The 72,089-nt window shown below is 44.1% G+C and overlaps 2 long non-coding RNA genes across 2 annotated transcripts; both read left to right on the plus strand.

Moving 5' to 3' along the window:
• The first annotated feature begins 4,195 nt into the window (after positions 1-4,195).
• LOC116969967 lies at positions 4,196-28,791 on the plus strand. Its single transcript, XR_004410975.1, has 3 exons — positions 4,196-4,206; positions 11,650-11,656; positions 28,623-28,791. It is a non-coding gene; the product is annotated as an uncharacterized LOC116969967 (long non-coding RNA).
• Positions 28,792-42,025: 13,234 nt separating this feature from the next.
• Positions 42,026-59,126, plus strand: LOC116969966. Its single transcript, XR_004410974.1, has 3 exons — positions 42,026-42,154; positions 52,825-52,832; positions 59,117-59,126. It is a non-coding gene; the product is annotated as an uncharacterized LOC116969966 (long non-coding RNA).
• The last annotated feature ends 12,963 nt before the right edge of the window (positions 59,127-72,089 follow it).

Consider the following 72,089-nt stretch of genomic DNA (forward strand, 5'->3'; position numbering starts at 1 on the left):
TGTGACTTAATAATTTTTATGTACACTTTATTTTAGTTTTTCTTTTTCCCTTGTTTATATTAAAAGTGTCAGGAGATGTAGAACTACTGCAGAAATTATGAAGGACAACTCTGGATTCGGGATTCCGAGGTACTTGGCTGCATCACATGAATCATACAGTCTGGTAATAATAGCCAATGCAAGATAATAGTCGAATAAATATCGGAGGTCTCACCTTCTGTAGTTGGAACATTAGAGGTGCGAATGAGCCAATTAAGAGGGGTAAAATTCTGGCACAATTAAAATCATTAAATATGGATATTGCTTTCCTACAAGAGACACATCTGAAACAACAAACTCAGATCAGATTAAGGGCAAATTGGATAGGTCAAACCTATTACTCCTCATTCACCTCTAAAGCAAGAGGCACGGCTATTATAATTCGGAAGGGTATACCTTTTAAATTAAAGAAATCTATATCTGATAAAGAGGGAAGATATGTTATAGTCACGGGAGAAATTTACAATACACCATTAACTATGATAAATATTACGCGCCTAATTTGATAACCCACAATTTTTTAGGAAAATAATAGATTTAATCGCAGAGCATAATTATCAAAATATATAATGGGGGGAGATTTCAACTGTTATAGATCCATACTTAGATAAATCAATAAAGCTAGGGAAGCGTCTTGTTAAAACTAAGACCTGTGAATTTTTAATACTTATATAAAAAATAATAACATAGCTGATATTTGGAGAATAGCAAATCCAAGCGGTAGGGAATACTCATTTTATTCATCAGTTCACAAAACTTATTCGCGAATTGATTATTTTTTATTGGACACAAAATTAATCCCGTATACGAATAAACCATCATATCATAATAGTATTATTTCTGATCATTCACCATTGACTTTTATACTTAAAATTGAGGGAATGCCGAGTATAAAACCTTTTGGAGATTCAATGTACATATATAAATAACCCGCAGGGTTATGAGTATATAAAGAACAAATAAAATTTTTTTCGAAATAAATGACACGCCAGGTATTTCTGCACCGCTATTATGGGAAACTTTAAGGCATATATTCGCGGCGTCATAATTTCTTACCAAAGTTTTCAAAATAAGGAAAAAAAAAGAGAACTTCAGCGGATAGAACAGAAAATAAAACTACTAGAACTGGACAATGCAACTGACCCAACCATAAATAAACATAATAAGATAACTTTATTGAAATATAAAGTCAATAGAATACTATCGGCTAGAGTAATAAAATTATTCCAAATTACAAAACAAGCACACTTCGAATTTGGGGATAAGCCACATAAACTACTTGCGAGGCAACTGAAGAAGCAACGAGAAAAGGAAAAAACTATACTAAAATAAATCGGATAAGGGTGAGTTTTAACACTGCCTAAGGATATTAACAAGAGGTTTGCCCAATTTATCACAATTTATATACATCTAAAATAAATACAGATGTAAGTAAAATTACAAATTTTTTAGATAATTGCAAGCTCCCAAAATTGGATAGTTTAGAACAAGAGCAATTAGGAGCACGGATTACTAGTGAAGAAATAAAACAAATAATAAACTCACTGAAAAATGGGAAGACCCCAGGACCAGACGGTTTTAGTAATGAATTTTATAAAAGATTTCAGGAGTCAATTATACCAAGATTATTCAATTTATACACGCAGGCTTATACCGAAAATAAACTACCAGAAACCCTAGCAGAAGCAACAATAACACTTATACCAAAAAAAGATAAAGATTTAGATGAACCGGGTTCTTATAGAGCTATTTCACTACTAAATACGGATCAGAAAATTTTAGCAAAGATTCTAGCTAGAAGGCTAAATATTTATATTAACATTTAATAAATACGGATCAAACGGGATTTATACCCAAAAGACAATCATTAATAATTTGAGAAGGCTTTTCAATATAATGTACTCTCATAATGAGGACAATGAAGATATTTCAGTTATCACGCTGGATGCAGAGAAGGCATTTGATCAAGTAGAATGGCAGTATTTATACAAGGTACTCCAAAAATTCAATATGGGAGAGAATTTTATTAGATGGGTTAAACTACTTTACGATAGACCTACGGCAAGAATATTAACTAACAATACGCTATCTCCAAAATTTTACTTATCAAGGGGTAATAGGCAAGGGTGTGCCTTATCACCATTGCTATTTGCCCTTATGATAGAACCGTTGGCCGAAAAGATTAGAAATCACCCGAATATTCACGGATATAACACTAAGGATTCAAAGAATAATTTCACTATATGCTGATGATATTTTTATATATTACTAATACACAAACGAGTATACCACCTTATTAACACTAATTGAGGAATTCGGCTCTTTTTCAGGATATAGAATAATTGGGGAAAAGCGAAATTATGTCTTTAAAACCACAGGATTCGAGACACTTACTAAAATTCCCCTTCAAAATTGCAACAAAAAAATTCAAGTATCTGGGTATTCAAATTACAAGAAGACACAAATCATTATTTAGTGCCAATTTTATACCACTATTAAATAAACTGAATGATATGATTAATTTTGGAAAACACTTCCGCTCTCATTGATAGGTAGAATCAACGCTATAAAAATGACTTTCTTACCACAATTAATATATTGTTTCAAGCGATCCCAATATATATTCCAAAATATTTTTTTCAAAAAACTAGATTCCACTGTTACATAATTTTATATGGGATTACAGAACACATAGAATTCAACGAAAGCATTTGTGCAAATCTAAAGAAGTTGGGGGGTTATCATTACCTACTTTATGTATTACTACTGGGCAGTGCATATTAAGAACATAATGTACTGGCTGGATAGTTCCACTCAGCAGTTGGAGTGGATAAGAATGGAGAAAGAGGAGTGCGCTCCGTACGATATAGGAACGATCCTGCTCTCACCGATAAAATTGATTAGTATAATATACAAGAAGAAACCCAATATTCACAATATAATAAGAATTTGGAAACAAATAAAAGTATCATTGAAATTAATAATTTATCAGTACTAACCCCACTATTGAACAACCCCGCATTCAAACCTTCTCTCATCGACAACACATATCAACAATGGGATAGACTGGGGATTAGGAAAGTAGGGGATATGTATTAATTGGGCAATCTGTTATCATTTCAACAATTAAAATTACAAATTTAAATTGAAGGATAATCAATATTTTAAATATATACAGGTATGTGACTTTATGAAGAAATATATACATAGATTTCAAACTATATTTTTAGACCCTTTAGAAGAAGCAATGAATATTAAGGCTGATTCACAAAAATTAATTTCTACTTTTCTAATAATATATTAGATAGAGAATCACCCTCAACAGAAGCACTAAGAGAAGATTGGGAACATGAGCTACTGATAAAGATCTCGAAGGATAGATGGGAAAAGTATTTGATGATATACACATAACTGTTCTATTAATACAAGACATAATTTAATCGATTCAAATTATTACATAGACTATATTATTCAAAAACGAGGTTGAATACATTTTATCCAAACGTCTCTCCCAGATGCGATAAATGTTGTTTCAAAACGCTAATATACACACATTCATTTTGTAGGATGTACAAAGTGAATACATTTTGGAGTGATATATTTGATATATTACAAAGCTCTTCAAGTCAAGAATAGAACCCAAATGGATTGGATTATATTTGGAAATAGGAGAAGATACCAATTTAAATAAGGACCAAAATGTTTTTTTTACTTATGGGTTAATAATTGGAAAGAAATGATACTTAATTTTGGAAAAATACAACCATACCAACTGTTAAAATGTGGATTAGGAATATGATGGACATAGCACGCCTTGAAGAAATGAGACTCCGACTAATAGATAAATATGACCAATTCTTAAGGAGTTGGTCTCCTTTCATCGACTTTTTGGAATCATGTGATGCAGCGGTACCATAAGGATTGCTGATTTCAGTTCATGACGTGGATAGATCTACATCTCCGAATATAGATTTGAAAAATTCTCTTTAAGGGGCCTTTTCTTCTATTTCTACTTTCCACCTTTTCTTTTTTATTTTATTTTTTTATTTTAATTTTTTTATATCCACACTTCACATTTTTCTACTCTCTACCATCTATTTTTCCACTCTTTCCCCTTTCTATTGTTTTCTTTTTCTTGTCTTGCCTACTCATAACATAAAACTAGAGGTTGTACATAGAATGGATTACGGTATGACATAGTTGGCACCTAAAATTAGGTGCCACTGTATTGTTTTGTATTGTATTAACTTCTAATAAAATAAAAAAAAAAAAATAAAAAAAAAAAAAAAAAGTTATTATTTTGCTGGGCTTCTCCAGTAAGCCACACATGTGAACCTCTAGTCTCTTACTGCTTTACCTTTCTGATTCATTTCTGCTCAGAGACCTTTGCCCTCCGCTTACAAACATTTCCCAATGACGTTCAATGCCAGTATGAGAAACCACAGCCCATTTTTTGATTTGGCACTTTACCAGAGTTCTAGAGTTAATGCAGAATTCAATGTCACAATTTAAACCTTGTCCTCTTTTTTTTGACCAAGGTTATCACTTATTATTATTTAGTTGTTGTCATTTGGATATCATCTCAACCCGTCCATTATTCCTTATTCTTTTATCATTCATTTTTGCAACACGTTTTGTCGTTTATTCACTGTGCATTCATCATGTTATAAAACAAACTTTATTTTGATCTGCCCCAACTAACCTCTACTTCTTATAATCTCTGACTACAACCGCAATAGTTAACGTTAGTTTTTGCATTCACAAATACTTCCTCACATATCTTATGCTTCCACAATTAATCCTTTTCTTTTATTTCCCTCAGAAGTTTAGTTTTATGTTGGTTAACATCAGCACTCAAGCTCACAGTTGAAGCCACATGTAATTCAGAATGTATAACTAAGCATGCAATGTAGTAATACATCCACATACAAGTCATATAGTCAAACAAGACGTTCAACCCAACTTGTCCCATGCCAAACAAGATGTCCATCTAAGTTAATTCCATTGCTTGCATTTGTCCCTTATCCCTCTCAACCTTTCATATCGATGTACCTGTCAAAATAAGCACATTACCAAATCAGAATTCAACATGGCTACATTAGTATATCATGTGCATAGATCATATGCTATAATGAAATTTCCATCGCCACTAAATCTGTCCTTGATTACAACTTTCCACCAAATTCAATGTGCAATAAACAAATGGATATTCTCAAACTTCCAAGTTGTTAAATTACTGCATTAAAGCAACCATAGATCAACCTAGGTCTGTGGAAAGCTGGAATAAATGTGCACGTCGTAAAGTCATAGGGTTATACAGTACTGAAACAGGCCATTCGGCCCAACTTATCCATGCCGACCAAGACGTCCATCTAAGCTAGTCCCATTTGCCCCTGTTTGGCCCATTGCTCTCTCAATCTTTCCTATCCATATACCAGTCCAAACTGTTGAAGTACCTGATTCATCAAACTCTTCTGGCAGCTCGTGACTCTACTTTTCTTTGCTAGATCGACATTTGGCATTAGCACTGTAACATTAGTGATACCCATGACTTTAATGGATTAGTCATTATCCACTATCTCAGGAATTTCTCCTATATATATTATCCATTAAGACATAAAATTGTATTCATATAAAACATCTACTTTGATCTAATAACCCACAATGTATTTTCAATATTCAGCATTAGCCATGTTGATGCTTAGCAGAACATGAGTGCCAGTTCAATAACACTTTGTTCATCATTTTGGGCAGTCCTGTGTAGTAGGCCCTTGATACTTGGCAGGAAAAGTTCAACTTCATGTCATCTGTCCAGGTTAGATTGAAGCTAATGTCCCAGAGGTGCACGAACAGTTTGTTAATCTACTGTGCCAAACAGTTTGCGCTATCCATCACAGTTTGCATATTTATCATTCGTTTTAATTTACCCAACACATTTAACATTTAGCTTGGCAAAACTTTAACTGAAAGGCCATCCCTTCTCATCAGCGCTGTGGTCAATTAGAACATGTGGACATTAAATAGATTGTTCTTGTTATTTGCTAAGTGCCTGCAGATGATTCATCATCTCAACCAACAATTTGTACATCCAGTAATAGTTTCCTTGAATGAAATTAATCTCATTTGTTTTGCTGAAAGCCTTGTGTGTGGTTGTTTTTTTGATCTCTGTAAATTCACTGCCTCAATGCTCAACAGAATGAAGACTAATTTAAATGTCTTACAAAATGTGTTGACAATCTCCAAAGCACCAGGCCCTTTCTCATCGCTGCTTTCACTGTTTACCCAATTGTACAGATGATCTCAAATGGTACATATTTTTAAATTATAGCAGTAATCTGGTATTGTACAATATTCCAACATACATTTTATTAATCAACTGACAAGATTAGTAAGCTTATATTTGCTGCAATGTGCTCTTTATACCTCTTTCCAGATTCCACAGTGGCAGAATAGTAGAGTTGCTGCCTTACAGTACAAGAGAACCAGGTTCCATCCTGACTACGGGACTACGGGTGCTACCTGTATGGTGTTTGTACATTCTACCAGTGACTGTGTGGGTTTTCTCTGGATGCTCTGGTTTCCTCCCACACTCTAAAGATGTGCAGTTTTGTAGGTTAATTGGCTTCAGTTTTTTAAAAATGAATTGTCCCTAGTGTGTAGGACAGTGCTAGTGCACGGGGTGATCACTGGTCAGCACGGACTCAGTGGGCTGAAGGGCCTGTTTCAGTGCTGTTTGTCTACAGTCTAAAGTCTGAAGAGTTTGAATCGTTTACAAAGCAATTATTTTAAACATTTTACAGCTAAATTAAACAATATTAAGCTTACCCCTTGAGTTGATGTTTTGTGGAAATATCCTTACATATGGACCATAAGAGGTCATTAAGGGTAGCAAATGCCTCTGAAACTTTGCCAAGACATATGTATGGCACTTTCAAATGGCACGGTCCTCCCACTGACAAGGTGATTGCTAAAGGTGCTGTGGAGCATCCAGTAGGAAACCATTGAATACAGGTATATAAGAACTTGACACCTCAGCAAGCACTAATGAGCAGTTTGACCTTTAGCAAGTGTAGATCTCAGCATGCTAAGATACTTTGTGCAGGAAACGTTGCCTAAACCTAAAGACTCAGGAATAAAAGTTGTTATATTTCCCTGAAAAAGGATGGGCTGTACTGAACGTATAATATAGAGCATAGAACAGTGCAGCACAGGGAGAGGCCCTTCAGCCCTTACAATGTCCATGGCAAACATGGTTTAGAAACACAGCAGCTGCTGGTTAGTACACAAGAGGACATTAGTGGTGGAGTAACTCAGCAGGTCAGGCAGAACGTGGATCAGTAACATTTCAGTCTGATCTCGATCTGAAACGTTACCTATCCATTTTCTCCAGAGACGCTGCCTGGCCCGCTGAGTTCCTCCAGCACTTTGTGTCCTTCCATGCCAAACATGATGCCAAGTTAAATTAATCTCCTTTGCCTGCACGTGATCCACATCCCCCCATTCCCTGCATACCCATGTGCCTATCTTAGAGCATATGGATGCCACTATCGCATCTGCCTCCTACATTTGTTCAAAACCACTAAAAATGAAACACTACGTTTGATTCCTCCAGCAGGATAATCAATCTGTATAAAATGCTATTGCATTCATCTTAGCTTGATGTAGGTTCACACGTTTACAAGAGTAGAATTAGGCCATTCGGTCCATCGCATCTACTCCGCCATTCATTCATGGCTGATCCCTGCATCCTAATCCTATTTCCTGCCTTCTCCCCAGAACCCATTCTAATCAAGAATGTGTCTATCTTAAAAAATATCCACTGACTTGGACTCCACAGCACTCTGTGGCAATGAGTTACACAGATTAACTACCCTCTGACTAAAGACATTCCTCCTCACCTCCTTTCTAAAAGAGCGCCCTTTAATTCTGATGCCATGACCTTTGGTCCTAGACTCTCCCACCATTGGAAACAACCTTCCCACTTCCACTTTATCTATGCCTTTCAATAATCATATAACCATATAACAATTACAGCACGGAAACAGGCCATCTCGGCCCTACAAGTCCGTGCCGAACAATTATTTTCCCTTAGTCCCACCTTCCTGCACTCATACCATAACCCTCCATTCCCTTCTCATCCATATGCCTATCCAATTTATTTTTAAATGATACCATCGAACCTGCCTCCACCACTTCCACTGGATGCTCATTTCACAACGCTACCACTCTCTGAGTAAAGAAGTTCCCCCTCATGTTACCCCTAAACTTCTGTCCCTTAATTCTGAAGTCATGTCCAGTAAGTTTCAATGAGGTCCCCCCCTTCAACCTTCTAAACTACAGCGAGTACTGTCCCAGTGCTTATCATATGCTAACCCACTCATTCCTCCAATGATTCTTATGAATGCTGGTGAAAGCAAAATATCATATTTTATTTGCATTATGAGCACGATAGAGTTTGTGCCTGACTGTTCAGTAGCAGATTATGTGGGTGAAACATATATTGCATATCTTCTGCACATTTATCTGTTAAAACATCCTGATTTGCAAACCTGTGGCGATCACTTGAATACAGGAGTCATTTTAATCACTGAATGAAAAACTCCCCAAAATGGCACTGAACAATGCATCAATCTCAATGGGACATTAAATGTAGCAATACCACTTTGATGCTGCTCTATTAAAACCAACAATTTAACTAGGATTCCGTATGCTCCCAAAAAATATAAATGTTTGCATTTCACACCAACTATTATGCAGATGTTTGCTTGTCTATTAATTAACATTAAATACCTGCTCAAGTTTTTTTTCTCTGTTGTAATTAGGTGCCTGTTTAGCATCTGTATTTTTTGCTTCACTTGTTTTCACATTCTACGTAAGCACTTATATTATTTATTTTTTATCAGGGACTGCGGGGAAGAGCAACTTAACAGTTAAGTTGCTGGACTATTTTGAAAAGTTTAGGTAACAACAACAAAGACTTAATTTCAAATATAACTACTAATAATGAAACTAGACACAACAAGCTGGAATAACTCAGCGGGTCAGGCAGCTCCAGGCAGGAAAGGAATAGGCCACAAAACCCTTCTTTAGTCTAAGAGCCAGGGGAGAGGGAAACTAGACATATGAGGAATCTGTTCTGTATTTTTTTCATACCTCTAGAATAAAGCAGTACATTGCATGTTGAAGTTCAAGCAACTGATGTGTGCTTGCTATGGTGCCAAAGTCTTGTATATTCAATGCACTACTGTTGGATGCTCTCTTCACCTTTAACACTAACCTGCTCAGTGGGAGGGTGATGCCATTTGAAAGTGCCATCCATATATCTTGGCAGGGTTTCAGTGGCAATTGTTACCAATACAGAAGTCTTATGGACTTTACAGGAATATTGAAGATGTATTTGCAAAGAGAGGACTTCCACTGGTTGAGCACATTTTTTTTTGTCAGTCTCAAATTGCACCTGTCTGTAAATATTAGTCTAAATAAAGAAGTGATGGTATTTGGAAGTAACTATTCCTACAATGCCACAACTTTGCTAAAATATCTAATTAACATTTTTCTCAAAGCAACATTTAACGTATTTTATTAAAATCCCAATGTCAATATCATAGAATTTAAATCGCAGCTTCATAACTTTCATATACAGAAAAGGACGCTTGTGTTTGAAAGTCCATTTTATAACGAGGTCGTCCCAAATGTCATGAATATATAGAGGTCATTTGGCCCATCAATGTTATGCTGGCTGTGAGAGTAATACCTTCAAACCCATTCCTTAGTTATTTCCCTGTAACCTCGCTTCACACATGCACATTTGTGCCCTTTGATTCTCCCTCCTCCAACTACATGAATGGCAATTGCAAAAGCCAGTTACCTAAAGCACTAGCACGTCTTTGGGCTGTGGGTGTAAACCAGAGCATTCAGAGAAAAACCTACAGTCACACGGTGAATATGCAAACGCCATACAGCATTTTAAAATATAATTTCATTGTAAAGCACTTCAGAATTACGTATTTTTATTTGTAATGGTGGAAAGTGGACAGCATTGTGAAAATAACAAGATATTGGTCAAATAAATTGGACAGTACGGGCTCCAGGTATCTATCCAAATGCATGTGCATTGATATATTCTGTTCCTCACTGTGGAACAATATGGAAGAGAAGGTATGGGTGACACAGTAACACAGCTGGTAGAGCAGCTGCCTCACAGTGTCAGAGACCCGGGTTAAGTGCAAAGAAACAATTAGTTTGTATGTTGGTATTTTATTTTTCTCTTTGAAAAACTGAAGGCGTATACTTTATGGTGCATTAGTTTCAGTACCTGGTGGAAATCAGGTGCATGCCCAGCTGGTGTTTGTAATGAACCTCATGATTGAATTTCCATTTTTTAATGGGAACACTGTGAAATGCAAAAATCAAACACAAATCCAGACCCACTGTGTAAAGAAAAAAATCGATGTAATGTTTGAAATAACAAACTTGAACACAATTTTCAATTACAATGGCAAATTGGCATAGGTCTAATCGAAAATAACATGGAACTGAATTGTCCTGATAAAGAGAGGATATTAAGAGTTTTTGCTACACGAAACATTGATACATTGATACATTGAACCATCTCCACAAAAAAACAGACTTTGCGTCTTGTCCTAGGTTGTATACAATCCTATTAATCAAACAATGCTCATTATTGAATTTATGATGCTTAACAAATTGCAACATATTTGGCATTATATTTAACAAATTGCATAATTGATATCAATCTTTTCTCAAAGTAAACGTTGCAACTGCCATGGAATTTGTGGTTCACTTATAATTGATATAAGTAGTGCAGATAAGACATAGATTATCATAGACATAAACATAGACATCTCCACCAAAGATACTAGATACTCCTCTATAATCTTTGATCTCCACCTCATTGCAGATATTGCCTCTGGGATGGTTCCGATATAATGCTGCAAACTATATTTGGCACTGTATTTGTATCTTTCCTTTCGCTCAACCTAAGATACTTGAATTTTGCTTGAATGCATTTATGTAAAGCAATATTCGATTTTATTGGATAGCATGCAAATCAAAGTTTTTCTCAGTAAACATGACAACAATAAACTTAACCTAAACCTAGATTAATAAAGAGCCTGAAGAAAGGTCTCGGCCCAAAATGTCACCCATTCCTTCTCTCCAGAGATAATAATAATAATAATAAATGTTATTTATGGGCGCCTTTCAAGAGTCTCAAGGACACCTTACAAAAATTGAGCATGTAGAGGAAAAACATGTAACGGGAATTAAATAAATAGTAGAGACATGACTAGTACACAAAGTAAAGCCAGAATTCAATACAAAACACAGTATGAGGCCATTAATGCACAGATGAAAAGGGACGGAGACGTGGGGCTAAGGATAGGCAGAGGTGAAGAGCTGGGTCTTGAGGCGGGACTGGAAGATGGTGCGGGACACGGAATTGCGGATCAGTTGGGGGAGGGAGTTCCAGAGCCTGGGAGCTGCCCTGGAGAAGGCTCAGTCCCCAAAACTGCGGAGGTTGGACTTGTGGATGGAGAGGAGACCGGCTGATGTGGATCTGAGGGACCGTGAGGGTTGGTAGGGGGAGAGGAGGTCAGTGAGATATGGGGGGGCCAGATGGTGGAGGGCTTTGTAGGTGACGATCAGGATTTTGTAGGTGATCCGGTGGGAGATGGGAAGCCAGTGAAGTTGTTTGAGGACTGGAGTGATGTGATGCCAGGATTTGGTGTGGGTGATGAGTCGGGCGGCTGCGTTCTGGACCAGTTGGAGTCGTTTGATGTAGGTGGAGCTGATGCCAAGGAGAAGAGATGCTGCAGTCTCCTTAAGTTACTCCAGAATTTTGTGTCTATTTTCAATGTAAACCAGCAACTACAGTTCTACAGTTCCTTCCTACACACCTAGATTCATAAAGGTGATCCAGGGATGAGTAGGTAAATTAAGTTGTTGAGCAAAACTGGGAGAAACATTAAATGCAGCAGGTAGGTTATGAGAACTAAAGAAGGGGAAATAGTTCCTATATTTAAGTTTTAAAAAATGACTATTTCCATTGGTTGACAGTTAATGGAGAGTACCAGCCAATGATATGGGTATTAAGAGTTTCAAATTAGAAGGCCTCAGGGCATGTAATATAATTGCCTATAAAACCAGGCCATCACAACATCAAACAAACAGAAAAGCAAATACTAGAAGAAAGAAAGTATAGGACAGAGTTGAGAAGACACAAGTAAATAGGATTAAGTAGTTCTATTGAGAATCAAGAACTGTCAAAATCCCAATTCCGAGGATGGTGCTGTCTTTTCTATGACCCCAAACATATTTATTTAAGCTACATTTGCTCTTGCTTTGTAAAGATGTGTTGTACTCACCATTTTGCTCTATCCCTGTACATTCCTACCTGAAAATAATTCTGTCTTTTGCAATTTAGCAAACTTCTATTAATTTAACATTCACAGCCCTATAGGGAGACCCAGTCTAAATTCTCAGTTCCCGTGCACACAAAAGTATTTCCTTATTTCAGCTCTGGATGCTTAATCTCCATCGAACACTCTTAGGACTGTAAATACTGTGTTTGAATAGAAGGCTATTTTGTTTAGTCTGGCCTTCTGAGCCTTTGTGTATCATTCTGATGAGGGTACACTGAACGCTTCCCAAGAGCCTGATACCCAAACTGAACGCTATATTCCAAATTGCTCTGATCCAGGCACAAACCAATAAGGAATAAATTCCTTCATTTTGTATTCTTCTTGAGATTTAAAAAAAATCCTAATTGCTTTTCGTTCAAGTCCACTGGCTTTCAATGATCTGCCCAATTGGATTCCCAGATTGGATTGCCCTTTTAAACTGTCAGCTTTCTATTCATTTATAAAATACTTTTATGGGTCTAGATTGGGAAATCTCACGAGTGATTGCAATGAACTGCACTTCCTATGGTCTTCCCATTTAGGACTGTCTAGGAAGGAAGTGAAGATGCTGGTTTAAACCAAAGATAGAAACAAAAAGCTTGAGTAACTCATTTGTTCAGTCATCATCAGGAATGGGTGACGTTTTGGGTTTCGACTCTTCTTCAGACTGGAGAAGGGTCTTGACCCAAAACCTCACCAATTCCTTTTCTCCCGAAATGCTGACTGACCCACTGAGCTACTCCAGCTTTTTATTTCTATCTACGACCGTGTCTAATTTAGTTGAGTCTGCTTAAGTTAGTTTATTGTCATGTGTGCCGAGGTACAGTGAAAAGCTTGTTGTTGACTTGCGTAAAACCTGACTAACATAAGGATTCACGGAAAGTAAAACCCCTGCCTCACGGTGCGAGTCCACCCACGAGTGATCCCGTGTTTAAAACAAATCAAACTCGTGGTAATCACGTAGAATTAACGTAGCTGGAACGTCGGAACTCCACCCCCCCCCCCCCCCCACCTTTCCCTCCCAACTCCAGTCCCGTCCCGATCCCCTGGGAAACAGAAGGGAGCGAAAATCAATTGCCACGGATAGAAATAATGTCATACACAAGAAAGGGCAGATGCTGGTTGACAAAAAGTGAACACACGGTGCTGGAGTTACACAAAGACACAGCAGAATTTTGGAAACGTCATCCCGTCACCCATTCCTTCTCCCCAGAGATGCTGCCTGTCCGGTGAGTTAAAGAGTGTCCACGGTGGACTCACGAGTCACTACGGTAAACGCACGGGTTACTGCGTTCTTACAACAAGTTTAAAAGTTTTTAATTTTTACTTCAAGTGTAAATTTGACTCGTGGAAACCGTTCATCATGTTGAAAGATTTTCACGAGTTAACAGGTTTCCCAAGTACCGTTAGCGTTACGAGTTTGGACGTTCCAGCTACGTTAATTCTACGTGATTACCACGAGTTTGATTTGTTTTAAACTCGGGATCACTCGTGGGTGGACTCGCACCATGAGACAGGGGTTTAACCCTTACGTCAGTCAGGGAGCGCCTGTACTTTTGAAGATTCAAGAGTAACATATATAGATTTTACAGCCAACAAGAACAATGCAGATTAGGGAACATATGGGAGTAGGGAGTCTGAATTTAAATTTCAGTGTATGGCAATGGCTTCAACCTTTTTCATCCGTGGCCAGAAATGTATCAAACATTTAGACTTACAGCCTATAAGATAGTATGATAAATGAATTGATAATTCTGTCAAAATAATTTGACTTTTCTAAATATTTTATTTTGTCTCTGCAGCATATTAATCTCGCAATAAAAGAATAAAATAAAGCATTAACACACAAAATAAAATTCAAATTAAATAATTGAAAGCATAATTAAAGCATACAATAAAATGATCACAATGAATATTGTGATGAAGTTGAATTCTTCTCCCAGTCTACCCGCCTGCCCCATGTGTGTTGAAATGTGCAGGAAGGAACAGCAGATGCTGATTTAATCCGAAGATAGACACAAAATGCTGGCGTAACTCAGCGGGACAGGCAGCATCTCTGGAACATCTTGTCAGATTGTGGAAATCCCGGGGGGATAGCGTCAGGTTAGCTCCCGGTGTCATCGTCCACAGGGCCCATGGCCGAAACCTCACGTGTGTGTGTGTGTGTGTGTTTGTGTGCGCGCGCATGCCCGTGTGGCGACCAAGAAATTGTGTCCCCCCTTGTTTTGACAGTGATTTCTGCCCCTGTGGTTGCGGAAGGGTCTCGACCTGAAACATCATCCATTCCTTCTCTCCGGAGATGCTGCCTGTTCCGCTGAGCTACTCCAGCATTTTGTGTCTATCTTCGGATTAAAGAAAATAGACACAAAATCTGCAGTTCATTCCTGCACTTTTCAACACATATTGGGCAGGCGGATAGACTAGTAGAAGCATCCAGCATCTTCCGTATACGTTGAAACTTGCACAACAGCTGCAAGGCTGCCTTATAAATAATTTCAACAACTTTCATTGGACCCCCCCTCATGGTCCAATCTTAATCCTCACGGCCAAATCTTGGGCCATGGCCGATGGTTGAGATCCAGCGGTTTAAAGCATCAAACTGTTTAAATCTCTTGCTTCGACGGAGATACGACTTTTTCTGTATCGTATCTCCGTCGCATTGCGGCCTAACATCGTGGAGCTGTTTGCTAGGGATCGACTTCGGGAGCCCCAACCTTAGGAGGTTCGACCGCCACAATCGCGGGAGCCTCGATCGCCCCATTACGGGGGCTTCGATCGCCCCATTACGGGGGCTTCGACCGCCACAATCGCGGGAGCATCGATCGCCACAATCGCGGGGGCTTCGATCGCCCCGACTGTGGATATTTCGATCACCCCGACTGCAGGGGTAAAGGGGTAAGAAGGTAAAAGCTATTCACCTTGGGGAATATGAGGTTGCTGAAAAACAAGATGGACATGCTGCCTGCACTGGCGGCGACTCAGAGGGAGCGCCGTGAGTACAGTGATCTCGGTGTTTTGCGGGGACATCGTGCCTTGAGAGCATCCTGCAGTCTGGTGCGAGTGTGGACGGCTTTCTGACTATTCGGGTGAACATGGACTGCAGAGACAGTGACAGTGGTCAGTGGTCAGTACATGTGGTGTTGTACTTCCGGTGGCGCTGGTGCCAGCTGTCTCCACCTTCAGCCCGGTATCTTTCAGTTTTTTTTCGTTATTTTTTATTATGTTGAAGTGTGTTTTTATGTTTTTTTTAATGTTTTAATGTGGGTGAAGAGGGTACGGTAAGGGGGATACCGTCCTTCAGTCGCTTCCTGGAGAGGGCGCGACTATTATTCGAGTCGCGTCCTCCCCCCCCCCCCCCCCCCCCCAGCGGCCTACCTACTGGATTGGCGCGGCCTTTCCTGCCTGGACCGACCAGAGCTCCAGCAGCGGCGGGACAGCGCTGATACATCGCGGGGCTGGCGATGCCTTACCGGGGATCGCCGTCTGGAGCCCGGAGTGCTGGACCTGCTGCACCGACATCATGGAGCTGCGGTTTGCGGAGCTCCCAACGCGGGCGGCGCTGACAAACATCGTGGGGTCCTGCGACTCTGCCCGGCTCGGCCTGCGGACTCGGGAGCTGCGGACTCCGGTGGGAGGCGGCTGATCGGGAGGTCCGGGCCGCTGAGGAGGATTTTCACCGTCGGGGTTCGGCGTCGGCGTCGGCGTTCCATCAGCCCGGCGAGAGGGCCTGAGCATCGGGCCGCACGGGGTGGCGACTGCGGGTGCTTGGAAGACCCCGACCACGGGTAAACATCTGGGAAGATCGGAGGGGAGGCTGGCTGTACTATGGTGCCTTCCTCACCTTGGTGCCATTGTGTTATGTTGTGTCGTGGACTTTCTGTGTTTGTGCTTTTTTTTTTTTTTCTATTTTACTTTTAATATGTTTTATAATTTATTATTTATTTATTTTTATGATACTGACTGTAAAGGGAAATTCATTTCGTTGTCTCTAATTGAGACAATGACAATAAATGTGAATACAATACAAAACAATACAATACAATACAATACAATACAATACAATACAATACAATACAATACAATACAATACAATACAATACAATACAATACTATACAATACAATACAATACAATACAAATTTGCTAATGTTACTTTGAATCCCTGCATACAAATCATTGATGTATATTGTAAATAGCTGCGGTCCCAACATCGAGCCTTGCGGTATCCCACTAGTCACTGCCTGCCATTCTGAAAGGGACCCGTTAATCCCCACTCTCTGTTTCGTGTCTGCCAACCACTTATCTATCCATCAAATCAAATCAAATCAAATCAAATCAAATCAACCTTTATTGTCATCTTGCAAAGCAACAATTGTACAGTGCAAAATGAGAAGACGTTTCCCAGGGAATACCGGAGCATCGCACATAAAACTTAAACATTTCACATAATAAAAACACTAAAAACAATCCAGTCCCTGATGAAACAGTACAAATAGTTTAAAGGTGCAGGTAAAACAGCAACATTAAAATACAGTAAAAACAGTCATAAAAAATGTCCAGGGCAGCTGATTTAAGTGGCCAGTGCCCACGTTATTAAATTGGCTGTGCAAAGCCGCAGAATCAGGTGGAGTGAGTGTTTATCAGCCACACAGCCTGTGACAGGAAGCTGTTTAGCAGTCTGGTAGTCCGGGCTTTGATGCTACGGTATCACTTGCCCGATGGCAGGAGATCCAGATGTGTGTGGATGGGTTGCAGTTTGTCCTTGGCTATTCTCAGTGCTTTTTTCAGACAGCGATTCTCCATGTCAGCACTCCACCCCAATACCATGTGCCCTAATTATTCCCACTTATCTCCTATGTGGGAACTTATCAAATGATTTCTGAAAGTCCAGGCACACTTCATCCACTGACTCTCCCGTGTCATTTTTCCTAGTTACATCTTCAATAAATTCCAGAAGATTAGTCAAGCATGATTTCACCTTCGTAAATCCATGCAGACTCGGACCGATCCTGTTACTGCTATCCAAATGTGCGGCTATTTCATCTATTGTCTATCCTCCATTCCACAGGAACTGATCCTGAGTCTATAGAACATTGAAAACGTATCACCAATGCATCCACGATTTTGAGAGCCACTTCCTTGCGTACCCTGGGATGCAAAACATCAGGCCCGCCTTCAGTCCCATCAGCCTACCCAACACCATTTCGTCCCGAATGTGGATTTCCTTCAGTTCCTCCGTCACCCCAGATCCTCTTGACAGTTCTATATCAGGAAGATTGTTTGTGTCCTCCTTTTTGAAGACGAATCCAAATTACCTGTTCAACTCAGTTGCCATTTCCTTGTTCCCCATAATAGATTCACCTTTTTCGGTCTTCAAGGGTCCAGCTTTGGTCTTAACTAATTTGTTTTCTCTTCACATACCTATATAAGCTTTTACCATCCTGCTTTATATTCTTGGCTAGCTTACCTTCGTACATCATCTTTTCTCCCCGTATTGTATTTTTAGTTATCTTCTGTTGTTCTTAAACATTACCCAATCCTCTTGCATCCCGCTCATCTATGCTACGTTGTACGTCTTTTAGTTTTGTACTGTCCCTGACGTCCATTGTCAGCCACTGCCGCCTCGGAATTAAGTGATAATACCTTCTGTATTATTCCTATGAATACCTGCCATTTTTGTCCCACTATCATCCCTGCTAGTGTATGTTACCAGTCAACTTTGGCCAGCTCCTCCTTCATGGCCCCATACTCCCGTTTATTCAACTGTAATACTAACACCTCCGATCCACCCTTCTCCCTCTCCAATTCAATCAATCAATCAACCTTTATTGTCATCTTGCAAGCAACAGTGTACAGTGCAAAATGAAAAGACGTTTCCCAGGGAATAGCGGAGCATCGCACATGAAATTTAAAACATTTCACCCATAATAACACTAAAAACAATCCAGTCCCTCATGGAACAGTATAAATAGTTAAAAGCAGGTAAAACACAATGTTAAAATACAATAACCCAATCATAAAAATGTCCGGCAGCTGATTTGAGTGGCCAGTGCCAGTTATTAAAGTGGCCAGTGCCAGTTATTAAAGTGTCCGTACCAGCCGCAGATTGTAGATTAATTGTAGATTAAATCTGACCATGTTATGGTCACTGCCTCCTAATGGCTCACTAACCTCGAGGTCCTTTGTCAAATCCGGTTCAATACATAACACTAAATCCAGAATTACCTTCTCCCTGGTAGGCTCCAATACAAGCTGCTCTATGAATCCATCACGAAGGCACTCGACAAAGCCCCTTTCTTGGAGTCCAGTAGCAACCTAATTTTCCCAGTCTACCTGCATGTTGAAATCTCCTATAACAACCATAGCGTTACTTTTGATACATGCCAATTTAACTCAACTTGCACCCAATGTCCAGGCTGCTGTTTGGGGTCCTGGAGTTAAGTCCCATTAGGATATTTTACCCTTACAATTCCTTACTATTATCCATACTGACTCCACGTCTCCTGTTTCAATGTCACCCCTTGCAAGGGACTGAATTTCATTCCTCACAAACAGAGCAACCCCACCCCCTCTACCCACCTGTCTGTCTTTTCGATAGGAGGTATACCCTTGTATATTCCGTTCCCAACCCTGGCCCTTTTGCAGCTATGTCTCTGTAATTCCCACAACATCATACTTTCCAATTTCTAACTGAGCCTCAAGCACGTCCACTTTATTTCTTATACGTCACGCATTTATATACAACCCTTTGCCCTCCGTATTCACTTCCCCCCACGCATCGCTCGCAATTGGCCCTGACCGTACACTTTTATCCCTTCTCGAACTTTCCTTTGCATTAATTCGAGAATCTTTTGTAATTTTTCCTGTAATAATTTCCCCTTCAACTCCATCTTTATACTCCCAATTTGTCAATCCCTCCACCCCACTATTTAGTTTTAACCCACACATGTAGCACTAGCAAACCTGCCTGACAGAACGTCAGTTCCCCTCCAGTTAAGAGCGGGTTAGAGTGGTTTACAGGGTTTTAGAGGTGTGTGCGGGGATTTAGACGGGATTGGAGATGTTTACATGGCTTCAGAGGGTTTTAGAGGGGTTTGCAAGGTTTAGAGGTGTTTACAGGCGGTTTGAGGGGTTTGGCGGGGGGGGGGTTACAGAGGTTTACAGGTGTCTACAGAGGTTTACAGTGGTTGACAAGGTGTTACAGGGGTTTACAGAGGTTTAGAGTGGTTTAGGGGGTATGGAGTGGTTTACAGGTTTGGTGTGGATTGGGCGGGGGTGTACAGGGGGTTTGGAGGAGTTCAGTGTCGTTTAAAGGAGTAGAGGGGTTTAGAGGAATTTAGAGTGGGTAGAGGTATTTAATGTTGTTTACATGCGTTTATTGGGGGTTTACAATGGTTTACAGGGGATTAGAGGGATTTAGAGGTGTTCACATGTGTTTACCGGGGCTTAAAGAGGACATGACTTCAGAATTAAGGGACAGAAGTTTAGGGGTAACATGAGGGGGAACTTCTTTACTCAGAGAGTGGTAGCTGTGTGAAATGAGCTTCCATTGAAAGTGGTGGAGGCAGGTTCGATTTTATCATTTAAAAATAAATTGGATAGGTATATGAATGGGAAAGGAATGGAGGGTTATGGTCTGAGTGCAGTTAGATGGGACTAGGGGGAAATATTTGTTCGGCACGGACTTGTAGGGCTGAGATGGCCTGTTTCCGTGCTGTAATTGTTATATGGTTATATGGTTATATGGTTAAAGGGGTGTAGAGGAGTTTGGCGCGGTTTAGATGGGTTTACAGGGGGTGTAGAGGGGTTGAGAGGGGATGATAGGGATTTCGAGGGATTTGGGGGGGGGGGTTTAGAGGGGGCAGATAGCGGCTTAGAGGTGTTTAGATGTGTTTAGCGGGGTGCAGATGTGTTTAGAGGGGTTTGTAGGTGTTTGGAGGGGTTTCGAGAGGTGTTGAGTTGTTTAGAGGGATTTAGAATGACAGATGCGTTTACTGGGGTTTACAGAGGTTACAGTGGGTTAGATGGGGGTTACAGGAGGTTACAGTGATTTGCAGTGGGTTGGAGGGGTTTACATGGAGTATATGTGAGTTTAGAGGGGATTACAGAGGGTGTAGGTGAGATTAGAGGGTGTACATGAGTTCGCAAGGGTTTAGACTAATCTAGAGAGGTTTAGAAGCGTTTACTGGGGTTTACAAGGATTCACGTGTTTAGAGGGGTTGGGTTGTTTACAGCGGTTCACGGGGTGTGTAGACGGGTTTAGATGGGGTTTGAGCGGTTTAGAAGGGTTTGGAGTGGTTTACGTGGGGTTAGAGGTGTTTACACGGAGTTACAGCGATGTATTTAGTGGTTTAGAGAGGTTTAGAGGGGTTTAGTGGTTTAGACAGTTTAGAGGGGTTTAGGGCGGTTAGATGAGTCTACAGTGGTTTAGAAACATAGTAACATAGAAAATAGGTGCAGGAGTAGGCCATTCAGCCCTTCGAGCCTGCACCGCCATTCAATATGATCATGGCTGATCATCCAATTCAGTATCCTGTATCTGACTTCTCTCCATACCCCCAGATCCCTTTAGCCACAAGGGCCACATCTAACTCCCTCTTAAATATAGCCAATGAACTGGCCTCAACTACTTTCTGCGGCAGAGAATTCCAGAGATTCACCACACTCTGTGTGAAAAATGTTTTCCTCATCTCGGTCCTAAAAGATTTCCCCCTTATCCATAAACTGTGACCCCTTGTTCTGGACGTCCCCAACATCGGGAACAATCTTCCTGCATCTAGCCTGTCCAACCCCTTAAGCATTGTGTACGTTTCTATAAGAACCGCCCTCAATCCTCTGAATTCTAGCGAGTTCGAACCGAGTCTATCCAGTCTTTCTTCATATGAAAGTCCTGACATCCCAGGAATCAGTCTGGCGAACCTTCTCTGTACCCCCTCTATGGCAAGCATGTATTTCCTCAGATTAGGAGACCAAAGCTGTACGCAATACTCCAGGTGTGGTCTCACCAAGACCGTGTACAAGTGCAGTAGAACCTCACTGCTCCTATACTCAAATCCTTTTGCAATGAATGCTAACATACCATTCGCGTTCTTCACTGCCTGCTGCACCTGCGTGCCTACTTTTAATGACTGGTGTACTATGACACCCAGGTCTCGTTGCATCTCACCCTTTCCTAATCGGCCACCATACAGATAATAGTTTACTTTCCTGTTTTTGACACCAAAGTGGATAACCTCACATTTATCCACATTACACGGCATCTGCCATGCATTTGCGCACTCACCCAGCCTATCCAATTCACATGCAGCCTCCTAGCATCCTCCTCGCACCGAACACTGCCCCCCAGCTTCGTGTCATCCGCAAACATGGAGATGTTGCATTCAATTCCATCGTCCAAATCATTAATATATATCGTAAATAGTTGGGGTCCCAGAACAGAGCCTAACAGGTGGGGTTAGAGCGCTTTCGGTGGGGGTTTGAGGTGGTTCGAGAGCTTTCGAGGGACTGCGAGGGGTTTAGAGGGGTTTGGTTGGGTTATGAGGGATTTACAGTGGTTTCGAAGGGTTTCCAGTGGTTTCGATGGGTGCTGAGGAAGTTAGAGAGTTTTCGAGGTGTTTCGAAGGGGTTGGTTGACATGGGTTTCGTGGGGGTTAGAAGCGTTCAGATGTGTGCGGAGGTGTTTGGATGGGTTTAGAACGGTTTAGAGGGGGTTGGATGAACTTAAATGCGTTTAGAAGGTTTTGGAGGAGTTTGGAGGAGTTTGGAGGGGTTTAGAGGGGGATTAGAGGGATTTAGAGGGTGTTGGAGGTGTTTGGAGGGGTTTAGATAGGTATAGAGATGTTTAGAGGGGAGTGGGTTGGATGGGTTTAGAACGGTTTAGAGTGCTGTGGAGCTGAAATTTGTTTAGAGTGGTTGAGTGGTATGGAGGGGCATGGAGGTGTTTAGAGGGGCAGAAAGGGGTTTAGTGGTGTTTAGGTGCTTTTAGCGGGGTTTAGATATGTTTAGAGACGTTTAGAGGTGCTTAGAGGGGTTTGAGATGTTTTGAGTTGTTTAGAGTGATTTAGTGGTTTAGACACGTTTACTTGGGTTTACAGGGGTTACATGGGTTTAGATGGAGTTTACAGGGGTTTGCATGAATTTAGGGTGGATTGGAGGGGTTTACAGAGGGTTTAGGTGAGTTTAGAGGGGATTACAGGGGGGTGTAGGTGAGTTTAAAGGGAGTTACAGGGGTTCGCAGGGGTTTAGACTTGTCTGGAGAGGTTTAGACATGTTTACAGAGGTTTACAAGGGATCAGGTGTTAAGAGGGGTTGGGGTGTTTAGAGCGGTTCACAGGATGTTAAGACGGGTGTTGATGGGTTTGGAGCGGTTTAGAGGGGATTACATGGGTTTCGAGGGATTTACATGGGGTTAGATGGGTCTACGGTAGTTTAGAGGGGTTTAGAGCGCTTTCGATGGGTTTTCTGTTTCGAGAGCTTTCGACGGGGTCCCAGTGGTTTAGAGGGGCTTCGATGGGTTATGACGGGTTTAGAGTGGTTTCGAGGGCGTTTGAGGGGATTCGAGGCGTGTGGGTGATTTAGAGATGTTTCGAGGGGTCTCGAGGGGTGTTGAGGTGTTTGACGGTTTACATGGGTTTCCATATAACCTATAACAATTACAGCACGGAAACAGGTCATCTCGACCCTTCTAGTCCGTGCCGAACACGTATTCTCCCATAGTCCCATATACCTGCGCTCGGACCATAACCCTCCATTCCTTTCCCTTCCATATAACTATCCAATTTATTTTAAAATGATAAAAACGAACCTGCCTCCACCACCTTCACTGGAAGCTCATTCCACACAGCCACCACTCTCTGAGTAAAGAAGTTCCCCCTCATATTACCCCTAAACGTCTGTCCCTTAATTCTCAAGTCATGTCCCCTTGTTTGAATCTTCCCTACTCTCAGTGGGAAAAGCTTATCCACTTCAACTCTGTCTATCCCTCTCATCATTTTAAAGACCTCTATCAAGTCCCCCCTTAACCTTCTGCGCTCCAAAGAATAAAGCCCTAACTTGTTCAACCTTTCTCTGTAACTTAGTTGCTGAAACCCAGGCAACATTCTAGTAAATCTCCTATGTACTCTCTCTATTTTGTTGACATCCTTCCTATAATTAGGCGACCAAAATTGTGCCCCATACTCCAGAATTGGCCTCACAAATGCCTTGTACAATTTTAACATTACATCCCAACTTCTATACTCAATGCTCTGATTTATAAAGGCCAGCACACCAAAAGCTTTCTTTACCACCCTATCTACATGAGATTCCACTTTCATGGAACTGTGCACAGTTATTCCCAGATCCCTCTGTTCACCTGCATTCTTCAATTCCCTACCATTTACCATGTACGTCCTATTTTGATTTGTCCTGCCAAGATGTAGCACCTCACACTTATCAGCATTAAACTCCATCTGCCATCTTTCAGTCCACTCTTCCAACTGGCATAAATCTCTCTGTAGACTTTGAAAATCTACTTCATTATCCACAACCCCACCTATCTTAGTATCATCTGCATTCTTACTAATCCAATTTACCACACCATCATCCAGATCATTGATGTACATGACAAACAACAGTGGACCCAACACAGAACCCTGTGGCACCCCACTAGCCACTGGCCTCCAACCTGACAAACAACCTTCTACCATTACTCTCTGGCATCTCCTATTCAGCCACTGTTGAATCCATCTTGCTACTTCACCATTAATACCCAACCATTGAACCTTCTTAACCATCCTTCCATGAGGAACCATGTCAAAGGCCTTACTGGTCCATATGTACACCATCCACTGCTTTACCCTCATCAATTTCCCGAGTAACCTCTTCAAATAATTCAAGAAGATTAGTCAAACATGACCTTCCAGGCACAAATCCATGTTGACTGTTCCTAATCAGACCGTGTTTATCCAGAAGCTTATATATATTATCTCTAAGTATCCTTTCCATTAATTTGCCCACCACTGACGTCAAACTAACAGGTCTATAATTGCTAGGTTTACTCTTAGACCCCTTTTTAAACAATGGAACAACATGCGCAGTACGCCAATCCTCGGGGCTATTCCCGTTTCTAATGACATTTGAAATATTTATGTCATAGCCCCGGCTATTTCTACACTAAATTCCCTCAATATCCTAGGATATATTCTGTCAGGACCTGGAGACTTATCCACTTTTATATTTTTCAAAAGTGTCAGTACTTCTTTTACTTTGAAACTCATAGTTTCCATAGCTACTCTACTAGTTTCCCTTACCTCACATAATTCAATATCTTTCTCCTTGGTGAATACCGAAGAAAATAAATTGTTCAATATCTCCCCATCTCTTTTGGCTCTGCAGATAGCTGTCCACTCTGACTCTCTAATGGACCAATTTTATCCCTCGTTATCCTTTTGCTATTAATATAGCTGTAGAAACCCTTTGGGTTTACTTTCACCTTACTTGCCAAAGCAACCTCATATCTTCTTTTAGTTTTTCTAATTTCTTTCTTAAGGTTCTTTTTACATTCTTTATACTCCTCAAGCACCTCATTTACTCCATGCTGCCTATAATTATTGTAGATATCCCTCTTTTTCCGAACCAAGTGTCCAATTATCCTTGAAAACCATGGCTCTTTCCGAATTTTACTATTTCCTTTCAACCGAACAGGGACATAAAGATTCTGTACTCTTAAAATGTCACCTTTAAATGTACTCCATTTCTCTTCCACACCTTTCCCATAAAACAAAATGTCCCAATTTACTCCTTTTAAATCCTTTCGCATCTCCTCAAAGTTAACCTTTCTCCAATCAAAAATCTCAACGCTAGGTCCAGTTCTGACCCTCTCCATAATTATATTGAAACTAATGGTATTGTGATCACTGGTCCCGAACTGTTCCCCAACGCATACCTCTGCCACCTGACCCGTCTCATTTCCTAACAGGAGGTCCAGCACCGCCCCTTCTCTAGTAGGTACTTCTATGTATTGCTGCAAAAAACTATCATGCACACAGTTTACAAACTCCAACCCATCCAGCCCATTTACAGAATGTGTTTCCCAGTCTATGTGTGGAAAATTGAAATCTCCCGCAATCACTACCTTGTGCTTACTACTAATATCTGCAATCTCCTTACATATTTGCTCTTCCAATTCTCGCTCCCCATTTGGCGGTCTATAATACACCCCTATAAGTGTTGCTACCCCTTTCACATTTTTCAGTTCCACCCAAATAGCCTCCCTAGACGAGCCCTCTAATCTATCCTGCCAAAGCACTGCTGTAATATCTTCCCTGATAAGCAATGCAACACCTCCACCTCTTGCCCCTCCAATTCTATCACACCTGAAGCAACGAAGTCCTGGAATATTTAGTTTCCAATCACAGCCCTCCTGCAACCATGTTTCACTGATCGCCACAACATCATACTTCCAGGTGTCAATCCAAGCTCTAAGTTCATCCACCTTTCTTACAATGCTCCTAGCATTAAAATATACACATTTAAGAAACCCACCCTCTCTTATTCTCTGTTTATTGTCATTTTCTTCTCTCTCCCCTACATTTTGGGTCAGAGTGCTACCATTCTCTGCCTCCTGCCTCACACACTGACCGCTAGCTTTCCCAATTTGAGTCCCTCCCCCCAACCATACTAGTTTAAAGTCTCCCCAGTAGCCTTTGAAAATCTCCCCGCCATGATATTGGTCCCCCTCGAGTTCAAGGGCAACCCGTCCTTTCTGTACAGGTCGCACCTTCCCCAAAAGAGGTCCCAATGATCCAGAAACTTGAATCCATACCCACTGCACCAGTCCCTCATCCACTCATTTATCCTCCACCTCGCTCCATTCCTACTCTCACTTACGCGTGGCACAGGCAGTAATCCTGAGATTGTTACCTTTGCAGTCCTTCTCCTGTAGACCTTTCTAAACTCAACTACGCACACTGTAAATGCATCTAACCTCACCTACACCCACTGTGTAGTTTCGTGGGGTTTAAATGGATTCAGAGGGGTTTGGAGGAGTTTGGATGCATTTTTTGAGTGGTGTAGAAGGGTTTGGAGAGGCTTGAATGGATTGAAAGGCGTATAGAAGGGTTTAAATGAGTTCGGAGGGGTTTAGATGGGCTTAGAGGGATTTAGAGGGGTGTGGAGGGGTGTAGAGGCGCTGAAATTTGTTTGGAAGTGTTTTGAGGTGTATGGAGGTGTTTACAGGGATTTAGAGGGGTTTTCAGGGGGTTAGAGTGGTTTGGAGGGGCTTACTGGTGGATAGAGGGGATTACAACGGTTTCGAGTTCTCGAAGGGTTTAGAGCGGTTTAGACGGGTTTAGATGGGTTGAGAGCTGTTTACAGGGGTGTGCAGGGGGATTACAATGTTTTACAGAGGGGGAAGAGGGATTTGGAGGGGTTTAAAGTTTTTTAGCGGAGTTTGGAGTGGTTGAGAGGGGCTTAGAATGGTTTAGAGGGGTTTAGTGTGTGGAGGGGTTTTGAGTGGTTTGGAGGGGTTTCGATGTGTTTTGAGGGGGTTGGAGTGATTTAGAGGGGATGGAGGGGTTAGAGGGGTTTACAGGGGTTTAGAGGGGTTTAACAGGAATGTAGAGTGATGTATAGTGGTTGGAAATATTTTAGAGGGGTTTAGTGGGGTTTAGAGGGGTTTCTACAGGTTTACATGGGGTTAGAGGGTTTTAGATTGGTTTCGAGCGGTTTGGTTTACAGGTTTGGAGTGGTTTAGAGGGGTTTATATTGGGGGCTATTAGGGGTTCAGAGTGGCTTAGAGGGGTTAGAAAGGTGTTGAGGGGTTTAGAGGGGTTTAGATGTGTTTATATGTGTTTAGAGGGGCCTAGATGGGGTTAGAGTGGTGTGGAGGCGTTTACATGGTGTGCAGGGGTTTGCATGTGCTTTAAGGAGCTTAGAGATGTATAGCGGTGTTTAGAGGGGTTCACAGGGGTTTAGGATGGTTAACAGGAGTTGATATGGATTTAGAGGAGCTGAAGGGGTTTAGAGGGGCATGGGGGTGTTTAAAGGTGTTTAGGTGTGTTTAGAGGGGTATAGATGGGTTTATAAGTGTTTAGATGTGTTTAGAGGGGGTATTGAGGGGTTTACATGGGTTTACAGGTAGTTTAGATTGGTTTGCAGATCTTTACAGTGGGTGTACGTGAGGTTAGAGGCATTTACAGTGGGTTTAGTTGAGTTTAGAAAGGTCTACAGGGGTTTACAGGGGTGCACATGTGTTCAGAGGGGTTTAGAGGTGTTTAGAGCGATTTACTTGGGTTTGGACAGGTATAGAGTGACGTAGAGCGATTTAGAGGGCTTTAGATGCTTTTAGCGGGATTTACGGTAATGTAGATGGATTTAGAGCGGTTTAGAGGGGTTTAGTGAGGTTGAGCGGGGTTTTGAAGAGGTTTGGAGGGGATTTAGAGGGGGTTTAGAACGATTTGAGGGTTTTCGAGGAGTTTCGAGCGTTTCAGAGGGGGTTCGATGGGATTCGAGGGTTTATAGTGTTTACAGAGGAGTTTAAAGGCGTTTAGATGGATTTTGAGGGGTGTGGATGGGCTTAGACGGGCATAGAGGGATTTAGTTGGGTTTCGATGTGTTTGGAGGGGCTTAGAGTTGTATAGAGTTTTTTAGAGGGTTTTCGACAGTTTAGGAGGAGTTTAGAGTGGTGTAGAGGTGCTGAAATATGTTTAAAGGTGTTTAGAGGGGTTTGGAGGTGTTTAGAGGGTTTGAATGGGTTTAGAGATGTTTGGAGGGATTTAGAGTGGTTTATAGGGGTTTAGAATAGTTCAGAGGGGTTTAGTGTCGGAGGGGTTTGTAGGAGTTTAGAGGGAGTTTGGTTGGGTTTAGAGGGGTTTGGTGGGGATTAGAGGGGTTTAGGGGGGTTTTGAGGGGTTAGAGAGGTGTAGAGGTGTTTGCATTGGTTATGTGAGGAACAGGATGAGGTAATGCTGGCTACCACGGCTGGTTAGAGGATGATTAAACCACATCAATCGTGAGGTACAGGATGATCAAACCACATTGTTAAGGGCGGGATAATTAAATACCACCGCCCTTGGTTAAACACTGATAAGCACGGCACTAGAACAAAGATAAAGGGTACAGGCCGCTATAATTTGGAGAAACAGTCAAAGCAGCAAAACAAAGGATTAATGAATCCTGCAAGGTAACTTTTGCACTTGCTTAATGAGGAAAATGAATATTACAGATACGCCCCTGATCGGAAAACTGCTCATTACCATGAACATGCGATGTATGATCTGGGAGGTAACATGGGCGGGACGGAAGTTTGTGCACCTCAGCGCTATGATTGGAAGGGGCCAGAAGGGGAGGGGGATTAAGTGAAATCTATTGTATAAAAAGAGGGGGTTTTCCTTGTCTCGGTGTGTCTCGGATTGGGAGGCACCTGGCTCTGCAGACTCGTAAATAAAATAATTTCTTGTTTCCACGACTTTGTGGAAATGGTTGGCCTTCAATTAGCAGAGGGAGATGAAGGGGAGGTATAGGAAAATATTTGGAATTTGTTCCCTATCAGCCCCCGGGTCACAGTCCGATCCCTAGTCAGTGGTGATAGGAATTTACCCACGTTTACCCAAGGCAGAGTCAGGAACCGACAGTGTATCCAGATCAGGCGTCTGACCCAAGAAGAAGGAGAAGCCCCAGTTTAGTAGCAAGGCATGCTAGGTCCCAGTGTAGAGAAGTTGCTGAAATAGACGGAATAAGAAAGCATCCTCCAAGTGCCAATATCCTGTCAGAACAGTCCCTAACCTCAAAGCCCTAATACCTCCTCCATCCAATCAACAAGACAACGACAAGAATAATGTGTGGCTGCTGTGTAAACCACATGAGATGATGGCAATTTTAAGAATCAGAATCCTTTCATTGAATTTTTAAGAACAACGATATCTGTATATCACGCTGATTCCCGAGATTTATGGGCACTACTTCAGCAAGTATTGACAGCGATTGAGTATACCATGCTCTTGGTTCATTTAACATATAACAACCATGCAGACCTAGTGGCGGCGCACCCAGGGGCAGGTAACAATGAGGATCGATTACAGCTTATGTTGGCAGCCGTGGGCCTCACTTTCCAGCAGCTAATCGATATATCAAAGGTTTTGGATATGAAACCAGAGGAAGGAGAGGCTGCAGAAGATTTTCTGGAAAGGTTTAAAAAACCATCTACGGCAACTAGTCAGGTGACACTCAGTATCAGCAAGAAAATGACTGGCCACAGTTTTGTGCTATGCCTATGAACTGTTTGCCTTCCAGCGTCGCAATGAGTATTTAAACCAATAATATGGACTGGTCAGAGTCTTCATCGGCCCGCATGTCACGAGCTGTGAGAGCCTGTTGCAAAGCCTGCCCTAATGGAGACAGTGAAGTCCAGGTAAAGGTAAAAACAAATACGTGATGAGAGAAACAAGAGAAGTTCCACCAGTGGCTGTCCCTGACTGAATGGGCTAACAAATCCGGATGTTACCCTGTTTACAGATGGCAGCTCATCCATTGTTGAAAAGGGATAGTGGTTGTCAGGTTATGTGATTGTCAATCAGGAGGGAACGACCTTTGAAGCAGCATCTTTTGAGGCTCCCTTCTATGCCCAGCTAGCCAAACTATTTGCGCTGACTAGAGCCTGCACCCTGGCCGAAGAATTATCTGCAAATACTTACACGGACTGCCAATATGCTGTTGGAGTGGTTCATGATATGGACAATTATGGAAGAATCGGGGGTTTCGAACCTCTTCAGGGACAGTGATATCTCACAAAAATTGGTTTCTAATTTGCTACAGGCCATTCAGTTACCCAGCTAGCATGCTGTTATCAAAGTTAGAGCCCATAGTATAGGCCAAGCCCCATAGACATAGGAAATTGCCTTGCCAGCGAGTTAGCTAAGAAAGCTTCTAGGAGTTACCAAATTGTTGGGTCCCACATGATGAGGCAGATAAAAAATTCTATTAGGAATAAGTCTCCCTTGACAGAAAAAGGAATGCCAACCATCCAAGAAGTACTTCAAATACAGGAGGACGTGCTCCTGCACGGGTAGAGCAGCTGTGGCAGGACCAGGTTTGTGTGTACGATCCTGTCACTAGCTTATGGGTTACGCCTGCTGGACAGACTTGCATGTCTGACGAGCTTGCGTTGTGGGTTATTAATGTGTACACTTTGCAAATCATTGTGGGGCCAAGGCCGTAAGTGATATGATTTTAGAGATCTGGTGGCATCGGGAATCTTCTGGACTTGTCCCAGCGTATCAGCCGGTGATGTCTGATTAGCCAGCAGCATAATGCAGGTAAGGGCTTGCCCTATGAACAAGGTAAGACCCCTTTACCAGCAGGTCCCTTTGAGACCTTGCAAATGGACTACATTGAGTTGAAAAGATGCCAGTGTTATAAGTATGTTCTTGTAATTGTCGATGTTTTCAGTAAATGGATTGAAACATGGCCGACCACTGACAATAAGGCCTCGGAAAAAGAGGGAGATCTACAATAGTTATAGGCAGCATGGAGCAAATGAGGTGCTTGAGGAGTATAAAGAATGTAAAAAGAATCTTAAGAAATAAATTAGAAAAGCTAAAAGAACATATGAGGTTGCTTTGGCAAGTAAGGTAAAAGTAAATCCGAAGGGTTTCTACCGCTATATTAATAGCAAAAGGATAACGAGGGATAAAATTGGTCCATTAGAGAGTCAGAGTGGCCAACTATCTGCAGAGCCAATAGAGATGGGGGAGATATTGAACAGTTTCTTTTCTTCGGTATTCACCAAGGAGAAGGATATTGAATTATGTGAGGTAAGGGAAACAAGTAGAGTAGCTATGGAAACTATGAGGATCAAAGAAGAGGAAGTACTGACACTTTTGAGAAATATAAAAGTGGATAAGTCTCCAGGTCCGGACAGGATATTCGCTAGGACATTGAGGGAAGTTAGTGTAGAAATAGCAGGGGCTATGGCAAAAATATTTCAGGCTGACCTACCGGACGTGAGCACACAGTTAGCTGCAGACTCCGCCCAGGACAGGAAGGCTCTGCAGGAACGGAAGGGACGTCACGACCGCGGTGCCACAGGTGCTGTCGCCGAGGGAGGACGGACGGGGCCGCGGCTCGAGAGACTAACAGAGACTAACAGAGGCAAAGAGGTTAGCCACGCACTGTAGATATAAAACAGAGGCAAAGAGGTTGGCAAAGAGGTTTGCCACGCACTGTAGATATAAAACAGAGGCAAAGAGGTTGGCAAAGAGGTTTGCCACGCACTGTAGATATAAAACAGAGGTAAAGAGGTTTGCCACGCACTGCAAGGGAGCAGTGGACCAGACAGGAAGAGCGGACGGAATTACCACTAGACAGCCAAACCAGTAGGTAATTTACGGCTGGGGTGAGTACTTTCCCATTTATAGGAGGTAGGATTATATAAATAAGGGGTGTATCAATACAGTAGGGGATTCTTAAATAGGACCAGTTAATTACTTATATAAGATGGGCGGTCAGGAGATGTGCCAATACTGCGAGATGTGGGAATTTGTCGACACCATTGATGTAGAAGATCCCTACAGCTGCAGTAAGTGTTTGAGGCTAGAGGAAACCCAGCTCCGCATTGATGAGCTGGAGACCCAACTTCATACGCTGCGGTACATCAGGGAGGGGGAGTATTACCTGGATGTTTTGTGCCAGGGGATGGTCACACCGACCAGTTTAACTAATTCAGTAGGCAATGAGCAAGGAAAGGAAGGTGTGGCCATAAGCGAGGCAGGTAGGGGGAACCAGGAGGAGATGCGGCAGGAGCCACAGCCCTTGTCCCTGACGAGCATGACCGAGGCTCTTACTCAATGTAAGGACGGGATCAGGGGCTGTGGGAGGGATGAGCAACCTGGCTGCAGCACCGTCGATCAGGAGGCCATTCAAGAGGCGGGAGTTAGAAGAAATGCCATAGTGATAGGGGATAGTATTATTCGGGGGGTAGATAAGGTTCCCTGCGGCCAGCAGAACATGTCCCGAAGGCTGTGTTGCCTACCCGGTGCTAGGGTTAAGGATATCTCTGCGATGCTGGAGAGAAATTTGCAGTGGGAGGGGGAGGATCCAGTGGTCGTGGTCCATGTGGGGACCAATGACATAGGAAGGACGAGGAAGGAGGATCTGCTGAAGGAGTTTGAGCAGTTAGGGAATAAATTAAAAAGCAGAACCTCGAGGGTACTGATCTCCGGATTGCTACCTGAGCCACGGGCCAAATCGGCGAGGGTACGTAAAATTAAAAAGCTGAATACGTGGCTCAAAGACTGGTGTGGGAATAATGGGTTTGGTTTCTTGGGCCACTGGCACCAGTACTGGGACAGGGGGGATCTGTTCTGTAAGGACGGACTTCACCTGAACGGTGCTGGGACTGGGGTCCTGGCAAATCATATAACTAGGGCAGTAGAGAGGTCTTTAAACTAAGTAGCGGGGGGGAGGTATCAAGAGGGGTAATAACGGCAGGGGTAGAGGAAATAGAGCAGGGTATCAGTGGGGAAGCGGAAAGTCAAAATGTGACAGGAGACAGAATGTGTGAAGATAAAGCTCTAGATGTAAAAGGGGCAAAAACGGAAAGGAAGGGTAGTAAAAATCATCTGAAAGTGCTTTATCTAAATGCACGGAGTATTCGTAATAAGATAAATGAATTAACGGTGCAATTAAGTATATATAGTTATGATATCGTGGCCATTACGGAGACATGGCTGCAAGGGGATCAGGACTGGGAGTTAAATATAGAGGGGTACTCGACAATTAGGAAAGATAGACAGGAAAGAAAGGGAGGAGGGGTGGCCCTTTTAATAAGGGAGGGAATAACGGCAATAGAGAGGAAGGATATTGCGTTGAAGGACCAGGATAGTGAAACAGCTTGGGTACAGATAGAGAATAACAAGGGGAAAAAACACTAGTGGGTGTAATTTATAGACCTCCAAATAGCTGTGACGCTGTTAGTCAGAACATAAATCTGCAAATAGTTGCGCATGTAAAAAGGGAACTGCTGTAATCATGGGGGACTTCAATTTTCATATTAATTGGGCAAACCAAACTGGGCAGGGTAGACTAGAGGAAGAATTTATAGAATGTATTAGAGACGGGTTCCTAGAACAGTATGTCACAGAACCGACAAGGGGGGAGGCAATCTTGGATCTGGTCCTGTGTAATGAAGCAGGATTAATTAAAAATGTCATAGTTAGGGACTCGTTGGGAACAAGTGACCACAATATGGTCAAATTCCATATTCAAATAGAAGGGGAGCAGGTTGAAACTCAGGCTAGGGTGCTTAGTCTAAATAAGGGGGATTATGAAGGTATGAGGACTGAGCTGATCAAAGTTGACTGGGATAGCAGACTCAAGAATAAGACGGTACATGAGCAGTGGTGTACGTTTAAGGGTCTACTGTATAACCTTCAAGAAAAATTTATTCCTATGAAGAAAAAAAGGGGTAAGGGTAAGAACAGTCAGCCATGGCTCAGTAAAACTATAAAGGATAGTATTCGGCTGAAGGCAAGGGCATATAAGGTAGCCAGAGATAGTGGGAGGGTAGAGGATTGGGAAGCATTTAAAGGTCAGCAAAAAATAACTAAGAGATTAATTAAGACGGGGAAAATAGACTATGAAAGGAATTTAGCAAACAACATAAAAACTAATAGTAAGAGTTTTTATAGCTATATAAAAAGAAAATGGGTGGCTAAGGTGAACGTTGGTCCATTGGAGGGTGAGACTAGAGAGTTGTTGGTGGGGAACATGGAAATGGCAAAGGCATTAAACGAGTATTTTGTATCAGTCTTCACCATAGAAGACACAAAAAATGTTCCAACGTTGGATAAACAGGGGGCGGTAGGAATGGAGGAGCTAAATACTATTAAGATCACCAAGGAGGTGGTATTGGGGACATTAATGAGACTGAAGGAGGATAAATCCCCTGGGCCTGATGGATTACATCCAAGGGTCTTGAGGGAGATAGCGGTGGGGATTGTGGATGCATTGGTGATAATTTTCCAAAACTCCCTGGAGGCAGGAACGGTCCCATTGGATTGGAAAATGGCCAATGTAACACCTATATTTAAAAAAGGAGGTAAACAGAAAGCGGGTAACTATAGACCGGTTAGTCTAACATCGGTGGTGGGTAAAATGTTAGAGACAATTATTAAAGAAACACTAACGGGGCACTTGGATAAACATGACTTCATCGGACAGAACCAGCATGGTTTTGTGAAGGGGAAGTCCTGTTTAACGAATCTGCTCGAATTCTTTGAGGAAGTAACAACCCGGGTGGATAAAGGGGAACCGGTGGATGTGGTATACTTGGACTTCCAAAAGGCTTTTGACAAGGTGCCACATAAGAGACTCTTGCTAAAAATAAAAAATTATGGAATTGGGGGTAATATATTAGCATGGGTAGAGGATTGGCTAACAAATAGGAAGCAGAGAGTGGGGATAAATGGTTCATACTCGGGATGGCAACCGGTAACTAGCGGGGTTCCGCAAGGGTCGGTGCTGGGACCCCAGTTGTTCACAATTTATATAAATGATTTGGAGGAGGGAACCAAGTGTAATATATCAAAATTTGCGGACGATACAAAAATGGGAGGAAAAGTAGGGGATGAGGAGGATAGGAAGAGTCTGCAAAAGGATATAGATAAGCTAGGTGAGTGGGCAACAACTTGGCAGATGAAGTTTAATACTAATAAATGTGAAGTCATTCACTTTGGGAAAAAAAATGATAGGGCAAGTTATTTTCTAAATGAGGAGGAGCTGCGTTGTAATGCAACGCAAAGGGATCTAGGGGTATTAGTACATGAATCACTAAAAGTTAGTATGCAGGTGCAGCAAGCAATCAGGAAGGCCAATGGAGTTTTGGCCTTTATTGCTAGGGGGATTGAGTATAAAAACACGGAGGTCTTGCTGCAGCTGTACACAGTATTAGTGAGACCACATTTGGAATACTGTGTACAGTTCTGGGGTCCATACTTAAGAAAGGATGTACTAGCCCTGGAGGCAGTGCAGCGAAGGTTTACAAGATTAATTCCTGCAATGAGGGGATTGACATATGAGGAAAGGTTAAGTAGGCTGGAACTCTACTCTTTGGAGTTTAGAAGAATGAGAGGCGATCTCATTGAAACATATAAGATCGTGAGGGGCCTTGATCGGGTGGATGCACCGAGGATGTTCCCAATGATCGGGGAAACTAGAACTAGGGGACATAGTTGCAGAATAAGGGGGGGCTCTTTTAAAACTGAGATGAGGAAGAACTTCTTCACCCAGAGGGTGGTTAATTTATGGAATTCACTGCCCCAGGGAGCAGTGGAAGCAGAAACTTTAAATATATTTAAGACTAAAATAGATGGTTTTTTAGCTGCCAAGGGGATAAGGGGCTACGGGGAGAGGGCAGGGATATGGACCTAGGTATGGTTAGTATAGTAAGACCTGAGTGATCTCCTGGACAAGTGTCGATCGCCTAGATTGGGGTCGGAGAGGAATTTCCCGGATTTTTTTCCCGAATTGGACCTGGGATTTTATCCGGGTTTTTGCCTCCCCCAGGAGATCACGAGGTTTTTGGGGTGGAGAGGGGTGATAGCGGTATAAAGGGGAGGGTAGTGTCTTGTGTTCTGTGTCTTGTGTCTACTGTTTGTGGGTAAGTGTGTCTGTTTAGTGTTCAGCCATGAGCGAATGGCGGTGCGGGCTCGACGGACCTGGTGGTCTACTCTCGCACCTACTTTCTATGTTTCTATGTTTCTATGTTTCTATGTCATTAGAAACGGGAATAGTGCCGGAGGATTGACGTACTGCGCATGTTGTTCCATTGTTTAAAAAGGGGTCTAAGAGTAAACCTAGCAATTATAGACCTGTTAGTTTGACGTCAGTGGTGGGAAAATTAATGGAAAGAATACTTAGAGATAATATATATAAGCATCTGGATAAACAGGGTCTGATTAGGAACAGTCAACATGGATTTGTGCCTGGAAGGTCATGTTTTAACTAATCTTCTTGAATTTTTTGAAGATGTTACTCGGGAAATTGATGAGGGTAAAGCAGTGGATGTTGTGTATATGGACTTCAGTAAGGCCTTTGACAAGGTTCCTCATGGAAGGTTGGTTAAGAAGGTTCAATGGTTGGGTATTAATGGTGGAGTAGCAAGATGGATTCAACAGTGGCTGAATGGGAGATGCCATAGAGTAATGGTGGATGGTTGTTTGTCAGGTTGGAGGCCCGTGACGAGTGGGGTGCCACAGGGATCTGTGTTGGGTCCACTGTTGTTTGTCATGTACATCAATGATCTGGACGATGGTGTGGTAAATTGGATTAGTAAGTATGCAGATGATACTAAGATAGGTGGGGTTGCGGGTAATGAAGTAGAGTTTCAAAGTCTACAGAGAGATTTATGCCAGTTGGAAGAGTGGGCTGAAAGATGGCAGATGGAGTTTAATGCTGATAAGTGTGAGGTGCTACATCTTGGCAGGACAAATCAAAATAGGACGTACATGGTAAATGGTAGGGAATTGAAGAATGTAGGTGAACAGAGGGATCTGGGAATAACTGTGCACAGTTCCATGAAAGTGGAATCTCATGTAGATAGTGTGGTAAAGATAGCGTTTGGTGTGCTGGCCTTTATAAATCAGAGCATTGAGTATAGAAGTTGGGATGTAATGTTAAAATTGTACAAGGCATTGGTGAGGCCAATTCTGGAGTATGGTGTACAATTTTGGTCGCCTAATTATAGGAAGGATGTCAACAAAATAGAGAGAGTACAGAGGAGATTTACTAGAATGTTGCCTGGGTTTCAGCAACTATGTTACAGAGAAAGGTTGAACAAGTTAGGGCTTTATTCTTTGGAGCGCAGAAGGTTAAGGGGGGACTTGATAGAGGTTTTTAAAATGATGAGAGGGATAGACAGAGTTGACGTGGAAAAGCTTTTCCCACTGAGAGTAGGGAAGATTCAAACAAGGGGACATGACTTGAGAATTAAGGGACTGAAGTTTAGGGTTAACATGAGGGGGAATTTCTTTACTCAGAGAGTGGTAGCTGTGTGGAATGAGCTTCCAGTGAAGGTGGTGGAGGCAGGTTCGTTTTTATCATTTAAAAATAAATTGGATAGTTATATGGATGGGAAAGGAATGGAGGGTTATGGTCTGAGCGCAGGTATATGGGACTAGGGGAGATTATGTGTTCGGCACGGACTAGAGGGGTCGAGATGGCCTGTTTCCGTGCTGTAATTGTTATATGGTTATATGGTTATATGGTTACCATTGCAAAAATATTGTTACGCGAAATCATACCACGATTCGGCGTTACTGCGCGGTTAAGTTCAGATAATGGTCATCATTTTATTGCTGCTGTAAACAAAGAAAATACATAGATGACAACAGCTCAATTGTGCGTATTGACCTAAGCCATGGAATGATCATGCCCTCGCAGTGGTCCATTTCCACCAGATGACGGAGGAAATGACATCCTATGTATTAACCCGTGCTTTGCAAACTTCTCATTCACAGGTCAGGGCTGCATATGGTGAGGAGCCAGCAGTCAAAGTTCCATCTAATATTGAGCCATGTTGCTATGTGCTGGTCAGGAACTGGATGGGTAAGCACTTGGATCCAATCCGACCGCAGCCAAGGTCGAGGGTCGTGCTGCATGGGTTCATCTGAACCACTGCAAATTGTTTGGGGAGCCCAATCAAAAGGGGTGAGAAGAGTAATTTTATTTTCAACTCAGAGTTTTTAGTTTTTACATTTCTGCTTTGCTTGGGATTGGATCATTATAAGTTTAGTTGTATTATTATAAATTTAGTTTTGAATCCTTATTTTGCTATATGGTTAAGAATACGCGACTGATTACTGGACTGACTGACTGAAGGACTTTTAAATTGAGTGAATAGTTGCTTAAGCTAATTAAGTAAGAAATGAGCTTTTTGTGAGCCTTTGCATATTTCAGATAAATTAAAATGAGGCGGTTCGTCATGCTATGCATCCTGATGCTACTACAGATGGAGGGAAATGAGGGAAACATTTGAAGATGCGTCACGGGACAAACAAGCAGAGTCTTTCACCTATGCAAAAGAGATGTGATACAGTGCAATGGCCCAGTTGCCTTTGGATCCTGAGATGTCACCAAGATTGACTATTGATTGAATTGAATTGAATTGAATTGAATACCTTTATTATCATTCAGACCTTACGGTCTGAACGAAATTTCGTGCCTGCAGTCATACATACAATCATACAATAATAAACAACAATAAACACAAATTAACACCACCACAGTGTATCCTCCAAGCACCTCCTCACTGTGGTGGAGGCAAAAATCTTAGGGTTACTGTCTCTTCCTCCTCTTCTGCCTCTGCGCTGAGGCGATTCCCCACCGGGCGATGGCACAACAGTCCCGCGGCTCACCGAACCCCGCAAACGGGCCGGCTCAAACACCGCGGCCCGGGGGTGGTCGAAGCTGCCGTCCTCCAGTCCAGCACACGCAGCCGCTGGCCCGCGGCTCAACCCCGGACTCAGGTCACCGCCGCCAGAACGCCGTCCCAGCCACCGGAGCTCCGTTCCAGCCCCGAACCGGATCGCCCTCACGTGAGTACCGTTCTCCCTCGGGCTGGGCCACTCCGACGGGAGTGCCGTTGCAATGGGATACAGCGTCAGCCCGATTGGCAGGTAGACTTAGATAACCGACACATATGGGAATTATCCTGTTGGTCTCTGCAGTGCAAATTTGACTCTTTCTGCTAACGGTATTCTTTGGAAGACAAACTCGGCAAAGGAACTTTATACTGGCAGGGTCTCGTTCTATTACAGACTTAAAAACCAAGGGGCTGCTGTCACAGAGTCCCCCAATCGACTTTCCAATCCATTCTGGGAAAGCGGGAGACTGGGTTCTCGTAAAATCGTGGAAGGAAGATAAGTTGCAACCCCGTTGTACTGGTCCGTATTTGGTACTATTGACCACGGAAACAGCAGTGCGGACAAAAGAAAAAGGGTGGACACACGCAGTGCGAATAAAGGGACCAGTGGATGCTCCGGCTGAGGAGGACTGGACAGTAAGATAGGGAAATAAACTACTGACTGATCTTTGAGAAAGAACGATTGAACTAAAAGATTACAATGCAGAGCCTGGCACTTGTGCTAATGATGATCGTCACTGTAAGTAAATGTATGGACAGCTGTGATAAATGTTACCACCCCGTCAGGTATGGCGGATAAACCAGAAGGTATTTTACCTATCATTCTTATGTGCATGACTCATGTTATACCCATAGAACCAGAACCAGTTGTAAGGAGGGGGGAGTAGAATACTACTTAGTGCAGAATTTGGGATACACAGGAATGAGGATGTACAGAACCTGCCCCAGAGGAGAGAGATGGCTTTGCTTACGGAAAGCTGCGCAATGGGGAACGGGGTCCCAATTGGTGAAGGAATATTTATACAAGGAGAAGGAAATACTAGTAAAAAGGCTACAATTAAAAGAGGTAACCCAACCAGCCCCAACTAAGAGACCTCAACTATATGCATCCTTGTACGAAGAAATACAGAAGCAGATAGAAATTCCTTAATTGGGAGGGAATCTCTTCGTGGACCTGGCTACCAGGATTGCTCACACGCTGGATGTTAAGGACTGCTGGGTTTGTGGAGGACCTCTTATGAGTTCCCAATGACCTTGGAGGGGATCAACTGTCGAAGTGTGGGATCAGGAGTTACCAGCCTTACGGGACCTCTGGGAAAGTAACTCGGTCAGTGGATCTGCTCCAGAGGGATTACTCTGGATCTGTGGACATAAGGCATATTCAGTACTCCCGGGGAAATGGAGTGGAGCGTGTTTTATTGGGTTGGTGCAGCCGGGATTATTTTTGTTGCCAGCTGAAGGAGGATGAATGCTGGGCACGCCAGTGTTTGATGATCTACAAAGGAAGAAACGAGAGTTGGAGATAGGAACCTGGGTGGATGATGAGTGGCTTCCGGATCGAATTATCTCATAAAATGAGCCAGCCACCTGGGCTCAGAATGGTTCCTGGGGATATCGTACCGCGGTGTACTTGTTTTACCGGATAATACGATTGCAGGCTGTATTGCAGGTGATCACTAATCGGACGGCCGCAGCACTAGAGATGCTGGCAAAGCAGCAAACACAGATGAGAACAGCAATATATCAAAATCGATTGGCCCTGGACTACATCCTAGCCGAAGAAGGAGGGGTGTGTGGAAAATTCAACCTCTCTAATTGTTGCCTGAATATCGACGATAATGGACAGGCAGTAATGGACATATCAGAAGGAATCCGCAAATTGGCACATGTTCCGGTGCAAAAGTGGAACTCAATTATGGGCATTGGATGGTGGGATTCCCTCCTGGGAGGATCATAGTGGAAAACGGTGCGACTTGTGATTATATGTGCGTTGGCTGGGCTGATCTTTATCCCCTGTTGTATACCTTGTCTTAGAGAGCTCATAACCAGGAGCATAAGCCAGATGCAGGCTGTAGTGGTGCCCATGGGAACGAAAGGAGAGGTACAGAAAAGTATGATAATGCGACCGGGGAAGGTTCTGGATCCACAGAGAGAGAGGAAATTGGGAGAATGTTACATCAGTTGGATGAAAAGGGATTTGAAAATGGGGTTTAATCAGGCTGTGCGTAACAAAAGAAAAAGGCTGGATTGTGAGGAACAGGATGAGGTAATGCTGGCTACCACGGCTGGTTAGAGGATGATTAAACCACATCAATCGTGAGGAACAGGATGATCAAACCACATTGTTAAGGGCGGGATGATTAAATACCACCGCCCTTGGTAAAACACTGATAAGCACGGCAGAGATAGAGGGTATCTATAATTGGGAGAAACTGTCAAAGCAGCAAAAGAAAGGATTAATGAATCCTGCAAAGTAACTTTTGCGCTTGCTTAATGAGGAAAATGAATATTACAGATACGCCCCTGATCGGAAAACTGCTCATTACCATGAACATGCGATGTATGATCTGGGAGTTAACATGGGTGGGACGGAAGATTGTGCACCTCAGCGCTCTGATTGAAAGGGGCCAGAAGGGGAGGGGGATTCAGTAAAATGTATTGTATAAAAAGAGGGGGGTTTCCTTGTCTCGGATTGGGAGGCACCCGGCTCTGCAGACTCGTAAATAAAGGAATTTCGTGTTTCCACGACTTTGTCTCTGGCATCGTGATTGTGAGCACCGAGTTACATCTCACAGTTAGAAGCGTTTGGAAAGGTGTAGTGAAGTTTAGAGGGGTTTAGAAGGGTTTAGATATATATAGGGGGTTTAGTTCAAGTTGATGTTCAAGTGAGTTTAATGTCATGTGTGCCTGATAGGACAATGACATTCTTATTTAGTTTCTGCACACAGAACATAGTAGGCATTTACTACACAACAGATCAGTGTGTCCATATACTATAACATAAATATATACATACATGAATAAATAAAATGACGAAGTGCAAGTAACAAATAATTGGTTATTAATAATCAAAGTTTTGTCCGTGCCAGGTTTAATAGCCTAATGGCTAATGCGGAAGTTGCTATTCCTGAACCTGGTTGTTGCAGTGTTCATGCTCCTGTACCATCTACCTGAAGGTAGCAGGGAGATGAGTGTGTGGCCAGAACGTTGATGATACTACCAGCCTTTTTGAGGCTGCGACTACGATAAATCTCCTCGATGGAAGAAAGGCCAGAGCCGATGATGTACTGGGCAGTGTACAAGCACGTAGCCTTGAGGTGCTCCCGGGCTGATTGATATCGAGGCGGACACATTTCCACTAATACGAACAGACTACGGTCTGTGAATGAGGAAGTCGAGGATCCAATTGCAGAGGGATGCGCAGAGACCCAGTTCTATGAGTTTGGTAACCAGCTTGGAGGGGATGATTGTGTTAAATGCCGAGCAGTAATCGATGAATAACAGCCTGACATATGTTATTTGTTTATAGGCGATTACCAGGAGTTTTAAGGGATTTCGTGGCGATCGAAGGATTTATAGGGTTTACATGTGTTTCGAGGGGTTCAGAGAGGTGTAGCGGTGTTTGGAGGGGTTTCGAGGGGTTTTGAGAGGCTTAGAGAGGTTTAGAGGTGTCTGGATGTGTTTGGGTTTAGATGGGTGTAGAGGGGTTTGGAGGGGGTTAGAGAGGGGGATAGAGAGGTTTAGACGGGTTTAGATTCGTTTTAGATGTGTTTAGATATGTTTAGATTAGTCTATACTGGGTATAGAGGGGTTTTGAGGGCTGTAAATGGGGTTTAGATGTGTTTAGAGGGATTTAGATTACTTTATAGGCGTTTAGATGGCTTTATACGGACCTAGAGGGGTTAGAGGGGTTTCGTGGGGTTTTAAGGGGTTTAGAGGGGTTTTGGGTGTTTTCGAGTTGTTTCGGGGGGTTATAGTTGTTTGGAAGGGGGTTGGAGATGTTTAGGGGGGTTTCGAGGGGTTTGAGGGTTTTTTATGGGTTTAGAGTTATTTAGAGGAGTTTTGAGGGGTTTCGAGTGTTTCAGAGGTGTCTAGATGGGTTAGAAGGGTATGGACGGTTACGAGGTGTTTAGAGGGGTTTTGAGCTGATTCGAGAGGTTTAGATAGGTTTAGAGGGGTCCCGATGGGTTCAGAGGGATTTTTAGAGGCGTTTCGGGGCGTTTCGATTGGTTTAGAGGGGTTTAGCAGTGTTCAGAGTGGTTTCGATGGTTTCCGATGCGTTCAGAGGGGGTTAGATGGGATTAGAGTGGTCCAGAGTGGTTTAGAGGGGTTCAGAGGTGTTTAGTGTGATTTAGAGGGGTTTAGAGGGGTTGAGAGTAGGTCGTGGCGATTCAGAAGTGTTCGGAGGGTTTTAGAGGGGTTTACGTGGGTTTCGATGCGATTAGAGGGGTTTGGATGTGCGTGGAGGAGTTAGAGGGGTTTAGAGAGGGTTGGAGGTGTTTGTATGGGGTTTTGAGGGTTCAGAGGTGTTTTAATGGGCGTGGATGAGTTTAAAGGCGTTTAGAAGAGTTTAGAGGGTTTGGAGGGGTTTAGCGGGATATAGAGGGAATTAGAGTGATTTGGATGTGGTTGGAGGGGCATAGAGGGACAGAACGTTTTAATATAATAATAATAATAATAATATATCTTTTATTGTCATTGCACGTCAGTGCAACGAGATTTAGTATGCAGCTCCACTGATGTACAAGAAAGGTAAATAAATACAATACATAAATAAACAAGCTGAATTGATTGACGTGACCATCTGAGGGAGACTGTCCAAAGGGGGTGGGTGGGGGGGGGGGCACTCATTAGGGCCGGTTCAGAGCCGCTATAGCTCTTGGGATAAAACTGTTCCTGAGTCTGGAGGTTCGGGCGTAGAAGGCCTTCTGCAGTGTGGAGCGTCTTCGGACATTTTGCCCGGATAGAGCATCTCATGGAAAAGATGCTCCGAGGACGGAGTCATATCCTCAGGTGGAAGATGGCGGCGCGTCCAGACGCAGCGGCTTTGCGCTCCCAAGCCCGAGTTTACTCGGAGCAGCCCGGTACCGAACGCGGCTGGAAAAACAAGGTAAAGCTGCTGACAACGTTCTACCGCTGCACCACAGAGAGCATACTAACGTATGGCATCTCTGTGTGGTATCTCAGCTGCACGGAGGCGGAGAGGAGAGCTCTTCAGCGCGTCGTCAACAGAGTGCAGAGGATCATCGGGACAGAGTTACCAGCCTTGGAGGACATCTACCACACGCGGTGCCTCAGGAAGGCCCTCAGCATCCATACGGACTCATCACACCCCTGCCACGGTCTGTTTCAACTACTTCCCTCCGGCAGACGTTTGAGGGGGTTAGAGGGATTTCGAAGAGAATAGAGGAGTTTAGAAGATTTAGAGGTGTTTGCGGTGCAGGGAGTGGAGTGGTTTTGGTGGGGTTCGAGGGGTTTCGAGGGGTTTCGGGTGGTATCGATGTGTTTGGAGCGGTATAGAGGGGTTTCGAGGGGTTTCCGATGGGTTTCGAGGGGTTTAGTGGGTTTCGAGGGATTTAGAAAGGTTTAGAGGGGATTTGAGGTATTTGCAGTGATTTAGAATGGGTGTATGTTTGCAGGGGGTCGGGGGTATTTTATGGTCCTTTGAGGTGGTTAGAGGGTTATGGAGGTGTTTTGTGTGGCTGGGAGTGATTTGGAGGGGTCTGGAGGAGTTTGGAGTGGGTTTAGATGGATATAGTGTTGTTTAGAGGGGTTTGGTGGTGTTTGTAGCGGTGTGCAGGGACGTGGAGGTGCTGAAAGTGGTTTAGAATGGTTTAGAGGAGTTTAGAGGGGTTTGGAGGGGTTTAAAGTTGTTTGGATGTTTTTGGATGGGTTTGGATGGGTTTGGTGGGGTTTAGAAGGTTTAGAGTGGTTTACAGGTGTTTACAGGGTTTGAGTGGTTTAGAGAGGTTTAGAGTCGTTTAGCGGGGATTATTGTTTAGAGGGGTTTAGAGGGTTTTAGAGTTTGTTACAAGGGCGTGGAGGGGTTTAGATGGGATTAGCAGTGTTTAGAGTGGTTTAGATGGTTTCAGAGGGGCTTAGAAGGTTTTAGATGCGATTAGAGGGGTTCAGAATGGCTTAGAGGGGTTCAGAAGGGTTTAGAGGCGTTTGAATGTGTTCCCAGGGATTCACGGGGGTTCAGAGGTGTTTAGAGGTGTTCAGAGTGGTTTAAAAGGGGGTTAGAGGAGGTTAGACTAGGTCAGAGCGGTTCAGGGATGTTCAGAGGTCGATTTAGCGGGATTTTCAGGGGGTTTGTAGGGGTTTACAATGGCTGTAGGTAAGTTTCGTGGGGGTTACAGAGGGGTGTAGGTGAGTTTAAAGTGGTTTACAAGAGTTTACGGGGGTTGCATATGTGTGTATGGGGGTTTACAGGTGTTTATAGGTGTTGGACGGGTTTAGAGGGATTTAGACCGATTAGAGGGGTTTAGAAGGGGTTAGAAGGTTTAGATGGATTTCGAGGGGCTTCGAGGGGTTCGGAGAGTTTACAGGGATTTTTAGGGGTGGCGAGGTTAGGGGTGTTTGAAGGTGTTTATATGTGTTTAGAGGTGTTTAGAGGGTTTAGATGGGGTTTAGAGAGGTTTATAGGAGTTTACCGTGGGTATATGTGAGTTTAGAGGTGTTTACAGGGGGTGTACGTGAGTTTAGAGAGGTTTACAGGGATTTGCAGGGGTTCGAGCTGTTTAGAGTGTAGGGGCTATCGAGGTGATTAGAGGGGCTTAGAGGGGGCTTGAAGGGTTTTGAGGTGTTTAGAGAGTTTTAGTGGTTAGAGGGATTTAGGGAGGGTTATATGTGTTTATAGATGCTCAGAGAGATTTCGGGGGTTTCGATGTGTTTAGACGGTTTCAGGGGCGTTCAGATGGGTTTAGACCGGGTTAGAGTGTTTAGAGGGAGTTAGATGTGGCCCTTGTGGCTAAAGGGATCAGGGGGTATGGAGAGAAGACTAGGATGGGATACTGAGTTGGATGATCAGCCGTGATCATATCGAATGGCGGTGCAGGCTCGAAGGGCCCAATGGCCTACATCTGCACCTATTTTCTATGTTTATATGTATCTAGAGGGGTTTAGTTGGCTTCAGAGAGATTTAGATGGTTTCAGAAGGGTGTTGGAGGGGTTCACAGTTGTTTAGAGGGGTCTCGGTGGTTTTCGAGGGGTTTAGAGAGGTTTAGATGGGATTAGAGGGCTTCAGTGTGGTTTAGTGGGGTTTGGAGGGTTTCAGATGTGTTCACATGGGGGTCTAACAGGGAGGTGTATATAAGGGTTTAGAGAGGTTTTTAGAGGGTTTGAGGCCTTTGGATGGGTTTATAGGAATTTGGAGGCGTTTAGACGGTCAGAGGTGTCACAGATTTATTAGTGCGCTCCCTAATTCCCCATTCATTCCCCTCTAACCTCCACTAAAACCCTCTAAACACCTCAAAACCCTTCAAACCCCCTCTAAACCCCTCTAATCACCTCGATAGCCCCTACACTAAACAGCTCGAACCCCTGCAAATCCCTGTAAACCTAAACTCACGTATACCCCCTGTAAACACCTCTAAACTCACATATACCCACGGTAAACACCTATAAACCTCTCTAAACCCCGTCTAAACCCTCTAAATATCTCTAAACACCTATATACCCCCTTCAAATCCCCCTAAACCCCTCGACACCCCTACAAATCCCTAACTCTCTGAACCCCTCGAAACCCCTCGAAATCCATCTAAACCTTCTATACCCTTCTAAACCCCTCTAATCGGTCTAAATCCCTCTAAACCGGTCCAACACCTATAAAACACCTCCAACCCCCTCCAAAAATACACCCATCTAAATCACTGTAAATACCTCAAATCCCCTATAAACCTTTCTACATCCCTCGAAAACCCACTAAACCTCTCGAAACCCATCGAAACCCCTCGAAACTCCTCTATACCGCTCCAAACACATCGATACCACTCGAAACCCCTCGAAAGCCCTCGACCCCCCCCAAAAAAACCACTCCACCCCCCGCACCGCAAACACCTCTAAAATCTTCTAAACTCCTTTATTCTCTTCGAAATCCATCTAAACCCTTCTAAACCCGGCTAAAGCCCTCTAAACCCCTCTAATCCGGTCTAAATCCCTTATGAACCCGTCCAACCCCCCTGTAAACCGCTATACACACTTGTAACCCCCTATACACACATATGCAACCCCGTAAACCCTTGTAAACAACTCTAAACTCACCTATAACCCCTGTAAACCCCTACACATCCCCAGAAAACCCCGCTAAATTGACACATCTGAACATTTCTGAACCGCTCTGACCTAGTCTAAACTCCTCTAACATCCTTCTAAACCACTCTGAACGCCTCTACTCAATTCAAATTCTAATTGAAAGCACCTTATTCGTCCCCGAGGGGCAATTTAAAAGGGCGCATTACAGTAGCTTTTTAAAAAGGGACACAATCAACAAACATAAGCAGCACGCATACTGCACAATCAACCAGCACACGCATTTCACAGACACACTGCACAATCACACAACACACACCGCACATCAACATTCAACACATAGTAATAGTATTTAAAGTGCTTCCTTAGAGCTTCAATTTAAAGAGTGCACCACTCTAAATCCCTCCAAACATCTCTAAACCCAATTCAACCCCTCTAAACCCCTCCAAATCCCTCTAAACACCTTTAAACACATTTCAGCACCTCTAACTATACACCACTATAAACTCCTCTTAAACTCTCGAAAACCCTCTAAAAAACTCTACAACTCTAAGCCCCTCCAAACACATCGAACCCCAACTAAATCCCTCTATGCCGGTCTAAACCCCTCTAAATCATTGTAAACGCCTTTAAACTCCTCCAACCCCATCCAAACACCTCCAACCCACTGTAAACCCCTCTAAAAACTCGCGAACCCCTGTAAACACCATAAACACTATAAACCTAAAACGCTCGAAACTCCTCGAAAACCCTCACATCTCTCTAAACCCTCTCTAAACCCCCTCCAAACTCCTTCAAACCCCGCTAAAACCCACTAAACCCCTCTAAACCGCTCTAAATCCATCTACATCTATCGTAAATTCCTCTAAATCCATCTAAAGCCCTCTAAACCGCACTACGTCACTCTCTACCTGTCTAAACACATGTAAATCGCTCAAAACACCTCTAAACCCCTCTGAACACATGTGCACCCCTGTAAACCCCTGTAGACCTTTCTAAACAAAACTACACCCACGGTAAATGCCTCTAACCTCACCTACACCCACTGGCAAGACCTGCAAACTAATCTAAACTACCTGTAAACCCATGTAAACCCCTCCATACAGGTAAAACCCATCTAAACACCTCTAAACACTTATAAACCCATCTATACCCCTCTAAACACACCTAAACACCTTTAAACACCCCCGTGCCCCTCTATACCCCTTCAGCTCCTCTAAATCCATATCAACACCTGTCAACCATCCTCAACCCCTGTGAACCCCTCTAAACACCGCTATACCTCTCTAAGCTCCTTAAAGCACATGTAAACCCCCGCAAACACTTGTAAACCCCTCTAATCCCCTGTAAACCCCTATAACAGCCTATAAACCCACGTAAACACCTCCGCACCATTCTAACCCCATCTAAGCCCTTCTAAACATATATAAACACATCTAAACCCCTCTAAACCCTCAGCACCCTTCTAACCTCTCTAAGCCACTCTGAGCCCCTAATAGCCCCCCATATAAACCCCTCTAAACCACTCCAAACCTGTAAACCATTCCAAACCGCTCGAAACCAATCTAAAACCCTCTAAACCCATGTAAACATGTAGAAACCCCTCTAAACCCCACTAAACCTCTGCATACCCCTCTAAACCCCTCTAAAATATTTTCACGCACTATACACCCCTCTACATTCCTGTTAAACCCATATAAACGCCTATAAACACCTCTAACCCCCAACATCCCCCTCTAAACCACTCCAACCCCCTCAAAACTCATCTAAACCCCTCCAAACCACTCAAAACCCCTCCACACACTAATCCCCTCTAAACCATTCTAAGTCCCTCTCAACCACTCCAAACTCCTCTAAACACCTGTAAACCCCTGCACACCCCTGTAACCCGCTCTCAACCCATCTAAACCCGTCTAAACCGCTCTAATCCCTTCTAAATCCCGAAACCGTTGTAATCCACTCTAACCACCAGTAAACCCCCCTAAACCCATCCAACCCACTCCAAACCTCTCTAAACAACTCTATACCCCTCTAAACCCCTCCAAATACCTCCAACCCCCTCTAAATCCCTCTAAACCCCTCTAAACCCGTCCGGACTAATCTATATATCCATATAACCATGTAACATATAATGCCTTCTAACCCCTTCTAAACGCCTTTCATTCCATTCAAGCCTCTCCAAACCTCTCTACACCACTCAAAAATGCATGCAAACACCTCGAAATCCCTCTGAATTTACGTATACCTCACGAAACCCATGTAAACCCTCTAATCACCCCCCAGCACACCTCGACACCCCTCCAAACCTCTCTAAATCACCCACACCCTTCGGATCTCCTCAAACCCCCTCGAAACCACTCTAAATCCGTCATAACCCATCGAAGCCCCTCTAAAGCACAGGGACCCCCTCGAAAGCTCTCGAAACACATAATCCGTCGAAAGCGCTCTAAAACCCTCTAAACTACTGTAGACCCATCTAACCCCATGTAAATTCCTCGAAACCCATGTAATCCCCTCTAAACCGCTCAAACCCAATCCAAACCCGTCTAAACATCCTGTGAACCGCTCTAAACACCCCAACCCCTCTAAACACCTTAACCCTTGTAAACCCTTGTAAACGCGTCTAAACCTCTCCAGACAAGTCTAAACCCCTGCGAACCCCTGTAAACCCCTTTAAACTCACCTACACCCCCTGTAATCCCCTCTAAACTCACCTAAACCCCCTGTAAACCCTTCCAATCCACTCTAAATTCATGTAAAGCCCTGTAAACCCCATCTAAACCCCATGTAACCCCTGTAAACCCCAATAAACGTGTCTAAACCACTAAGCACCTCTAAACGTCTCTAAACATATCTAAACCCCGGATAATGCATCTAAACACCTCTAAACCCCTCTCTGCCCCTCTAAACCCCTCCAAACCCCCCTAAATCCCTATCATCCCCACTAAACACCTCCACACCCCTACATACATCTCAACCCCTCTAAACAAATTACAGCTCCACAGCCCTCTAAACCGTTCTAAACCCATCCAACCCACTCCAAACCCCTCTAAACAACTCTATACCCCTCTAAACCCCTCCAAATACCTCCAACCCCCACTAAATCCCTCTAAGCCCCATCTAAACCCCTCCAAACTACCCCAAACCCCTCTAAAACCTTCTAAACGCATTAAAACCCCTTCAAGTCCCTCCAACCCCCTCCAAACCGTTCTAAACCCACCCAAGCACCTCCGGATACCTCTGAACACATCTAAAACCCACGAAACCCATGTAAACCATCTAAACCCTTCGAAACCCCTCGAAGACCCTCTAAATCCCTCATCACCCATCGAAACCACTGGAAACCCCTCGAAACCACTGTAAATCCCTCATAACCCAGCGAACCCCCTCTAAACCCCTCGAACTCCCTCGAAAGCTCTCGAAACACCTCCAAACCACACCGAAAGAGCTTGAACCCCTTAAACACCTGTAAGGCTCAGTTCAGGGACCCCAGCTATTTACGATATACATTAATGATTTGGACGAGGGAATTGAATGCAACATCTCCATGTTTGCGGATGACACGAAGCTGGGGGGCAGTGTTAGATGTGAGGAGGATGCTAGGAGGCTGCCAGGTGATTTGGATATGCTGGGTGAGTGGGCAAATGCATGGCAGATGCAGTGTAATGTGGATAAATGTGAGGTTATCAACTTTGGTGGCAACAACAGGAAAGTAGACTATTATCGGAATGGTGGCCGATTGGGAAAGGAGGAGATGCAACGAGACCTGGGTGTCATGGTACACCAGTCTTTAAAAGTAGGCACGCATGTACAGCAGGCAGTGAAGAACGCGACTGGTAGGTTAGCATTCATAGCAAAAGGATTTGAGTATAGGAGCAGGGAGGTTCTATTGCACTTGTACAGGGTCTTGGTGAGACCACACTTGGAGTATTGCGTAACGCTTTTGTCTCCTAACTTGAGGAAATACATTCTTGCCATAGAGGGAGTATAGAGAATGTTCACCAGACTGATTCCTGGGATGTCAGGACTTTCATATGAAGAAAGACTGGATAGACTCGGTTCGAACTCGCTAGAATTTAGAGGATTGAGGGGGGATCTTATAGAAACGTACAAAATTCTTAATGGGTTGGACAGGCTAGATGCAGGAAGATTGTTCCCGATGTTGGGGAAGTCCAGAACAAGGGGTCACAGTTTAAGGATAAGGGGGGAATCTTTTAGGACCGAGATGAGGAAAACTTTTTTTCACACAGAGAGTGGTGAGTCTCTGTAATTCTCTGCCACAGGAGGTAGTTGAGGCCAGTTCATTGGCTATATTTAAGAGGGAGTTAGATGCGGCCCTTGTGGCTAAAGAGATCAGGGGGTATGGAGAGAAGTCAGGTACAGGATACTGAGTTGGATGATCAGCCATTATCATATTGAATGGCGGTGCAGGTTCGAAGGGCCGAATGGCCTACTCCTGCACCTATTTTCTATGTTTCTATGTTTCTAAACCACTGTAGACTCATCTAATCCCCCTAAGCCCCTCTAAACTGTCTAAACCACTAAACCCCTCTAAACCACTCTAAACCAATGTAATTCCCTGAAACCACGTGTAAACACCTCTAAACCCACGTATACCGCTCTCAACCCTTCTAACCCGCTCAAAATGCATCTAAACCCGTCTACACACCATGTGAACCGTTGTAAACACCCCAACCCCTCTAAATACGTGAACCCTTGTAAACCCCAGTAAACGCTTCTAAACCTCTAGATTTTTCTAAACCCTTGCGAACTCATGTAACCCCCTCTAAACTCACCTACACCCTCTGTAATCCCCTCTAAACTCACCTATACTACCTGTAAACCCCTCCAACCCACTGTAAATCCCTGTAACCTCCTGTAAACCCAATCTAAACCACTGTAACCCCTGTAAACCCCAGTAAACGCAACTGTCATTCTAAATCCCTCTGAACAACTCAACACCTCTCGAAACCCCACCAAACACCTATAAACCCCTATAAACACAGCTACACCCCGCTAAACCCTTTCCCATTCATAAACCTATCCAATTTATTTTTAAATGATAAAATCGAACCTGCCTCCACCATTTCCACTGGAAGCTCATTCCACACAGCCACCACTCTCTGAGTAAAGAAGTTCCCCCTCATGTTACCCCTAAACTTCTGTCCCTTAATTCTGATGTCATGTACTCTTTAAGCCCCGGTAAACACATGTGAACACCGCTAAATCCCTCTAATCCCCTGTAAACCATTGTAAACCCCCTATAAACACATCTAAACAACACTAAACACCTCTAACCCACTCTAAATTCCTCTAAACCCCTATGCCCCTTTAAACCACTGAACTCCTCCAAACCCCCTGTAAACCCCCTTCCCCCAACCCACACCAAACCTGTAAACCACTCCATACCACCCTAAACCACTCTAAACCTCTGTAACCCCCCTGTAACACCTTGTAAACCTCTGTAAACCTCTGTAAACCCATGTAACCCCCACCCCAAACCCCTCAAACCCCCTATAAACGCCTCTAAAGCGCTTAACACTAGTCTAAACCCCCCAGAAAACCACTGCAACTATACCTTGTAAACACCTCTAAACCCCTCTGAATCCATATAAACCTCTCCAATCCCCTCTAAATCTCCGCACACACCTCTAAACCCATTTAAACCACTCTAAACCGCTCTTAACTGGAGGGGAACTGACGTTCTGGCAGGCAGGTTTGCTAGTGCTACATGTGTGGGTTCAAACTAAATAGTGGGGTGGAGGGATTGACAAATTGGGAATATAAAGATGGAGTTGAAGGGGAAGTGATTACAGGAAAAATTACAAAAGATTCTCGATTTAATGCGAAGGAAAGTTCGAGAAAGGCTAAAAGTGTATGGTCAGGGCCAATTGCGAGCGATGCGTGGGGGTAAGTGAGTACGGAGGTCAAAGTGTTGTATATAAATGCGTGACGTGTAAGAAATAAAGTGGACGTGCTTGAGGCTCAGTTAGAAATTGGCAAGTATGATGTTATGGGAATTACAGAGACATAGCTGCAAGAGGGCCAGGGTTGGGAACTGAATATACAAGGGTATACCTCCCATAGAAAATACAGGCAGGTGGGCAGAGGGGGTGGGGTTGCTCTGTTGGTGAGGAATTAAATTCACTCCCTTGCAAGATGTGACATTGAAACACGAGACGTGGAGTCAGTATGGACAATACTAAGGAATTGTAAGGGTAAAACGATCCTAATGGGACTTTACTCCAGGACCCCAAACAGCAGCCTGGACATAGGGTGCAAGTTGAGTTAAATTGGCATGTATCAAAAGTAATGCTATGGTTGTTATATGTGCCCCTCCCAGAACTGTGCGTGTGTTTCCAAACCAGAAACCTTGGTTCAATGGAAACATAAAACAGAAGATCAGGAAAATGCAGGAAGCTTTTAAGTCAGGAGATCAAAGGGAGTACAAGAAAGCCCGGTACGAGCTACAGAAGTCCATCAGAGCTGCAAAGAGGGGTTATTCCCAAAAACTTGAAAGCTTTTACCTAAGTAACAACACACGCAGTATGTGGCAGGGAATCCAATCAGTCACAAACTACAAGAAAACAGTACCAACCACAGACCCCCAGGATGTCACCCTCCCAGACAGCCTTAATACCTTCTACACCAGGTTTGACAGACTGAACACAGACACCCCCTCAAAAGCCCCCTGCAACCCCACGGACACTGTTTTTCAGGTGAAACCCATACAGGTCCTGAAAGCTCTGAGGCAGGTGAACCCCCACAAGGCTGTGGGACCAGATGGCGTCCCTCCTAAAGTTCTGAAGGCCTGTGCAGAACAACTCACTGGAGTGTATGTAGACATCTTCAATCTACCTTTAAACCAAGCAGTGGTCCCCCGTATTTTTAAATTTTCCACCATTGTACCAGTTCCAAAAAAAAAACAAACCCATCCACCCTGAATGACTTCAGGCCAGTGGCACTCACGCCAGTTGCCATGAAGTGTCTAGAAAAACTTGTTCTCACACATATCAATCACATGGTCCCGGGCACGATCGACCCCCTCCAGTTCGCCTACCGCACCAACCGCTCAGTGGACGACGCAGTGGCCATTGCTTTACACCACATCCTGCAACACCTGGACAGCAGAGGAACATACGTCAGAACGCTGTACCTGGATTACAGCTGGGCGTTTAACACCATTCGCCCGGGCAGGCTGACTGAGAAGCTGACAGACCTCGGCGTCCCGACTCCCACCTGCAACTGGATCTTGGATTTCCTGATTGAAAGACCACAGGTGGGGAGGATGGGAAGGAGGGTGTCTGCAGAGCTCACCGTCAGCACAGGATCACCACAATGCTGCTGTCTCAGTCCCAAACCTTTCACCCTGTACACACACGACTGTGTCTCCACCCAGGAAAATACCATCATTATTAAGTATGCGGATGATACCACCATCCTGGGCCTCATCAAGGGGGGGGGGGACGAGTCGGGCTACAGGAGTCTGGTGAACGACATTCTTGCCTATGGTGAGGTGAACGACCTAAGCCTCAACACAGACAAGACAAGAGAAATAATAATGGACCAGAAAAAATCCACCCCCCTGCAGCCCCTCATCATCAAGGGGACTGTGGTGGAGAGGGCTGACAGTTACAGATACCTGGGATTACAAGTAACATCAGATCTGAACTGGACTTTGAACACTGCAGCCACAGTGAAAAAAGCCCAGCAGAGACTGTACTGCATCAGGCTGCTCAGAAAAGCTGGTCTGCACTGTCGCCCTCTCACCCAGGTCTACAAAGGACTGATAGAGAGCATCCTCACCACATGCATCACGGTGTGGTATGGAAACACCACACAGACAGATAGGAAGGCTCTGCAAAGAGTGATAAAGACTGCAGAGAGGATTATCAGAACGGAACTCCCCTCCATGGACACAATCTACACACAGCGCTGTCAAAAAAGAGCAGAGAGAATCATCAGAGACACACTACATCCAGCTCACTCCGTGCTCAAACACAAAAACTGCACATACAACCTCTGGCACAGACGAGCGGACAGCATCGCCACAAACAGAACACGCTTTTTAAGAGCTTCTTCCCTGCAACAGTGAGACTCTTGGCCAAAACAAAACAAAATGAACTGATGTCCTGATATAGGGTTTGTGCAAGTTACAATGCTCTCGCTTTCCCCTTTATATAGGGTTTTAGGCATTTTCTTTTTTTATTTCTAGAGTAGCATATGTTTTTATAGATTATGTGTCTTCTGTGTGTCTTTTAAATTTTTAAATTGACTTGACTTGACTCTTTGAATAACCGCACAAGAGTTCCTATGTGTGTAAGCACAAATGGCAAATAAAGTTTTTGACCTTTGTTATAGGAGATTTCAACATGCAGGTAGACTGGGAATATTAGGTTTGTACTGGACGCCAAGAAAGGGGCTTTGTCGAGTGCCTTCGTGATGCATTCATAGAGCAGCTTGTATTGGAGCCTACCAGGGAGAAGGTAATTCTGAATTTAGTGTTATGTATTGAACCGGATTTGACAAAGGACCTCGAGGTTAATGAGCCATTAGGAGGTAGTGACCAAAACATGGTCAGATTTAATCTACAATTGGAGATGGAGAAGGGTGGATCGGTTGGTATTACAGTTGAATAAATGGGAGTATGGGGCCATGAGGGAGGAGCTGGCCAAATTTGACTGGAAACATACACTAGCAGGGATAATAGTGGAACAAAAATGGCAGGTATTTATAGGAATAATACAGAAGGTGCAGGATCACTGAATTCCGAGGAGGAATAAATATTACAAGGGGAGTAAGGGGCGGCAGTGGCTGACAAGGGACGTCGAGGATAATATAAACTAAAATACGTACAACGTAGCACAGATGAGCGGGACGCAAGAGGATTGGGTAATGTTTAAGAGTAACAGAAGATAACTAAAAAGACAATAAATGGAGAAAAGATGAGGTACGAAGGTAAGCTAGCCAAGAGTATAAAGCATGATGGTAAAAGCTTGTGTAGGTATGTGAAAAGAAAACAAACTAGTTAAGACCAAAGCTGGACCCTTGAAGACCGAAAAATGTGAATTTATTATGGGGAACAAGGAAATGGCAAATGAGTTGAACAGATACTGTGGATCTGTCTTCACAAATGAGGACACAAACAATATTCCTGATATAGAAGTGGCCAGAGGATCTGGGGTGAGGGAGGAAGTGAAGGAAATCCACATTAGGCAGGAAATAGTGTTGGATAGACTGTTGGGACTGAAGGCGGTTATCCCCAGGGCCTGATGTTCTGCATCCCAGGGTACTCAAGGAAGTGGCTCTCAAAATCGTGGATGTATTGGTGATAATTTTTCAATGTTCTATAGACTCAGGATCAGTTCCTGTGGTTTGGAGGATAGATAATGGTACCCCACTTTTTAAGAAAGGTGGAAGAGAGAAAACAGGGAATTATAGAGCAGTTCGCCTGACATCGGTGGTGGGGAAGGTGCTGGAGTCAATTATAAAAGATGAAATAGTCGCACATTTGGATTGCAGTAACAGGATCGGTCCGAGTCAGCATGGATTTACGAAGGTGAAATCATGCTTGACTAATTTTCTGGAATTTTTTGAAGATGTAACTAGGAAAATGAACACGGGAGAGCCAGTGGATGAAGTGTGCCTGGACTTTCAGAAAGCATTTGATAAGGCCCCACATAGGAGATAAGTGGGAATACTTAGTGCACATGGTATTGGGGTGGAGTGCTGACATGGAGAATCGCTGTCTGAAAAAAAGCACTGAGAATAGCCAAGGACACACTGCAACCCATCCACACACATCTGGATCTCCTGCCATCGGGCAAGAGATACCGTAGCATCAAAGCCCGGACTACCAGACTGCTAACCAGCTTCCTGCCACAGGCTGTGATGCTACTAAACACTCACTCCACCTGATTCTGTGGCTTTGCACAGCCAATTTAATAACGTGGGCACTAACTAATTAAATCAGCTGCCCTGGACATTTTATGACTGTTTTTTATTGTATTTTAACGTTGCTGTTTTACCTGCACCTTTAAACTATTTCTACTGTTTAATCAGGGACTGGATTGTTTTAGTGATTTTATTATGTGAAATGTTTAAGTTTTATGTGCAATACTCCGGTATTCCCTGGGAAACGTCTTCTCATTTTGCACTGTACAATTGTTGCTTTGCAAGATGACAATAAAGGTTGATTTGATTTGATTTGATTTGATGGATAGATAATTGGTTGGCAGACACGAAACAGAGAGTGGGGATTAACGGGTCCCTTTCAGAATGGCAGGCAGTGACTAGTGGGGTACCGCAAGGCTCGGTGCTGGGACCGCAGCTATTTACAATATACATCAATGATTCGTATGAAGGGATTCAAAGTAACATTAGCAAATTTACAGATGACACAACGCTGGGTGGCAATGTGAACTGTGAGGAGGATGCTATGAGAATGCAGGGTGACTTGGAGAGGTTTGGTGAGTGGGCCGATGCAGAAACCTATCTAAACCCCTTGAAGCCCTTCAAAGGGGCTCTAAACCACTGTAAACACGTCTAAACATTCTAAACCCATTTAAAGCATTCTAAACCGGTCTAATCCCCTCTACACCAAACCCCTACAAGCCGCTAGAAACCCCGTCTAAACACGTCTGCACCCCTCTAAACCCAGGCAAACAGCTAAAACATCCTAAAAACACCGCTAACCCTCTCTAAATCTCTCCAAACACCACCAAAGGCCTCTACCCTCTTTAAACCGCTTTAAAACCCTCCAAATCCCTGCAAACCCATCTAAACCACTCTAGCCCTCTGGAATCCCCATGTAAACCCTGTAAACCCCACGAAACGCCTCTGAATCCCTCGAAACACCTCGTAACAACTCGAAACAAATCGAAACCCCTCGAAACACCTCTAATCCCCTCTAAACCCATCCAAACCCCGCTAAACCCCACTAAACACCTCCGAACACCTCTAACCCCTCTAAAACCCCTCTAAACTCCTTTAGACCCTCCTAATCCCCTCTAAATCCATCTAAACACATCGAAAACACTCTAACCCCTTTGTACCCATCTTAAAATCCTCTACACTCCAACAAACCCCTCTAAAGCCCTCTAAACACCATTAACCCCCTCTAAACTCCTCTAAACCCCTCTAACATCCTATCAACACCCCTAAAGCCCTCAAACACCTATACATCCCTCCAAAACACGTCTAAACCTCACTAAAGCTCTCTAACCCTCGCTAAACCTCTCTAACCTCCTCTAATTCCATCGACATCCCTCTAACCTCCACTAAACCCATCTAAACACCACTAAACCCCCTTAAGCCCCTATAATCCACGTTAAACCCCTTTGAACCCTTTTAAACACATCCAATATTTGGACGTGTTTAGAAGGTTTAGAGCGATTTAGAGGTGTTTCGAGAAGTTAGATGGGTTTCGAGGCGCTTAAAGGAGTTTAGATGGGGTTCGAGGAATTTACAGGGATTTAGAGTGTTTTAAAGTGGTTTAGAGAGTATTATGTAGGCTGCGAGGTGTTTAGATGGGTTTAGAGGGTGTTTAGAGTGTTTTCGATGGGATTAGATGAGTTTAGAGGGGTTAAGAGTGGTTTAGAGGAGATAAGCTGGGTGTATTGGGGTTTAGAGAGCTTTAGAGGGGACTGGTGGAGCGTAGAGGGGTTTAGATGGGTATAAAGCGGTAAGAGGGTTTTCAATACAATACAATACAATAGAATACGGGTTTATTCGTCACATTGCACATTAAGTGCAAGTGAAATGAATTTGTCAGCAGAGTACAATGATAAAGAACACACAATACGCAATAAAAGTTTAACACAAACATCCACCGCAGCATTCATCACTGTGGTGGAAGGCACAACATTTGGCCAGTCCTGCTCCATTTTCCCGCTTGGTCGGGACCTCAACCCACCGCAGCCGTCGCTGGGGGCGTCCAGATGTTCAGACAGGTAAAAGTCCAGGTAAGTCCAGAGTCGGCACTTCCCCACCGGAGACAGCGGCTTTAGCTTTGTGTAGGCCGCAGGCCGGTGGTCGAAGATATAAAGTTCCCGCCGCAGCCAGAAGCACCGCAGACGGCAGGGCCGGCGGTCGAAGCTCCCCTCTAGGGGTGATGGTAAGTCCACGCCGGGTCCGCGGTAGAAGTTGGCCGCGGGCCGGCATTCGGAGCTTCTTCTCCCCCCCGGGTCCCTGCGAGGGATCCCGGGCTGCGGACGCCGCGCCAGCAGGAGCTGTGCAGACCTCGGCTTCAGGCTGCCGGCTGCCGCGGGCCAGTGAAACGGAGCGCTCCCCTCCAGCGACCGCAGCGAGGGCTCGCCCGCTCGACACCGGGAGTCCACGCGTCGCCCGCCGCTGAAGCCCCAGACGGGTCTCCGGGAAAGCCGCGCCGATCCTTGTTGTTAGGCCACGGGGAGGTCATCTGGAAAAAGTCGCCTCTCCGAGGAGGAGGCGACCAAAACGGGTTCCCCCTTAACCCCCGCCCCCCAACACACACAAAACACACAAAGGAACATTAAAACATACTTTAAAACATACTAAAAATAAATAAAAAGTTGACAAAAACGAACACGCTGCTGACAGGGCGCCGGCTTGCAGAGCCCCCATTGACCGGAGTATGGGTTTAGAAGGGTTTCGAATGATTTAGAGGGGTTTAGAGGGGGTTAGAATGGATTAGGGATGATTAGATGTATTTGGGATGTTTCGAGGTGTTTCGAGGGGTTTAGAGGCTTTGAGGTGTTTGATAGTGTTTAGTGGGGTTTACACGGGTTTGGAGAGGTTTAGAGGGGTTTGGAGGGATTTAGATGGGTGTATAGAGGGTGTGATGTGTTTGGAGGTGTTTGGTGGGGTTCAGCAGGGTGTGGAGGGGTTTAGAGGGGTTTAGAAGGCTTTAGAAGGGTTTGGTGGAGATTAGGGTTTGGACGGGTATAAAGGGGCTTACTTTGGATTAGAAGGGTTTAGAGATGTTTGGGGGAGGGCTTTGGAGAGGTTTCGATGGGTTTCGAGGGGTTTTGAGGGGTTTTGAGGGGTTTAGCGGTGTTTGAGATGTCGGTAGAGGGTATTTTGAGGGGGTAGAGAGAGTTAAAGGGGGTTAGACGGGATTTTTCTAATAAGATGTTTTCGAGATGATTCTAATAAGAAGTTTGAGGGGTTTAGATGGTTTTAGAGGTTATTAGATGGATTTGGAGGTGGGTAGAGGGGGTTAGAAGGCATTAGAGGTGTTTAGAGGGGTTTCGAGGTGTTTCGATGGGTTACGAAGAGTTTCAATGGATTTAGAGTCGTTTCGTGGGGTTTAGACAGTTGGCAGGGTTTTCTAGGGGTTTAGAGATGTTTAGAGTAGTTTGGAGGATGTTCGAGGTGTTTCGATGGATTTAGAGGGGTTCGGAGGGATTTGTAGGGTTTAAAGCGGTTTGGAGGAGTTTAGAAGGGTGTAGATGTGGTTTAGACGAGTTTGGATTGTTTTATATAGGTTTACATGGAAACATTGAAAATAGGTGCAGGAGTAGAGGCCATTCGGCCCTTCGAGCCTGCACCATTCGCCATTCAATATGATCATGGCTGATCATCCAACTCAGTATCCTGTACCTTCCTTCTCTCCATACCCCCTGATCCCTTTAGCCACAAGGTCCACATCTAACTCCCTCTTAAATATAGCCAATGAACTGGCCTCAAATACCTTATGTGGCAGAGAATTTCATAGATTCACCACTCTCTGGGTAAAAAATGATTTTCTCATCTCGGGCATAATAGACCCTTATCCTTAAACTGTGACCCCCTTGTACTGGACTTCCCCAACAACGTGAACAATCTTCCTGCGTCTAGCCTGTCCAACCCCGTAAGAATGTTGTACGTTTCTATAAGATCCCCCCTCAATCTTCTAAATTCTGGCGTGTACAAACCGAGTCTATCCAGTCTTTCTTCATAGAAAGACCTACCCTCCCAGGAATCAGTCTGGCGAACCTTCTCTGCCCTCCCTCTATGCAAGACTGTATTTCCTCAGATTAGAAGACCAAAACAGTAAGACTCACCAAGACTCTGTACAACTGCAGTAGATCCCCCCTGCTCTATGTTAGAACGTGTACATAGGTTTAGAGGGGTTTAGGGCTGTTTACAGGGGGTTCGAGATGTTTAAAGGCGTTTAGAGGGATTTCGCGGAATTTCGAGGGCTTTGGACGTATAGATAGGATTATAGGGGCTTACAGGGGCTTCGACGTGTTTAGAGGGGTTTAAAGGGGTTTGGAGGTATTTCGATTGGATTAGAGGAGGTTAGAGAGGTTTAGAGAGGTTTAGAGGGGTTTAGAGGGCTTCAGTTGGGGTTAGACGTGTTTGGAGAGATTTGGAGGTGTTTTGATGGCTTTAGCAGTGTTGAGAGGGCATTAGAGGGGTTTAGGTGAGTGTAGAGGGGGTAATGGGGCTTAGAGGGCTTTAGAGGGATTTGGTGGAGTGTAGCCGGTCTAAACCCATGTAAATACCTATCTAAACCCATGTAAATCGCTCTAAACACCTCTAAACCCCTCTGAACACATGTGCACCCCTGTAAACCCCTGTAGAAACATAGACCTTTCTAAACTTAAATACACCCACTGTAAAGACCTGCAAACCAATCTAAACTACCTGTAAACCCATCTAAACCCTTCCATACAGCTAAAACCACTCTAAACACCTCTAAACACTTTTAAACCCATCTGTACCCCTCTAAACACGCCTACAGACCTTTAAACACCCCCATGCCCCTCTAAACCACGTCAGCTCCTCTAAATCCATATCAACTCCTGTCAACCATCCTAAACCCCGGTGAACCCCTCTAAACACCGCTATACCTCTCTAAGCTCCTTAAAGCACATGCAAACCCCTGAAACCCCTTTTAAACCCCCTAATCCCCTGTAAACCCCTATAACAGCCTATAAACCCATGTAAACACCTCCACACCATTCTAACCCCATCTAAGGCCCTCTAAACACATATAAACACATCTAAACCTCTCTAAACCCTTCAACACCCTTCTAACCCATCTAATCCACTCTGAACCCCTAATAGCCCCCATATAAACCCATCTAAACCACTCCAAACCTGCAAACCATTCCAAACCGCTCTAAACCAATCTAAAACCCTCTAATCCGTAGAAACCCCTATAAACCCTCCAGGGAGCCGTTGGTGTGAGAGGAGGGGTACCTGCGCTGTAATTACAAAATACATCGCGGAGCTTGTTTTCACAGAGGCCCAGGGAGCCGTTGGTGTGAGGGGAGGAGTACCTGCGCTGTAAGTATAAAATACATCGCGGGGCTTGTTTTCACAGAGGCCCATGGAGCCGTTGGTGTGATGGGAGGAGTACCTGCGCTGTAAGTACAAAATACATCGCGGGGCTTGTTTTCACACAGGCCCAGGTGTGAGGGGAAGAGTACCCGCGCTGTAAGTATAAAATACATCGCGGGGCTTGTTTTCACAGAGGCCCAGGGAGCCGTTGGTGTGAGGGGAAGAATACCTGCGCTGTAAGTACAAAATACACCGCGGGGCTTGTTTTCACAGAGGCCCAGGGACCTGACACCAAAATCGGCAACGTTCCAGAGAAGGAGTCTGGGGGAAGCCTCTGATTGGTTTACATTTTTACATTTCTGCCCTCAGGTTAAGGATTCTGGGAGTTAAGGGTACAGTATTTATTAGTACAGTTTAAAGGATAAAGTTTTGTGTTTTTAAATCTTTAATATAGTTAATTTGGTAGTAAGATATGTCAGTGGAGATTGGCCCCGTGGTTTGCTCAGCCTGCAACATGTGGGAGATCTGGGATATGGTCGGTGTCCCTGGTGCCTACGTTTGCAGGAAGTGTGTACAGCTGCAGCTCCTGTCAGACCGCATTGAACGATTGGAGCTGCGACTGGATTCATACTGGAGCATCCACGATGCTGAGAAAGTCGTGGATAACACGTACAGCGAGTTGATCACACCGGAGGTAAAAGGTAAGGGGACAGAAAGGGAACGGGTGGCCAATAGCCACCAAAGCACTAGGCAGGTAGTGCAAGAGTCTCCTGCGGTCATCTCCCTCCTAAACAGGTATACCATTTTGGATACTGTTGAGGGAGATTGGTCATCAGGGAAATGCAGCAGCAGCCAAGTTCACGGCACCATGGGTGGCTCTGCAGCACATGAGGGGGGGAGGGGGGAAGAGTGGAAGGGCAATAGTAATAGGGGATTCAATTGTCAGGGGAATAGATAGGCGTTTCTGCGGCTGCAAACGAGACTCCAGGATGGTATGTTGCCTCCCTGGTGCAAGGGTCAGGGATGTCACGGAACGGCTGCAGAACATTCTGGAGGGTGAGGGTGAACAGCCAGTTGTCGTGGTGCATATTGGCACCAACGATATAGGTAAAAAAAGTGATGAGGTCCTACAAGATGAATTTAGGGAGCTAGGAGATAAACTTAAATGTGGGACCTCAAAGTTAATAATCTCTGGATTACTACCAGTACCACGGGCCAGTCAAAGTAGAAATAGGAGGATATTGCAGATGAATACGTGGCTTGAAAAATGGTGCAAGGGGGAGGGATTCAAAATTTTAGGGCATTGGAACCAGTTCTGGGGGAGGTGGGACCAGTACAAACAGGACGGTCTGCACCTGGGCTGGAATGGAACCAATGTCCTTCGGGGAGTGTTTGCTAGTGTTGTCGGGGAGGATTTAAACTAATGTGGCAGGGGGATGGGTACAAGAGCATAGAGGCAGGGGGGGTGTAAAATGAGGGTAGAAGCAATAGGTGGCAAGGTGAAAAGTAAAAGTGGCAGGCAGACAAAACCAGGGCAAAAATCAAAAAGGGCCGCATTTCAACATAATTGTATAAGGGGTAAGAGAGTTGTAAAAACAAGCCTGAAGTATTTGTGTCTCAATGCAAGGAGTATTCGTAATGTGGATGAGTTGAACGTGCAGATAGCCATTAATGATTATGATATAGTTGGGATTACGGAGACATGGCTCCAGGGTGACCAAGGCTGCGAGCTGAACATCCAGGGATATTCAATATTCAGAAGGGATAGATAGAAAGGAAAAAGGAGGTGGGGTAGCGTTGCTGATTAGAGAGGAGATTAACGCAATGGAAAGGAAGGACACTAGTTTGGAGGATGTGGAATCGGTATGGGTTGAGCTGCGAAACACTAAGGGGCAGAAAACGCTGGTGGGTGTTGTGTACAGGCCACTTAACAGTAGTAGTGAAGTTGGAGACGGTATCAAACAGGAAATTAGAAATGCGTGCGACAAAGGCAAAGCAGTTATAATGGGTGACTTCAATCTACAATTAGATTGGGTGAATCATATTGGCTGGGGTGCTGAGGAAGAGGATTTCTTGGAATGTATGCGGGATAGTTATCTAAATCAACATGTAGAGGAACCAACGAGAGAGCAGGCTATTTTAGACTGGGTATTGAGTAATGAGGAAGGGTTAGTTAGCAGTCTTGTTGCGCGTGGCCCCTTGGGCAAGAGTAACCATAATATGGTTGAGTTCTTCATTAGGATGGAGAGTGACATTGTTAATTCAGAAACAATGGTTTTGAACTTAAAGAAAGGTAACTTTGAGGGTATGAGACGTGAATTGGCCAAGATTGACTGGCAATTAATTCTAAAAAGGTTGACGGTGGATATGCAATGGAAGACATTTAAAGACTGCATGGATGAACTACAAAAATTGTTCATCCCAGTTTGGCAAAAGAATAAATCAGGGAAGGTAGTGCATCCGTGGATAACAAGGGAAATCAGGGATAGTATCAAAAGCGAAGGATGATGCGTACAAATTAGCCAGAAAAAGCAGCATACCAGAGGACTGGGAGAAATTCAGAGACCAGCAGAGGAGGACAAAGTGCTTAATTAGGAAAGGAAAAATGGTTTATGAAAGAAAACTGGCAGGGAACATAAAAACTGACTGAGAATGTTTTTATAGATATGTGAAAAGAAAGAGATTAGTTAAAACAAATGTAGGTCCCTTGCAGTCAGAAGCAGATGAGTTGATCATGGGGAACAAGGATATGGCGGACCAATTGAATAACTACTTTGGTTCCGTCTACACAAAGGAAGACATAAATAATCTGCCGGAAATAGCAGGGGACCGCGGGTCAAAGGAGTTGGGGGAATTGAGTAAAATCCAGGTTAGTCGGGAAGTGGTGTTGGGTAAATTGAATGGATTAAAGGCCGATATATCCCCAGGGCCAGATAGGCTGCATCCCAGAGTACTTAAGGAAGTAGCTCCAGAAATAGTCGATGCATCAGTAATAATCTTTCAAAACTCTTTAGATTCTGGAGTAGTTCCAGAGGATTGGCGGGTAGAAAGGTAACCCCACTTTTTAAGAAGGGAGGGAGAGAGAAATCGGAGAATTACAGACCAGTTAGTCTAACATCGGTAGTGGGGAAACTGCTAGAGTCAGTTATTAAAGATGGGATAGCAGCACATTTGGAAAGTGGTGAAGTCATTGGACAAAGTCAGCATGGATTTACGAAAGGTAAATCATGTCTGACGAATCTTATAGAATTTTTCGAGGATATAACTAATAGCGTGGATAGGGGGAAACCAGTGGATGTGGTGTATCTGGACTTCCAGAAGGCTTTCGACAAGGTCCCACATAAGAGATTAGTATACAAACTTAAAGCACACGGCATTGGGGGTTCAGTATTGATGTTGAAAGAGAACTGGCAGGCAAACAGGAAGCAAAGAGTAGGAGTAAACGGGTCCTTTTCACAATGGCAGGCAGTGACTAGTGGGGTACCGCATGGCTCAGTGCTGGGACCCCAGCTATTTACAACATATATTAATGATCTGGATGAGGGAATTGAAGGCAATATCTCCAAGTTTGCGGATGACACTAAGCTGGGGGGCAGTGTTAGCTGTGAGGAGGATGCTAGGGGACTGCAAGGTGACTTGGATAGGCTGGGTGAGTGGGCAAATGTTTGGCAGATGCAGTATAATGTGGATAAATGTGAGGTTATCCATTTTGGTGGCAAAAACGGGAAAGCAGACTTTTATCTAAATGGTGGCCGACTAGGAAAAGGGGAGATGCAGCGAGACCTGGGTGTCATGGTACACCAGTCATTGAAAGTAGGCATGCAGGTGCAGCAGGCAGTGAAGAAAGCGAATGGTATGTTAGCTTTCATAGCAAAAGGATTTGAGTATAGGAGCAGGGAGGTTCTACTGCAGTTGTACAGGGTCTTGGTGAGACCACACCTGGAGTATTGCGTACAGTTTTGGTCTCCAAATCTGAGGAAGGACATTATTGCCATAGAGGGAGTGCAGAGAAGGTTCACCAGACTGATTCCTGGGATGTCAGGACTGTCTTATGAAGAAAGACTGGATAGACTTGGTTTATACTCTCTAGAATTTAGGAGATTGAGAGGGGATCTTATAGAAACTTACAAAATTCTTAAGGGGTTGGACAGGCTAGATGCAGGAAGATTGCTCCCGATGTTGGGGAAGTCCAGGACAAGGGGTCACAGCTTAAGGATAAGGGGGAAATCCTTTAAAACCGAGATGAGAAGAACTTTTTTCACACAGAGAGTGGTGAATCTCTGGAACTCTCTGCCACAGAGGGTAGTCGAGGCCAGTTCATTGGCTATATTTAAGAGGGAGTTAGATGTGGCCCTTGTGGCTAAGGGGATCAGAGGGTATGGAGAGGCGGCAGGTACGGGATACTGAGTTGGATGATCAGCCATGATCATATTGAATGGCGGTGCAGGCTCGAAGGGCCGAATGGCCTACTCCTGCACCTAATTTCCATGTTTCTATGTTTCTATGTAAATGAGATTTAAAAATCATGTTTTATTGTGAATTCTTTGTGAATATTATTTGGATACTTAGGCTATTTAAAAATGTTAATCATTTATTAAGAAATGGATAGATGTTTGGATCTAGTAATTGAAGTTTGAAATTAGCTACAATTGGGTAACTAACTAATTATATGCTTTAATTTCAGGTCATCCAAGTAAAATTGTTTTATATTTGTTTCAGAATGCTTCAATCTATGATAACTGAAAATTTCATTCAGTTCTCTTAATTTTTTAAGAAGATTATGGGCTTTTGACTGTCCACGATCACAGCTTTTTTGTTATGTCCATAGAAAATCAATGGGGAACAAGATGCTAATTTCCGAGTATGAAAATGGCCATCACTTTTTAAATACTTGAGATATGAAAGTGAATTAGGTGTCAAATTAAACTTTTTTTTATGCTTTATCTGATGGGATAAATTGCAGACTTGATTTTTTAAATCTCAAAAATTTGTAACATTGCTAGACAGTGGGGGTCACGGCGATTGGCGGGCTGAGGGATCACGGGCATGGGGAGGGGGGCAGTGGGGACACGCCGGGGGAGGGGGTGGGGAAGGTGCCGGGACATCCTCGCGGGGCCGGTCCCACTTCCAACCGCGGAGTCGTCTGGAGCTGGTGCCGACGTCATCCTCACCAATCAGCTGGGCAGGAGGCGGGCCGACTGGATATGGACGTCCCACGGCGTCGAGCGTTACGTCATCACGCAACGGCACGCCGGGCGGTGACGCCATCGCGCAACGCCACGCGCGAGGCGTACGCCGTCAAGACGCTGCCTACGACGTCAAGACGCTGCGTACGGCGTCGAGACGCTGCGGTCCGGCAGGCCTTTCGCGCGCGGGATTTTTCGACAGTGTCAGTGTTTCGGATGTCGGGACCAGCTCCGCACAATTCCATACGGCTCGGCGATCGAAGTGGGACCGGCCCCGCGACGTCGTACGGTTCAAGCGACCACGTTAGGTCGCGCTAGTCGCATGGAGTCGCATGCTGGTAGGACAGGCCCTTAACTTAGCGGTACAGAACAACATTCTGGAGTAACTCAGCGGACAGGCAGCATCTCTGGAGAGAAGGAATGGGTGATGTTTCGGATCGAGACCCTTCTTCAGACGGTGTCGACCCGCAGCGACCGTCATTCCTTCTCTCCACAGACGCTGCTTGAACGGATCAGTTACTCCAGCATTTTGTGTCTATCTTCGGTCTTGTATCTGGAAAGCTTTCTGCTCCCTGGTTGGCTCCTCGGTCAGCCTCTCTTCTGGTTTGGCAGGACTTTCATATGAAGAATGACTGGATAGACTCGGCTTGTACTCGCTAGAATTTAGAAGATTGAGGGGGGATCTTATAGAAACTTACAAAATTCTTAAGGGGTTGGACAGGCTAGATGCAGGAAGATTATTCCCGATGTTGGAGAAGTCCAGAACTAGGGGATCACATTTTAAGGATAAGAGGGAAGTTTTTTAGGACCGAAATGAGAAAATCATTTTTCACACAGAGAGTGGTGAATCTGTAGAATTCTCTGCCAAAGAGGTAGTTGAGGCCAGTTCATTGGCTATATTTAAGAGGGAGTTAGATGTGGCCCTTGTGGCTAAAGGGATCAGGGGATATGGAGATAAGGCAGGGATGGGATACTGAGTTGGATGAACAAACATGATCATATTGAATGGCGGTGCAGGCTCGAAGGACCGAATGGCCTACTCCTGCATCTATTTTCTATGTCTCTACGTCTATGTTCCATCCACAATCTAATTGCCAGCCGGAGAGAGACAACCATGACCCAGACACCACCATACGTTGCCCGGTGTCCGCCAATCCTACCTCCTGGTCCAGTAAGTTGGTGTGGATTGAATATGTCCACAATTCCCGGCCCGGTTCTACACCGGTCTGTCTCCATTCCACTGCTCCCGAGGTCACCAGCCACCTCTGTTCCCAGACCAAGAGCAGAAGGTCTCCGTTCCCTCTGCCCAGCGGTTTGTGCGCCGCGGTCGTCAGACCTGGAGGGAGGCCCGTTCTGCTCTGATCCGCACCGTATCCAGGTATAGACGGCGGGCGGATCATCACCGGACCCCTGCCCCTCGCTACCGCCCTGGGCAGAGGGTCTGCCTGTCCACCCGAGACCTCGTCCTCCGCGTTGAGTCCAGTAAGTTGGCGCCCTGGTTTATTGGTCCATTCATTGTTCTCAGAGTCATCAACTACTCTGCTGTCCGCCTTAGACTACCCCGGTCTATGTGTATTCACCCCACCTTCCATGTATCCCGGGTTAAGCGTGAATCTTCCAGCTCCCTGTGTCCCGCTCCTGTGCTACCTCCGCCAGCCCGCATCATTGCCGGTGGCACCGTGTACATGGCGAAGCGGCTGCTGAAGTCCCGGCGGCGTGGCAGAGGGATCCATTACCTGAATGACTGGGAGGGCAACGGACCAGAGGAGAGGAGCTGGATCCCTGCCCGTGACATCCTGGACCCTTCCCTCATCCGTGGTTTTCATCAACAGCAACAACGGCCAGGAGGTGTCCGTGTGAGGGGGGGGGGGGGGGGCAGATACTTAAAGTGAACAACTGTCTGATCACCGAGGACCAGGCAAAAGCAGAAGCTCTTGCAAACCAATTTCAACACGTTTTCACCCGGGAAGATGTGGAGCCTTCATCATTTCCAGTCCTACCGCCCAGCCCGTATGCTGATATGCCTGCTATTAAAATTGAGGTTGAAGGTGTCAAGAAGTTATTGCTCAACATTAATACCACAAAAGCAATTGGACCAGATCAGATACATAATCAAGCCCTCAAGATCGCAGCCGAAGAACTGGCTCGAGTTTTGCAGTTCATTTTTCAACAATCGTTTGACTCGAGTGATGTTCCGCTGGATTGGTGGAAGGCTAACATCACTCCTCTCTTTAAGAAGGGTTCAACCACCAACCCAGCGAATTGTGGTCCTGTTTCACTAACAAGTACTTGCTGTAAATTGCTGGAGCATATCATTGATAGTAATCTGATGCGACACGTGAGCAAACATAATATTCTTGCTGACAACCAACATGCATTTAGGAGGCATAGATCATGCGAGTCTCAGCTTATCCTGATGACAAATGACCTGGCCAAACATCTTGATAGTAACGTCATCATGGATTTAGTTGTGCTGGACTTTTCTAAAGAATTTGATGTCATCCCACACCAGAGACTGCTTCGGAAGCTTGACTTCTATGGTATTCGTTCCAACACGAAAAGATGGATTTCCAGTTTCCTGACAAAACGTCTTCAGCGTGTGTGTGTGAACGTAAAGAGCTCCAATTGGCACCCAGTGTTGAGTGGTACACCCCAGGGCACACTACTTGGCCCACACCTATTTTTGCTTTACTTAAATGACATCCATGAAATAGTCGCAAGTACAACCAGACTATTTGCTGATGATTGTTTGTTGTACCGTCCAATTAAGTCAGCTGATGATGAAGATGCTCTCCAAAAGGATCTCGATACTATGGTTGAGTGGTCACAACAATGGGGCATGCAGTTCAACCTTTCCAAATGTGAAACTATGCGTCTTACCAGAAAGAGGAATCCAGGAGAAACATCTTACAACATACTTGGTGCCTCCCTGGAAGAATCCAAACAAACCAAGTATCTTGGCATCAAATTGCAGAATGATCTGCGTTGGAATGGTCAGACTCATCATGCAACGGTGAAAGCAACAGGTGTCCTAAACTTCCTGAGGCGCAACTTTCATCATTGTTCAACTTCTGTCAAGGAGAAGCTATACTTCACCCTCGTTAGACCTCATTTGGACTACGCAGTTGCAGCATGGGACCTATACACAAATAAAAACATTTCTTCCATCGAACGTGTCCAAAGACAGGCAGCTCGAGTTGTTACAAACACCTATGAGAGAGAAGCGAGTGTCACCAAACTTCTGAATTATCTGGGGTGGAACCCTGTCCAAGACAGACGTGAAGCTCACCGTTTGACCTGTTTTTACAAAATGTTAAATGGTCAGCTCGACATAGACTACAAGACCTTCACCAAACCCAAACTAATTAGGAGCAGACGAGGGAATTCGATCCAATTTGTGATCCCAGCTACAAAGACGGATGTGTACAGCAATTCGTTCTTCCCACGCACAATTAAAGCATGGAATAATCTCCACCCAACTATAGTTACCCAACCAGGTGCAACTAAATTAAAAGTTTAAAATTTAAATTTAAAGTCCCAATAACCCTTTCTGGCTTAATCCTCCCTCCACCACCTCCAGTTTAAATACAATTTGGAATATTTTGGAGGACCAAGAAACCAAGAACCAAGATATGCCCGCTATCTACATTCACACCCTGCCGACTAATCACTAATGAAGATACATGAAGATATTTCTGACACACATTTTCCTGATAGAAGTGTATAAAATGATGACTAACGTCGATAAGATAATCAGTCAAGAACTATTTCCAGGTTTGAAGTGTGAAAGATTAGAGGGCATTGGTGAAGAAGGTTTAAAGGAAACGGGCGGATAAAGTGACTTCACACACACATGTTGATGGGTGCCTGGACCGCGTTGCCAGGGGGTGCAGATCAAGGCTGATACGAAAGCGGCGTTGAATAGGCTGCTCGATTGGCACATGGGTATTCCTGGTTAAGAAAATCGAGAACATCGGAAATTTTGGAATTCAGAAAACTGCAAAGCTGCTATAACTTACTGAAACGGCAACAGATAAATCAACGATGAATAACAAGATGGCGACATCAAAACGGAAACGTATTAACAAGAAAGTGGTTCCTTTCCCCTTTCCGCTCGTCAGAACTAATGTACCATCTACGATAGGCCGCATCCACATGAGTTAGCAGGAGGCAGGGACAAGAACATTTGTTTCATTATCTGTACAATTTGTCTCAGATAGTTAAACATAGAAACATAGAAACATAGAAAATAGGTGCAGGAGTAGGCCATTCGGCCCTTCGAGTCTGCACCGCCATTCGATATGATCATGGCTGATCATCCAACTCAGAATCCCATCCCTGCCTTCTCTCCATACTCCCTGATCCCTTTAGCCACAAGGACCACATCTAACTCCCTCTTAAATATAGTCAATTAACTCTCCTCAACTACCTTCTCTGGCAGAGAATTCCACAGATTCACAACTCTCTGTGTAAAAAATGATTTTCCCATCTCGGTCCTAAAATACTTCCCTCTTATCCTTAAACTGTGACCCCTAGTACTGGACTT

The sequence above is a fragment of the Amblyraja radiata genome, unplaced genomic scaffold (assembly GCF_010909765.2).
Source record: "Amblyraja radiata isolate CabotCenter1 unplaced genomic scaffold, sAmbRad1.1.pri scaffold_444_ctg1, whole genome shotgun sequence".
Lineage (NCBI taxonomy): Eukaryota > Metazoa > Chordata > Chondrichthyes > Rajiformes > Rajidae > Amblyraja > Amblyraja radiata.